Source organism: Pteropus medius, unplaced genomic scaffold, assembly GCF_902729225.1.
Source record: "Pteropus medius unplaced genomic scaffold, Ma_sr-lr_union100, whole genome shotgun sequence".
In the NCBI taxonomy this organism is placed as follows: Eukaryota; Metazoa; Chordata; class Mammalia; order Chiroptera; family Pteropodidae; genus Pteropus; species Pteropus medius.
In genome coordinates, this window is record NW_024349801.1 from 12583302 (window position 1) to 12654012 (window position 70711).

Genomic DNA, 70711 nt, shown 5'->3' on the forward strand with positions numbered 1-70711 from the left:
GGCAGAGGTTGGGGGCCCTTTGAGATACCACAGAGCCCTGGGGAGGAACCTTGCCCTTGGACAGAAAAAACTTGAATTCTTGTTCACTCTGCCTCTTACTGGCTGGAAGGCTCTGGGGTAGTTTGTTTTCCTGCAAGGTGGGGATAATATTGCCTATTCTGAACAACAATAAAATTAAGTCTGGAGCACACCGAATTTCATATTGCTTAAATTTTTAATGAGGACAATATATTACATTTGTAATTTAAACAGTAAAAAAAAGTTTTTAAATTTATTTTTATTTATTAATTAAAAATTTCCCCTGTATTATTGAGCTATAATTTACATATAATATTGTATTAGTTTAAGGTGTACACATAATTATTTGATATATGTATATATTGCAAAATGATTATCACAATAAGTTCCGTTAATATCCATTATCTCTCATAGTTACTACTTTTTTCTTGATAAAAACTTTTAAGGTCTACTCTCTTAACAACTTCTAAAAAAAACATACAATCCAGTATTGTTAAGGATAGTCACCATGCTGTACATGACAAAGGAGTCTGTACCTTTTGACCACATTTACCTATTTCCCTCAGAAATAAGATATCTTAAACAACGTGGGCCTCACCAATCTGCCTGCCTCACAGCGTTGTTGTCAACTGAATTGGTAGTGGTGTATGTAGTGTGAATACAGCGCTATGCACTGGGGTTCAGAGCCTCTTTTTTTCCTTTGCTCTCCCGCCAGCTGAGAAGGAGTGAGGTGCCCTCTTTTCAATCCTCACTGAGGAGCAGGGTGACTCACTGCGCTGAAACAGTAGTTTGGGCTGTTGAAGAAGTTGCTGGCATCCTCAGAGCAGCAGTAGGTGTTGACAGAAGCCAGAGGCTGCGGGCAAAGAGCTGGAGAATCAGGCAGTGAGGGTGTGGGCCCCCTGGACTCACCTCCACGCCCATGGCAGTCACCCATTTCCTGCCATATTAGTTAGCCCCAATCAAGCTAAACTGGCCTAAGGATGGCAGAGAGCCACCTGTCTCAGAGGTGGGTGTGCCAAGGATTGCAAGGAGATAGGACTTACTCGTTGCCAATGAGGCCGCGGCAGTAACCAGATTCGATCAGAGTATCATCGTTCAGCTGACAGTTGCTTGTTCTGTTTCTCACTCCAAAGCCCTGAAACCAGAGGAGAAAAATAAAAGCTGAGAAGCCCCTTCCTGATGGTCACAGTGACACTGACTAACCGTGTTGGAATGCTCACTGTGTGCCATTGTCTCTTTTATTCACCCTAACCCTGCAAGCAGGTAATGTTGTGTTTATTCCCATTTTACAGATGAGAAAACTGAAGCACAGTGAGGTTAAAGAGCTTGCTCAAGGCCACACAGCCAGTCAATGGCAGAGCCAAAATTCAAATTCAAGTCGCTGCCACATCCAGGCCTATACTCTGAGCCACTAGGCTACACTGCCTTCCCGAAGGATTAACACAGAACCATACTCAGAATTTCAGAGCAGCTGACACCTTTCAGATTAGCTTCATTTACAGATGGGGAAACAGGGTAGGAGGAATAAGGGTCAAGGTCAGAAATTAATATCTATCCTCCAAATATATCTCAAATTTTTCCATTGATCTCCATCTCCAATGTTCTCATCCTAGTCCACATGTCACCGTCACCTGTGCCTAGACCACCACCACAGGCCCTAGTGGTGTCCCTCCTTCTACACCCTCTTTACCTCCACAATCCATCCTCTTGCTAAAACCCATCCAATAATAGCTTCCTGTAGAATCCTTATCATGGATCACAGGCCCCCACGGTCCTGCTCATCTCTCCAGCTGCTCCCTGTCACATCTCCCTGCTCATTCTGCCACAAAACCACAGTGTCCTTTCTGCCTGGATTATTCTGCCTCAGGCTGGTCCCCTTGTACAGTCTGGTTTCTTAGACAGTTTCAGGAATGATGACGATGATAGCTAACACCGAGTGCTTCCCAAATCCTAGTCATTGGTATGTATTCACTTCCTTAATCTTTTACACAACTTTATGGGGTAGGTCCTATTATTAGCATGCCATATGACAGATGAGGAAACTGAGGCACAGTATATTTAAAGGAACTTGCCCACGGTCATATAGCTGGGAAACAGCAGAACTGGGATTTGAACCTGGCAGTCTGACTCTTAACCACTAATCAATAGAACTTGCTCGGGGTATAAGAAGGAGGCATCATTATCTTTTATCTTTTATTTTGGGAGGGGTTGAGTAAAGCAGGGACCACAAACCTAATACCTGGGAGAACCAAGCAGGGAATTTAAATGGGAACAGGAAGCAGTCAGGGATGTCAGACAGCAGGGTGTGGTGGGAACAGCGGTGAACTGGAGAGCACATGGCCTTCTGCAGCCACCTACCTTTGCTGCTCCTCAGTTCCAGCTGGGAGTTGCTAGGAGGAAATGCAACCAGTGAGGTGACTTTTCAACGGAAGCCACAAATCTGAAATTTCGAGTGAAATTTCCCAATTGCATAAATGGTGGCAACTAAAATTAATGTTGTCTTCCCCCTAAAGAGAAGGCAGATAGAAGAAAAGATGTTTCTGGGCTGAATGGTGGCAGCGCACAGTTCACCAATTTGCTGCCTCTGTTCTGAGACATAGGCACTCCCTTTCACCCGCAGCTCCTGCCCTCTGGTCCTCACTCTACCTCTATCTTGCTTTCTTGTCTTCTTCTTCCCCGCCCCCCTCCTCCCTATGTCAACTTTGAGTGGTCCAGCCACCTACCTGCTGGTTATCGGTCTGGTAGTTCTGGCCGAGAGAGTAGGAGTAACCCATGCCAGCAGCAGATGCCAGGTACAGGACATCGGCCCCCGAGGTTCCATCCATCAGTGTCTACCTGCAGGAATGAGGGAGATGGGCGGTGTCCTCTGGGCTGCAGCAGCCAAGGGCACCCACCGGGCTGAACATAACAAGATGGCAGCCAGGGAGGAGCAGAAGTGGGTGCTCCAGTCAAGGAGCAGGTGGCTCCAGGGCATCCGCCTAGCTGGCATCCCACAAAGGAGGTTAGGCGAGCCCTCATCCTTCCAGCCTCTCCAAATCTTCACTAGAGAGAATACTTTCACCTCCGGAGCAGCAGAGGATATTTCCATTTAAGGCAAGACTTTGCGAAGTAGTTTCTTCCTGAAACTTATCCTCAAACTGCTTCTGACTGGTTCTGTTCTCTGTTCCCTGTTGTGGAGAGAGAACTTGTCTGCCAGGTACTGTGCTGGATACTTTATGAGAATTACCTCCCTGCTCTTCGCATCAGCCTTTGAAGTAGTTTCTGTTATTATTCCCATTTCTCAGATAAGAAAACAGGTCTATTTGGCTAAAGTCACATAGTTAGGTTATGGCAGAGCTCACATTTGAACGAACCCGTCTGTTTCCAGGGCACACATCATTCTAAACCTCTTCCCCTAATGATTTAAATCTTCCCAACACTAGTATTATTATTGCCCATTTTGCAGATGAAGAAACTAAGGCCTGCAGAGGTTACGTGACTTGCCCGAGCTCCCACAGCTGGGAAGTGGTAGAGATAGGGCTGGAACCACCACTGTGCTCACCAAGCATGTCAACTGGTTCTGCAGCTCTTAGTACTGTTCAGGATGGAATTTTACTCACCTGATGCTAAACGGTCCATGAGGCAATTGACTGGTGAAAATACTGGGACCCAGAAAGCGGGACTGGCTGGCCCTGACTATGGTCCGGGTCTCCTGAATCCAAGTTCAGTGTTCCCGCCACCACATGGAGCTGCTGGCTCTTCTGTTGCCCTCCCAGAGTTTCTGGTCCTGAAAGCCTGAGTCTAATTTCCCAGCCCTCACCACCGAGCCCTAGGCTGCGCAGAGCCACTCAGGGATCCTCATCATAGCTCTAGCTTGGATCATCAAGGAAAAAGTAGGGCCTTCATCTCTCCTGCCCCACCCCAACATTGCTCCCAGGAAGCCCCCACCTCACACAGTGGGGCCCGTTCTCAGCCAGAATTCTCTGCGTGGAGCTATAGCTGGGACCGCCGTTCAGCCAGAGAGCACCAGAGGATCCAATGAGGGGGCTACTGGGACTTTACAAGTCTGCGGGAACAAGAAAAATGATCCTCTGGCACCATGTCCCAGGGCGGCCGAGGGCGGGGGTGGTGAGGGCACGCAGCTTCATGGCCAGGTGATCTGTCTGTGCAGTCACACAAGGGCCTGTGTTTAGGTCCCCACTGTTGGTTTACTGCTTTGCTGTTGCTGTCTTGAAATTCTCAATAACTTTTGAATGAGGGCCCCACAAATTATGTAGCATGTCCAGGGCCAGGAAGCAGCCCAGCTGCTTGGCCTCCCTTTCTCCTCCCCCGGGGAGGGCTGCATTGGCAAGGGAGGTTGGCCTCCCTTTGTTTCGTGGGGTCCTCGCTAAGGGCTCACGTGGTCCTGGTTCTTGCAGCTGGTTCCTGGCCAGGCTTCAGTCCCATCAGCCATATGTGATAGGTTGGGGGTTGAGGAGGGCCCCGTAGGACACTTAGTGGCGAATTCCAACTGGAACCACAGAAGGACCTCGGCTGTCATCTGCTGCAATCCTCCAACTGCCGAGGAAGGGAACCCTACGCCCAGGGAGGGACAGAGACCTGTGTGAGGTTGGACTGTGTTTGGATTAAAGGAGATTCTTTCCTTGCCTTCTGTACCCTGCTGGGGGCCAGCAAGCAAGCAGTGACAAGAGGGAGTGCTCACTTAACATTGGGCTGGGCCTTGGAAGTCTTCTACCATCTTAATTAAACTGTGTGAAATTAGAGTTCAGCTCCAGGCAAGCAGGATCCCTGCAAGCTGGGAGCAGCCCTGCCTGCCTTGGATTCAATAAAAGCAGCAAACCTTAGCTAAACTGAAACATAAAGTCCTTTTAAAATGAAAAAAAAAAAAAAAAAAAAAAGGAGGTGGGCAGGAGGACAAGGTTGAAACCTGACTACCCGGCAGAGCACCTTGGCACGATGCATTTTGTAGAGTGGCAGGTCCTAGCCGCCACCCCTGCTGTGCACACACCCTGGCCCAGGCCAGGTGCTGAGGGTTTTCCAACACAGAGCCTACTTCATCCACCCAGCCAACCTGTCTGATGCTATTTTAGCTTCCATTTAGCAGATGTAGAAATTCAGTCTCAGGGAGGTACAGTGCCTTTCCTAGGATATCTTATGCAATGTTTTAGAGCTCACTGATCAAATGAGATAACGCATGGGAAGTGTAGAACACAGTGCCAAGTGCACAGTAAACACTCAATAAAGGTTAGGTTTGTAAGATCCCACCAGCCGGAAATGGTGGAACCAGGATTCAAACTCAGACCTATCCATTTCCAACCCCATGCTCCGTTCCTATTATCCAGGGTCTCCTGCTGCCTGAGCCCTACTCAGTTAAACCCCTATTGATTTAAAGTCAGCTACCTAGAACTCACAATTAGATTGATCTAGCTTTTGACACAGAATAATCAAAAAAAGTAAATCCATAGGAAACAACCCGGGATTCAGAATTAGGTCTATGAAGGCAATTTCTTAGGAATATTTTGTAGTTAGTTCCCACTCTGGCTAACTGTCTGCACCTTCTCGTCCTCAAGCCTAGAAGGGGGTTGACACGTAGATGCTTAAAAACAAGTTGCGGAGGAAAGGAAGGAAGGAAGCTCTCTACCAGACCTTAAGTCAGGAAGGAAAGAGTCAGTTATATTTATGAGATATTCTTTGCTAAAGAAGAAAGGGCTCCTAACAAATGTTAGAATTTTTAAGCTTAAACATCAAAGGATATATAGGTTAGGGAATTAACTCATGTTAATCAGGACTTCAGTTAGGTAGAGTGGTTGGTCTCTGGTTCTTGTTACTGGAAGTCCAGCTATAATAGCATAGCACCTAGAAGCCTCCCTTACACGAATATGCGTGGTGTCCAGGGTTGGGGCTCAACAGAAAGCAGCTTCTCCCTGGGCTTCTGTTAAGCACAACAGCCAGACAAGCAGGGAGGATGTTGGTGTCTGCGAATGGCCAAAGTTCATGGTGAAGCTGGGAGGCTACATCTACCTCACCTCACTCCCTGCACAGCCCTGGCTATTGTTCCCGGCCAGTTCCATTCCCTTCGTAGGCCCGAGCTTCTGGGCAGAGGCTGGCAGGACAGCTGGCTCTGCTGCTAGAACCTGTTCACCTACTGGCATTTTAGAGCCCCAGAGCAGGTAAAGGGGAGCATGGCGTGGGCTAGGATTGGCTGATTTGGTTTAAGCTTAATTGTAGGGCTTCAAACCTCAGCTGTCCCCAGGGCCAAACAGGGAACATATGTGAGAGAAGCTGCCAGATTAGCACTGCAGTGAATTGAGAGCAGGAGCCCATGGGGCTCTCATTGGTGCTTTCCAAACAGGATCTAGGACCAGCGTTACCAGATATTCCAGTTTCTCAGAAAAACTGGCCTTCCAGATCTCCATGTAAGAGCTCTTAATTTAAAAATCCTTCCTTCTTTCTTCCCTTCCCCTCCCTTGCTCTCTCCCTTGTGCTCTCTCTCTCCCCTTCTTTCTTCTCCTCCTCCTTCTTCTTTTTAAAAATATAAGTACATAGGGCTTTAATTTAGAAACCCTGGAATAAGGAACAAGGGAGGAAAAGGCTGAGGGCAGTATAATCTGCCGGAGCTGGGAAGGACCGCAGAATCAATCTCACCGAGCATAAACTAACGAATGGCCTTATTCCTCCATCATCACTTTTGAGCATTAAGAACCAAGCCTGTGGGACTTGGGCTGGTACCTGGAAATCAGGTCCCTGGTCTAACCACTGCCCCTCCAGGAGACAGCTGGTTACATTCCCAGCCAGAGCGTCTTTCTCCCGTTGCCTTTGGAAGGGACCTCACTGAGTGTGAAGGGCGCAGCTCTAACTAGAGGGATGTCAGGGAAACGACACATGACCCAGGTCCTCTTTTCCAGGAAGAGCTTGCTATATAGAGGGACTTGAGGTGAACCCTTTTAATGTGAAGAATTTCATCCTAACTTAAAGTACTCTCCGACGCTAAATGTGACCTTTTAAAAGAATAACAAGAATAAAACATTTATTTATCCCTTACTATAGGCAAGGCACATTTTACAAATTAGCTATAATTCTTACAACCACCCCGTAAGCTAAACATTTATGTATATATTTCCAGATTACATAGTAGTAATTCTTTGCCACTCCTCTCTGGGAGGGGTGCTGTCTAGCTCCTCTCCAGTTGAATCTGATGACCAGCTATAAATCAGGGTTCCCACGAGTGCTTCTTCAGGGACCGATAATTGGCTAGAATGGCTCACAGAACTCAGAGAAACTTCTGTTTACAGGTTTGTTATAAAGGATATGGATGAACAACCAGATAAAGAGGCACGTAGAGTGAGGTCCAGAAAGGTCTTGGGCACAGGAGCTTCTGTCCCTGGGGAGTTGGAGTGCACCATCCTCCTGGCATGTGGATGTGTTCAACAACCCAGAAGCTCTCCTAATTGTGTACTTTTAGGGGCTTTTTTGTTTTGTTTTGTTTTCAGGTTTTTTATGGTGGCATGATTGGTCACTAACTCAATCTCTAGCTCCTCTTCCCTTCCCTGAGGATGGAGTGTGGGGCTGAAAGTTCCACGTTTTTAATCATGGCTTTATCTTTCTGATGAACAGCCCCCATCCAAGAGTCATTCAGGAGCCCACAAAGCGTTGCCTCATTAGAACAAAAGACTATCTTACCACTTAGGAAATAAATTACAAGAGTTTTAGGAGCTCTGTTCCAGGAACTGGGAGCAGAGATCAATATTATATACTATCTATTATTTCACAAGTTCTATTGTTATCAAAGAATGGGGAAGGGGCCAGGCAATCTGCTACAATAAATATTGTAATATACAGATAAGAAAATCAAGGCCCAAACAGTGTTAAGTAACTGCCCACAGCAGCAAAGCTAGAATTTGAACATGGCCTACAGTAGACATTCGATTTTTATCTCTCATATTTCAAAATAATTTTAAGTTAAAAAAATCAAACTAGTCATATATCTGGTTTTAAAAATCGTGGTACTAAAATGCTTACATCAAATGCCAGCAGTCTTTTGTCCCATCTCTGCCCACCTCCATCTAGCCCTGTTCCCCACATCCATCTCTTTTAAGCTGTTTCTGTTGGCATTTATCTCAGTATCTTAAAATAATGTGCTCATACTGTTTCTTGATTTAAAAATTAAAAGCGGTAATTATTGACTAATGATTTAGCTTTCTTACACCTGCACCCCGAAGTTCTTTTAAAAATGTCACAATAAAAATTTTTGTAACATTTTTTTCCCTGTAGTTGGTAATTACATTTTCCCATTATATATGTACTTATCCAAACGCTCCAACAGATAATGATTCTAGTTGCTTAGACCAATCAGGTAACTTTTTAGTTTCATTTTTTTCCCTGGACAACTTCCTTCTTCAGCTCTTCATATTCCTGGTCCAATCAAACCGGCCACTCTGGAATCACCTTCCTAGGTCATTCTCCTCAGGTCGATTCTTCGTTTCCTGGTTGCTTTGCCTTCTACTTTCTAGCTTTGCAGCTTTGTTTTACTGAAGCACATTCTCCAGTGACTTTTTATTTTTTTAGGTGAGGCAACCCTTGGCTGACCTCACAGATTGCAAGGACCTCGTCAGTTTAAGATCCCTTATTTTTTTTATTTTCCCTTATTTTTTAAATTTTTTATGCCTACAGCACCTGGTCTTCCTAGGTGGTCTCCCATCCAAGTACTAACCAGGCCTGACCCTGCTTAGGTTCCAAGATCTGATGGGATTGGACTTGTTCAGGGTAGCATGGCTATAGACTCCAGTGACTTTCTAACAAAGGCTGCATAGGAACACATTGATTTACCCCTTGCTTATCTGGAAATATTTTTATTTTAGCTTCACACTTGGTTGAGCGTTTGGTTGCATACTGAAATCTACATTGAAAATTTTCACTCAGAATAATGAAGGCATTGATGTGTTATCTTCTAGCTTGCACTGATGCTAAGAAGCATGCTCTTCTTGCCCCCCACCATCTCAGAAAATCTTTTTGTTCTTTAGAAAATCCTTATGATTTTCTCTTTATTTCCAGCGTGCAGCTCGCAAAATTTAATTTACTGGCCTAAGTCTGGAGACTCATATCTTTCACTTCTGAGAGCTTTTCTTATTTCAGTAACATCCCCCTTCTCATCCCCTCCCTCGCACCCTCTACTAATTTTCTGTTCTCTATTTCTGCAACTCTTTTTAGTCAGATGTTGGGCCTGAGTTGAAACTCTAATTTTATTCTCTTCATCTCTTTAGTCTTTCTGTTCTGCTTTCTGAAAGAGGTTCTTTCATTCTCCTGCTCTCTAAATAACTTTTGACATTTATTTCAAGGCAAGTCTACTGAACTAATTCCTTCAACTCCGCGCGCCCCCCCATTTTTGTCTGAGAAAGTCTATTTCTCTTTCACTTTTGAATAATTTTAAAGGGTACAGAATTCTAGGTTGGTAGTTTTTTTCTCTCAACATTTAAAATATTTCACTCTACCCTCTTCTTGCTTGCTGTTTTCTGAGAAGTCAGATGTAATTTTCATCTTCGCTTCTCTATAGGGAAGTTATTTTTTTTCCCCTCTGGCTTCTTTCAGGATGTTTTCCTTATCTCTGATTTTTTGAAAAAAATTATTTTGAAATGATTAGTTGTCATGTTTTTTGACATGTGCTCTGCTTAGTTTTGTCTGAGCTTCCTGGATCGTGGTTTGGTGTCTGACATTAACTTGGGAGAAATTTTCAGTCAAATATATATTTGTTTCAAATATATTTTCTGTCTTTTCCTCTGGTATTCCCAGTATGCATACATCACTCCTTCTGCAATTGTTCAATAGTACTTGGAATTTATTTTCTTAAACATTTTTTTCCTATTTCCTTTTCAGTTTTAGAGGTGTCGAGAAATCTTTTAGCTCAGATTCTTTCCTCAGCTGTATCCAGTCTACTAATAAACCTGTCAAAGGCATTTTTCATCTAAGTGTTTTTTATCTCTAGCATATCTCTTAGAATTTTCACCTGCTTACATAGCCCATCTGTTCTTGCATGCTGTCTACTTTATCCATTAGAGCTCTTAGCTTATTAATCATAGTTGTTTTAAGTTCCTGATCTGATAATTCCAATATCTCTGCCATATCTGAATCTAGCTCTGATGCTTGCTTTGTCTCTTCAGACTTTTTTGCCTTTTAATATGTCTTGAAATGTTTTTATGGACACAATGTACTAGGTAAAAGAAACTGCTGTAAATAGGCCTTTAGTACTGTGGTGGCAAAGTGTAGGAAGAGGGGAAGCATTCTATAGTCCTATCATCAGGTCAGTCCTTTAGTGAGCCTGTGTGCTTCTGGACTGTGAACTTCACACTGCTTCTCAGTTCCCCCACCAATCTCCATCAGTTGGTTAGAGCTGGCTGGAGTTGTGTATTTCCTTTCTTCCACATTGAGGGTTCTAAAACCCCAGCTGGTTAGGCTCTGGTTAAATTTTAAGTTCCTTATGTGGGGCAGATCTCATTAAGAACAGAAGTGGTTCCTTATACTCTCCCTGCCAGAAGCATAAAGGGATTAATCTGTTTTCTGTGAGAATCTGATAGAACTCCAGGGGGTTAAATGCACAAAAATCCCCCATGACTGGGTGCCTTGGAGATTTTCTCCCTCAGACTTGTCCACACTGCACCTCCAGCAATTTAGTTACAGTTCAGGTTTCCCTACCCTGGCACTGGTTGTCATAGGGTTTTCTGCTTGCGAGTTTCTGCTGTTGTCACTCTCTCCAACTTGCGGGGGCAGTGGAATGCCCTGTAACCTGACTTATCTTACAGATCTAAGAGTCATTGACTCTTCAGTTTGCTGTAGGATGAAGTGAGTACTTCTGAGCTTCTTGCATGCCAGAGTGGAAACAGATCAACTTCATTTTTAATGGAAGAATTATCAAACGGATGAGTCTTGTGCCTGTTCCCCACCCCGGCCCCCTGCCAGAAAATGCCGTGTTTGGAGAATAGGGTGTCGGCCTTCTTCCTGGCTACAGTGTCTCTGGCCTTCCTCCACACCTCCTGAAAACCTTTTCATTGTATCATAGCAGTGATTACCAAATCTGGATTTGTAATATCTAATCTACATCTAGCACATGTACCTATACAATTAGTTTTTGTGATTATGTGATTGATCTGATTCCTCCACCACACTGGAGGCCATCTGGAGGCCATGATCTACAGGTGGCCCTGCCCTAGTATAGGGGTATCACTCAGAAGTACTGGGCAGCAGCCGGGTCACCAGGCACCCTAGTGACTCAAATCTTCTCTGAGGCGCAGGTTCCTCAATTTCACAAGTAGAGATCAGAGGTGACCTCTAGTGGCCAAAGCCAGAGACTGCAGTTGCACACTCTATTCCTCTCAGTATAGGGAGCTAACATAATCCCTGCCGTCTTCCAGGCACTTTACATAGATTAATATGCCATTTGTCCTTGGACTTATAATATCTGTATCTGTAAGGCGGATGCCATCACTCCTACTTTATAGTTGAAACTGAGGTTCAGAGAAGTGAACCGGTTCCCTGAGTTCCTACAGTGAGTGTAAAAGGCAGTGCTCAGATCCAACCCAGGTCTCTCTGAGGCCAAAGCCTTTGCTCTGTCCACCAGTCCCCTGCTACTCAAAGTGTGGTCTGAGGACCAGAGCAGGGCGACCCTGGGCCCACCCCAGACCCATGGAATCCGACTTCATATCTTAAGGAGATAAATATCTGGAATGCACATTAACGTTTGGGAAGCACCCTCTCAAGAAGTGGTAGGTGAAGCCCAGCCTGTGTTCCCCCAGGAAGAAACTGAGTTTTCAACTGTGTTCTGTAAATGTGGATTTCTGGCTCTAAAGCATTTGTCATTCAATGTACTATCAGGTACACTGGCGCCCTGTACCCTGGGAGCTAATCACTCTGGTCAGTGATTAGTGTTCTCATTTTAGAGATCAAGAAACAAGCCCAGAGAGGTGAAGCAACTTGCCCAGAGCCACTCGCCAGGAGGCATCACGCCACTTGACATAGATAGGCTGGGAGAGTGACCTAAGGGCTCTAAGATCTGGTGTTGGTGCCGAAGGTTCCCGAGCTTGTCTTCTGGGGCCTGAAATCAGCAGGCTAATTGTGAGAGCCGTCTGCTCACTTGTTTATCCATACATGGTAAGAGGGTTGTCTGGCTCCAATTTTCCTACCTGTGTGTTCCTGGGTGAACTATTTAATCATCTCTTAGCTTTCGTTCCTTCAAAGAGTTGTTGTGAAAACCAAGTGAGAGAATGATATGTCAGGTGCTGACACAAGGTAAGAACTCAACGAATGTTAGTTGATATTCATTCGTATGTTCATTCAGCTATTGAACACTTGCGTGCTATGTGCTGGGCACTGGGCTAAGGTACCTGATGGACAAGGGAGACATGACCCTGATCCCATGGAGTTTACAGATTGGGGAGACACTGACAAGTGCTTACAAGTGTGGTGAGCAAAAGGCATGTCTTGAGTAAGTGGGTGAATGGATAAATTTGGCTTTGGCTGTGTTTGCACTTTTGGCATAAATGTAACTTGTCCTTCTCTCCGTTCACTAAAGTGAAATCAAACAAGGGGGAGCCATTGAATACCATCCCAGAATGCTCTCTCACACCCTGGCAATGCTCCGCCTACAATGGCAACTTTTCAGTTCTATAAACAGCCATGTCCCTCCTACCACAGGGCCTTTGCATATAGTTCCCATGGCCTGGGAAGCTCTCCCTACCTCTTTTCAATTAATTCATTCTTACTCATCATTCAGGGGCTGGCTCAAATGTCACTTCCTCCAGGAAGCCTTCCTTGACTTCCCAGATAGGCTCCGGGCCCCCAAATATGACATTCTATATTTTCCCTTCTTGGTATGTATCACAGTTTGAAAATATATACTTGTGTGACCACTTGCTTAGCATCGGTCTTCCCCGGTAGATTGAGCGTGGAGCTGGTGTCCATTTCGTTGAGTGTCTTCTCGCCAGCACTGAGCATTGTGCCTGGCTCCAGAATCAGGACAATGGGGTCTGCTCAACACATGCCTCTGAAATGACAGGGGATGGATGCTCAGGTGCTTGCAGTTTACCTAAAGGTTGAGGTCAGGGAGGGACCTGCAGCATGGAGGCCAGAGGCCACGGCAGTGAATGGACGACACGGTGAGGGCTTGAGCCAAGGCAGAGGCAGCAGGACAGGGGACCGAAGAGATTCCCAAATTAGAGGGGAAGGGCTGATGAGATGTGGAAGAGGGAGGTCTCAAGAACCACTTGCAGATTTTCAGGTTGGTATAGGAAGCGTGAGACAGGGATTAAAGACAGTAAAGCTGAAGTCTTTCCCTTGCCACTCCCCGACTCCCACCCTGGCCTGTCTTCCTCCTGCCAGTGGCTTGGACTCTATTCGCAGCACCAGACACAGGCCACACAGCTCAGCAGCACAGCCCCTTTTTATTAATCCTCCTCTCTGGTCTGAACGTGCACAAGTAGAAAAGGAACAGTAAATGCCTTGGGAAGGAGAGGAGGTGAGGGGTCTTTTGAGGTTAGACCAAGAGGCCGGATTCCGGCTCCTTCCCCTGACTGGTCCGGTTCTGTGCAATGACTCCCTCATATCCCCTGACCTGCCAAAGTCAGCATTAGGAGGCTGTGCAGCCCTGTCAGGGATGGGTGCTGGCAGGGCCTAGTGCTGTGCAGGGCCCAGTGCTCTCCTGCTAAGAGAAAACAGCAGCAAAGATCTGGCCCCAGGTGCTGAGAGAGGCGGCGAGCAGAGGCAGGTCCCCCAGTCCGGGGACTGAGAAGGAGCCTATCTGGCCTCCCGCTGGCCTCTGCTTCTTAGATTTGACCACCCTGAGTGGACCCTCCCTTCCTCTCCGCTTCCCAGAGGTTTTGGGCAGGAGCGGCCAGGGAAATGCTGGGCGTCCCAGGAAGAGGAAGCCTGATTCAGGGCCCAGTGTTGGTCAAAGTGGGTGGCCAAGGTGTTCAAAATGGGAATACGGAGTGGGAGAATGTGCCTTCTCACCTGCCTGGGGCACAACCTGGGGTGACCTCAAAGTAACTGACAGGCCACCAAGGCCAGGCCTGGTGGATGTGTGGTGCTGACGAAGCTGATGAGAGGGTTTGGTGCACCCCCACCCCAATTACTTATGTGAGCAGGAGATTGAGCTACATGGAAAAATGGTGTGGGGGAAGCAGCAGACAAGGTCCAGTCTGAAAGGGAAACTTCTAGGCTGGCGTGACTTACTTAAATGCTGCCTAGTCAATGACAACTTAGTTGCCTGTCTTGTGTCTGGGCCACCATGCTAGGGTTGGCAGGGGGTGGGGGGAAGTGGAGGGTAGAGAGAAGAGAAGCAGTCATTGAAAGAGAAGCTGTCAGACACATTCACCTCGATCCTGACCAGCCCAGCCTTGTCCATCATCCACCCTTGTGCCTCTGAAAAGAGGGGCCCATCTGCAATCTGAGAGAAAGCAGACTCCCCACCGTGGGGAAAGCTAACGGAGGGGTTCTCACAGCACCGTGGCACGGGATGGCCCCTGGCCCCTGGTTGAGCTGGGCTGGCACCGTTTGTAAACATTAGACTTGGTGATGTCTGGGAAGAGAGGAGAGGGCTGCCGGGATCCTCAGGTTTGGGGAAACACACAGGGCGAGGCCCTGGGGAAATGTCAATTAGCCATGGGAAAGGGGGCGGTCGGTGCGCTGTGGGCCCATGAGGCAGTGGACAAGGCATGACTCTATCTGCCTCTGTGCATCTGTGTGAACTCAGTGCTATCTTTGGAACTTCCCAGGTCCCAGAGGAAGCCAATGCCGGCTGGTCCGCAGACAGACTGAGCAGGGGCTGAGTCCTGGGGTAATGAGCACGCCCCCTACACAGGATGGGCTGCTCTGCGGGGGATGGCGGCTCTCTGCCCACTCCTTCTCCAGAGGGAAGTCAGGCTGGGTTCTTTCTTCTGAGACCTACTGACCCTCATCACCATGGGTTCCTGCCATGGAGAAGCTGAGAGCTGGAGTGTGGGAGGTTCCTCTGTGACACGAGACCTCTTCCCATCCATGGCACTGCCAGGACAGGGGAGCAGGAAGGGAGCCGGGTTCGGGCTGCCCAGAGGTGTGGGGCCTGATCACTCCAGATTCATCCCAGGAAAAAGGATGTCCAGATGTCCTCCCACCTGGACAGGGGAATGATGCCGGACTCAGGGAGGCCCTGCAGCTCTAAAAGATGGGTTCCTGTGTCCAAGGGCAAAGGCCATGTGTTCCTGGGAGGCAGTGGTCACGCCAAGAGGTCCACAAAGATGGCGTTGGCTGTGGTCTGGCCGAAGATGAAGGCTCCCAGGGTGACCAAAAGGACTCCGTAACTGACCAGCACCCACCAACTGTAGGACAGAAAGAGGTGCCTGGTCAGTCAACCCACCCGTGACTCTGCAGACTTCAGCATATACATCAGTTAATTACCAGAATTACTTAAACTATTTGTTGCGGGTAGAGCACTTCCTACTTCTCAAGGACTTTTCATACAAAGGTATGTGCTGCCAGGTGTACGACCCTTAATCCAGAGGTAAGGAGACCAAGACCTAATGGGACTGACTGGTCACGGCAAGCCAAGGGCAGGACCAGGAGTAGGATGCACATCTCTTAATGCAAAGATGTTCAAGAAAAAGCAGGTCACATGGAGTGTGAGCCATTTCATTTAAAACAGAAGGCAGACATTTGCAAATATATGTATCAAAAATAGCAAAAGGGTTATAACTGGGTATTGAAATTAAGGGTGATTTTTATTTTCTTCCTTAGATTTTTTTTTTTTTCTACAATGAATATTACTTGCACAATAATTTTTTTAAAAAGCATGCAAACTGTTCTCAGCCTCTCTACTATTCATGGAAATGTGCACATTAAAACAATGTAGTAGTGTTTTACATCTACCCACTTCAACACAAATTTAAAAGGCTGTTACATACACTGCTGGCAAGGGTGTGAGGGACAGGGTACTCTCATTCACTGCTGTCAGGACTTTTGGGAGGGTAATTTGAACCCATGTGCCAAAATAAAAATGAGCGTGCCCTGTGACGTAGCAATTTCAGTCTAAGAATCAATCCCACCAAGATCTTCAAGCAGGTGTGCCAAGATATGTACGTGTAAGAGTATTCACATTCAGGATACATTCATACAACGGAATATTCTGCAGCCCTTAAAAAAGGAAGATCTTCTTGTGTTGACATAGTGTGACCTCCAAGGTACATGATTAAATTAAATAAATAAAAAAGCAAGCGGCAGAAAAGTGTATCTGGCATGAAACCATTTTTGGAAAAAACAAACTAGACACAAAATCCCACGTGTTTGTGTACACATATGCATAGCTTTGTGTACACAGACAGGCACGCATGCACAGAAAGTCTGGACGGGTGCAGACCATGCTGAAGACATGGAGCTGTGGATGGAGGAGGATGGCATCTGGACTGCAGGGGAAGAGGGACTTCCACTTTTTTCTCTAAAGTCTTTCAGTATTGCTTAAACTGTCATAACTAGCACGTGTTACTCATTTAAAAAAAGGTATTTTAAAAACTCATGTTTGTCAAAGTGTGCATGTATCCAGACCCCTACTATTTTAAGGACGCCCAAGGCTATCTCCCAATCTAGCACCTCCCCTGAGAGGACCAGGGTGAGGACCAAGGGGTGGGCCCTGCTTACCTGGCCGGCTTGACTTCTTCCATCTCGGAGAGTTTGGCTTGAATGAGGCACAGCCCTGGAAGAGAAGAGACAGCCCTGAGAGCTTGGGTGGGCTCCCTCCCTCAGGCCAGTGGTGGATGGAGGAAGGACTGTTTGTTTGCTCTTCCGGAAAGTCCATCTCTGCACCCCCACACCAAGACAGAGGTCAGCATCTACTCTCCCAGGGGAGGCTGGCATCTGAAAGGCACACCTTGGGCTGCACGCAAGACTCAGAGCTAAAGGGGCAGCACTGGAAGGTGACTCAGTGGTGCCCACACCCCAGGGCCCTGCCTAGCACACTTCAGAGCAGATGTGGTCCCTGTGATCTAAGCAAAGTGGCAAGGGCTTTCAAGGTGGTCTCCGAGGTAGAAATGAGCTAGATAAGGTGGAACTCAGCTGGGCAGACGGGACAATTTCCCAGGGATCTGGCGGCAGACCAGTGTCTGAAACTCAGGTCTCCTGGCTTCTGCGGCAGGGTGCTGTGACCAGACCCCACTGCCCTCTGGGGACTGAACCAGCCAGATTCCTGACAGTCAGGGAGCAACAGGTACTTGAATGGAGGGTTAAGAGTATAGGCTGTGGACCTAGACAGACTCAGGGTTGAAAAGGTTCTGTTACTCACTAGCTGAGTTTGCCAACCTCCAGGCAAGTCTGTTGCCCTCCCTGAACCTCACATCTCCTTGTCAGTAAAATGGAGATAACACTACATCTTTTCTCAGGAGATGATGCTTGGACAGGGCCTGCAGTGGGTGACAATAAATGCTGGTGGTTCCTCTCTCCAGCAGGTGAGCAAGGGAGGAGCTGAGGCTGGGAGGCCCTGGGAGTCAGGGGCCCGCACCTGGGAAGACAAAGATGAAGCAGGCGGCCAGGCCTCCAATGACCGAGATGACCTTGCCGATGTCAGGGATGAAGAGTGCCAGCAGCAGCGTGAGCAGGAACCAGACCAGCGTCTGCAGCACTCGCCGCCGTCGCTCCCGCCCCACGTCCTCCTCCACGGGCATCCCCTGGTAGCGCAGCCACAGGCCTTCGATCACCGCCCTGCCACATGGAGAAACGCTCAGCTGCGCCCCTGCTCACAGCCCCCGCCTCCAGCTTATGGAGCCAGACCCCTCGGCTGCACCCCTGCTCACAGCCCCTGCCTCCAGCTCTAGAGCCAGACCCCTGGTTGGGTAGATTGTGGGTGAGGCCCTGATCCCTGAGCCTGTTTCCTCGTCTGCAAAGTGTGCCGAGTAGCGCTCTTCTTGGGGCTGCCTTGGGGACTGGGTGAGATGGTGACCTTGAAGGGCTTAGTGCCCTGCCTGGCCCAGGACATGCTCACCTGTCAGGAACTCATGCTATTATTCTCCCAAAAAAGAAGGGGTACCCAGATGGCTGGGTGCTCAGAAAAGTTTCTGGACTAGAAGTTCTTAGAGGATTCACAGAACGTTCTGGGGAACCTGGGACAAAGGCTGGGGGTACCAGCGGGGCCGTGCTAGGCACTGACTCCTTTTCCTATGGGCTTCAGGTTTCTCCTACAAAATGGGTTCCACGCGAGGCCCAAGGACCATGTTCAAAGGGCTTTCAGGGACCCTGAGGGAGCACCCCAGGGGGGTGTCGAGGGGGCTCACCGCCCACAGAAGTGCAAGATGGAGTAGGAGGAGAGCACACTCAGGATGATGAAGGCGCGGGCCACAGCCACGGCCACGTCATTGGAGGGGTAGGACAGGAGCACGTCGGGGTCCACAGAAGCTCCAAAGGCCAGGAAGCCGCAGACACCTGAGGGCAGAGATGAGAGGGCTGGATCGGGGCCACCCGGAGGGTGAGGGCGATGGACTGTCCACTGCTGGGTGTGACATCAGATGGAGGGGTGCTGCAGCAGTTCTGGGGGCCTCAGAGGGTGTCGGGCTGGGATCAGAAGCCGCCCTCCCTGACTTCTCAGACCCATTCCCCCCTGCCCCCCCGCCTCCGCCTCCTTTCTGGTCTGGCACCTGCTCAGCATGTTCCTGTCTGGGAACTTCTGCACTAGCGTTCCATCTGCCCAGCTCTGCATGCTGCGGTGTCTTCGCCATTCAGATGTCTCCTCCTCAGAGAATGCTGCCACGCCCAGCGCTCTCTCATCACTGTTATTTTCTTCCTTGCACTCCTCTTTCTCTCTCTCTTTTAACAATTTGTTTATTGTTTGTCTTCCTAACCAGAACATGAGCCTGGGGGGAACAGGGACTCTGCCTTTTTGCCTCTCTTGTTCCTAGCTGTGCCTTCGGTGGAAGAACAGTGCTGGCCCCAGAACTACCGGTGGAAGGAATCACATGGCCATTCTTCCTGGTCTCCCAGGCCTGCTCCCTCATCCGAACCGTTTTCCACACAGCACCCACAGCCATCTTTTGCCGAGGCATGCCCCTGCTTAAAATGCTTCCGTCTGGCTCTCAAGAATCCTCAAGGCCCAACGGGAACAGGCCCCGGTCCTCTCTGGCCTCAGGGCTTGTCGCCCACCCCGTACTTGCTCCACTCCAGCTACACAGACCTTTCTTCTATCCCTGCCCCAGGGAATGGCATTTTCTGGTTCCTCAGTCTAGAATGCTCTTCTCCTAGCTCTTTGGATTCTGTTCCTTCTCATCATGTGGGCCTCCCCAAATGCTACCTCATCAGTGAGGAGTCTTCTGTGAACCACCCCCACAAAGCCACCCCCTCCCAGCCCCACTCACGTCGTCCCTGTTTCACTGTCACCGTGGTACTCATCACTGTCTGGAACTCCTTACTGATGCCTGGTTTACACTTGTAAGGCTGTCTCTCTGACTGGACTGTCAATTCCACGGAGGCAGGACCAGGCCTATCTACCTCCATGGCACCCCCATGCTAACGACAGTTTCTGGCACTCACTGGGCACCAGATGAGAGCTGTTGAATGAATAGATGAATACATCTCTCTCATCTGGGCAGGAGGCCCAAAGCGGCCAAGTTCAACCCAATGCCTACAGAAGGGTTTGACAGGGCTGTCCCCAGGAAAGCTGCAACAGAGGACTTAGAGACAAAGAGGGAGAGGGGGAGCATTCCCAAGCCTGGGCCTCAGAGGGGAGCACTCACCTGTGCCCATGTACACAGCGAGGGCTATGACCATGGCGGCCGTCACCACCCCGCCCCAGGTCTTCACCTCGGGCCGCTGCATGCTGTTGAAGATGGGCACACTGCTCACGTGGCACTGTCAGGGTGAAGATCACAGTTACGGTGGGGAAGTCACCTCACCCGGGTTTCCAGAGGAGATACCTTGGGGGCAAAGACCACAGGGACAACGGGCAAGTCCTCGGGGCTCCCACTCCATCCTTCCTCCCAGGACTCCCCACCCTGCCTGCAACATGGGCTCCATCCCAGGGTGGGGACTGAGCTAAGGGGGTGACAGGGACCTTGCAACTGGCACCTGAAATCCGAAGCAGATGGTGGGCATGGCATTGAACACAGCCATCCAGGAAACTGGCCTGTGGACAAACACACAAGAATCTTCTGCCCGTGCACCTCACAGAGCCGCCAACCAGTGTTCTACACATTCAAGCCACCGGAGTCTGGCAATGGGGAGAGAACATGTCTCCGCTTCACAGGTCAGTAAACTGAGGCTCTGGAAGGCCTCCTGGGAATCTAGAATCTTGAATTCCTAGCTCCTGTACTGGGGCTTCTGCTTTTCTGGTTTGTTCCTTTCAAAAAAAGGAAAACTTTTTTCCTTTTTTAATGATAAAACATTTACTCTCACATAGAAGATGCAGAAATTACAGGTGAGCACGAATTGGAAATATGTGCAACTTGACTCTGGCAGTCTCCACAACCTGAGGCGCAGTCTCACGCTGGCTCATCTGTTGGGTGTCGGTGACAAAGTGTCTCTCATCTCTGGTTCTCATTCTTCCTTCCAGTAAAAAGACATGGGGACCTCTTGCCTCCTTCCTACAATGACCAATGAGTCACCCCCTGATGAGCTAACAAGCTCTGCTGTTTGACCCAGCAGCTTCTAGGGTCCAAGTGGCAGCTTCTACCTCATGGCACCTGGGGGCCCTCACCTACCTGGTCAGGATGTCCCCTGGGGTCATCTCTTTATCTGGCCAGATGTATTTGATGATAACGATGGCAGTGACATACCAGGTGCCCACGACGCTCAGGAAGCTGCCGGGAAGAATGGACTGAACGCTCCCCTCCCCAGCCCCAGCTGTCCCTTTTCTGATTCCACCCCAGGGGCAACTGCCCTCAAGCATAGTGACCACGGTGTCTACTGAACGAATTAGAAGACTATTCCAACAAAGACTCAAGAAATGTACGAGGAATAAGTTTTGGAGAAACTGGCCACAGCTAGAAGGGAGCTGGACCCCAATAGGGGACCAGACTGACATTTCTGACCATTGCGAAAGGTACTGGTTTAGCTCCATGGCTTGGAGGACTGGGCTTCAAAGCATATCACCTAATTTAATCAGAGCTGCTCACACTTGGTGAGGGTTGCAAGCAGGGCCTTTGAGAACTAAGAGAGACTGGAGGTAAAAGGGGTGAAGGTATAAATGCTGGAATGTCAAAATTAAAGGGGACCTTGGAGACAACTGAGTGTGACTGTTAATTATAGATCACAGGAAAAGGCTTAGAATCCCTTGGCTTTTCAGATCCTGAGCCTGGAAGCCAGTCCTCTCCCTTCATTACAAGTTGCATGGAAGATGCTGCATGGCTGATAATTTTAACTAATCAAAAATCTCATTCTCCCTGGGAAAGCCAAGGCCCAAGCCAGGAGGCTGCCTTCACATACCTGATTATCACCTGTCCCTTCTCTGACAAGGACACTGGAACTGAATATTCCACTGATGCAAAGGGCCACTGTCTCCCTTGTCACTGACAGAAAAGGAAGTCTAGCTGGAACCCTGCAAGCTCTGGTCCTCCCTGCTTGCCCACCCTTTCTGCCCCAGAAGGCAGGGTGCAATGGAAGAGAGGGGTTCCAGCAGCCCTTGGGTCTCCAGTTGCCTATGATCAGAGTTATCTGGTCCAGGTTGGGGTGGGGCCTCCAAACCTGGCATACTTCTGGAAGCCGATCTCCCTGGGGATGGAAAGGGGCAGGATGAAGAGGAAGGCAGTGAGGCTGATGGTGAACTTTCGGTCTGTGTACCAGGGGTTGCCACCGGCCCCCTCAGGCTCCTTTGCCATCACAGCTATAACTGCACAGGGAGGAAGGAGGGAATGTCATGCCAGGCTACTGCAGGGTTTGGCCTTCCAGCTTTGCTGGGCCTCAGGACCTCCATCTGTCTAATGGGCCCAGCAGCCAGAAGGGAGGATTCCCAGATGCATGTTGGGCCTAGGCTAAACCCTTGGCAGGTATTCCATGCCCTTTCCCTCCCCACCTGGGATTCTCAGGGCCAAGGAGAAGGGATGAGGTAGCTTCTGAAGGAAACTCACTCTTGTCCTGCTGGTCCCCGATGATGATGAGGAAGGCAATGCAGGTGCCGAAAGTATAGATGGCAATGGCTACCTCACACAGCACGCCTGTCAGCTTGCCACACACAGCCCACACCACTTCTTGGTAGGTCCGCTCATTGCTGGCCTGGGAGCAGTAGGCCAGGATGACAAGGCCGCTAATGATGAAGACCAGCATACTCTGTGGACAGGGGCAGAACAAGAGGGTGTGGGAAAGGCCTGGTAGCAAACGGCAGCCTGGTCTTGCTCAATGTTTACTGGACCAATGCCCAAAGCCAGTCTGGCAAATGAGCCTCATCTTATTGGGCAATCATAACAGATTATTGGAGGATGCTGAGTTGAGATTTTCTTTAAAAGTTTTCTGGAAAATTTCAAACACATGTGAAAGTAGACAAAGTGGTATAAAAGAGCCCCATGTACTCATCACTCAGCTTCAAAAATGATCAATTTAAGGCCAATCTTGTTTCGCCTATTCTTTCTCCCATTTGGATTATTTTGAAGAAAACATAAGCTACCATATCATTTCAGCAGCAAAAAATTCAGCGTGTAGTTCTAAAAGATAAATGTCTACTTTTTAAACATAACCACAAGATTATTAAATATGCAACTGATGTCAAATTTCCCTGATTGTTAAGAAGGGTTTTGAAGACTCATCTGGGCTCAGAGGAAAGAATGCTGGGATAGATTAGAAATGTCTGCATTGTGTGAGGGAGTGGGGAGTGGTAGCACATGTCACCCACAGACCATCCCTGATCCAAAGCCTCCCCTTTGAGGCAGAGGCCAAACCCACCAGCTAAACTACATTTCTGCCATCTTGCACTGAACACTCACCATCTGCAGCGTTATGCCCGCTGCCACGCCCCCAGCAGTGCTGAAGGCTGCTGGGAAGTTGAGCAACCCTGCACCCAGGCAGGCGTTGACTACGATGAAGATGGCCCCAAATGTGGAAGTGGTACCTCTGCTCTGACCTTCAGGAGAGGCTTCCTCCTCATTCTTGGGGTCCGTGTCCACACAGGGACTCTGCAGCAGACGGGCCCGCTCCCCAGCATCTGTGCTGAAGCCCCACTCGCCAAGGTCACTGTTGATGCTGACCTGGGCCATGGCCCTGGGAGCCCTCTTCTTGCAGGGTCTGTGGATTCTGCCTCACGACCACATCTCCTGGGCAGTTGAGGGAACACCTGCAGCTGGTGGGTGGCACCGGCCTGTTCAGGGCTGTTCTCCTAGGCCTGTGGGCTCTGGCTCATCTAAGCCTGGAAGGGAAAGGTGGGTACTACTGTGATCCTGAGGTGGGCATAGAAAGGTGGAACAACTTTCCCAATATCAGACGGCTGGGATTCAAAGCCAGGTGTGCCTCTGTGGAGAACACTGCATTGGGTGCTGTAGTGTGGGGTGGCAGAGACAGAGATAGGTCGGAGGTAAATCCTGCTGGTTTCAGACTTACAGACCTATAGGGTAAATAAGACATAAACATGAGAGGGATACTAACATGTCAGCACTAGACATAGGCCACGTATGGGGCAGGAGTGTCGTGGACATATCTTATTCTTTTCTTATGACACTGGTCATAAGGTTTGGCTAGATCGAATCACTGATCTGGGGTCACATATTAGCAAGTTGCAAACCAGGATTTGGATCCAGATCTGTCTGGCTTCCCGGCCTGTTTCCATACCACAGGGTCCCAAGAACAGCACTAGGAACCATGGGTATTTCATTGTATTCCAGCTCAGAGCCTAAATTCTGCAGAGTTTTCAAAGCCCTTCAAAATTCAGGCCAAGTTTCACTCTCCTCCCGTGTGTCTGACCTAACCACTGCCCATCACAGAGGCATCCTCTCTGATGAGCTCAGGGGTTCAGAATGGCAAAGGAGGCCCCCTGGGAGGTCAGATGCTTCTCATTGTTCCTCCTGGTGATGGTGGAACAAAGCTGGGAATGGTACACTCATGAGAGGAAAAAGGAACAGTTCAGGTGCTCAGACATCTGTTACCACGCATGCAACCAAGGGACCAGCTCCAGAGAAAATATCATCACTCTGCTGGCTCCAAGTCCAGAAAGATCAGTCAGATGCCACAGGGCTTCTTTTTATGCAACCAGCTGCCAAGCCAGCAACTCAGTCAAAAAAATCAATCAATCAATCAATCAATCAATCAAAGCAGTGAGTAGTGGAGGAAGAGACTTGGGCTCCCCGGCTCCCAGCATAGCTTGAGAGAGAGCCCTGCAAAGTTAGAGCTGCCAGGACTATGAGATCCTGCTCACATCTCAGACACAGAGGTCTCTGCCTTGGTCCAAGATCTCTCAGCCTCCTCTCCCCTCGAATTATTCAACTCCATGGTCCCCAGCTTACCCGCTCTTTCCACCTGATGGGCTATGGTGCAGGGGGTTTGCCCTTGCAGCTCCTTCTCCCCAAAGATTTGGGATCTGAGTCTCCTCACTTCTCTCTCTGGTGCCAATTTCTTCTTTCTCAAAACTACCTAAAATCTGCTGTCAGCAGAAAGAAGAGTTCGAGCTGTTACTGGGCTGCTCAGCAGAGTGAAGGGAATCAAGCCTCTCTGACTTTAAGTCACAGAAGGGAGATCAGACCAGATCGGACAGGGAAACGGGCTCACGGAGGGAAAGAGCCTAGACTAATGTCACAGAGGGTAGTTGGCTGAGCCATAATGAGAAGGCAGATACCCGCTTGCTCAGGCCGGAGCTGTAACCATTGCAGTAGGCCGCTCAGATCCCAACCCGAGTAGGTTCCCACTCCAGCCTGGGGCTGGATCCCAAAACAGGAGGGATAGATTGCACTGGGAGGTGGGCCAGGGCGCACCTGGAGTGGAGGGGAAGATCCCCAGGCCTGAAGTGTTGCGCGCCGGCTGCTGTGGGGTAAATGGGGAGAGGCTCTGGGGCTCCATACGGGACGACTAGGCGGAGACCAGGCAGAGACAAGCCGGGCTAAGGCGCGGCAGAGCCGGCTCAGCCGAGGGCTGGCCTGAGACCGAGGACGCCGCGCCCCGGAGCTCTGCAGGGAGTCGGCAGGGCTCTCCCTCGATAGGGGCCCTGGGTACCCGGGGACCTAAATCTGGTACCCTCCAACGCCTCTATCTCCCGAGACCTACCTCCCGTGCTTCTGCCCGAACCGGCTGCGCAGACACGTGACCAGCAGACACATGACCGCCGGGGCTTGGTCGGGCCGCGGGACACGCTGGGAGTTGTAGTTTCTGGGGTTGGTATTCCAAACTATGTACCACAGTTTGTTAACTGATCACTTGTTGAAGGATATCTGAGCTGTTTGCAGGTTTTGAAAACATAAATTTTATTGAGCATTATGCATTTTAATATAAAATTTATATTTTTATTGTGTCCAATACAGTGGTTTTTAGTATATTCATAGTTTTGCAACCACAACCACTAATTTCAGCATTGTTATCACTCTCTCCCCAAAACCCTGTAACCATTAAGTCACCCTCCCCCACCCTTCCTTCCACAAGCCCCTGGCAACCACTAACGTACTTTGTGCTTTGAGTTAACTGTTTTCAAGTTTCATATCCATGTTGGAGCATATTAGTGCTCCATTTATTTTTTATTGCTAAATATTTCATGGTATGGCTAGACCACATTTTTATTCATTCATCAGCTGATTGGACATTTGGGTTGTTTCCACTTTTTGGTCATTGTGAATAATGCTGCTATGAACATTTGCACTGTTTTTGGTGTGGATGCATGTTTTCATTTATCTTGGGTATATGTGTAGCAGTAGAATTGCTGGGTCAAATGGTAACCCAAAGTTGAACTTTTTGAGGAATTGATAGACGGTATTCCAAAGCAGCTCCACCACTTTACATTCCTGTCAACATTGTGTGGGGTTCCAATTTCTCCACATGCTTTATTGTCTTTTTGATTATAGCCAGCCACTCTGGTGTGTGTAGAGTGATTCTCATTGTGGTTTTGATTTGCATTTCCCTAATGACTAGTATGTCTTCTCTGGAGAAATGTCCCTTCAGACCCTTTTTTCAGTTATTAATTGGGTTACTTGTCTTTTTATCATTGTGTACTTTATATATTCTGGATGCAAGTCCCTTATTAGATATACAATTTGCACTACTATTCTCGATTTTAATAAAATTATCATCGAAAAACAAGTTGTTCTTTCAATTATTAGATATAAACCAGTAATTCCTATGAAAAAAAAAAAAAGAATTCCACAGTCCACAAGTAAGGAAAAAATTGAAAAAAATTCTCAAGCTGGTTGAGTGAACTGGATTTTGGTTGTCTAGATGTTAAGCCTGAGGCAGCTTTGTTAAATAGTACCCAATGGCTGGTCAATGGGTCAGCTGTATCCCAACCACCTAGAAAGTTTTTTTTATTATTAAACTTCCCAAACTTTATCCCAGATATATTGATTCAGAATGCCCAGAAGGTAAGGCCAGGGAACCAATATTAAAAAAAGTAACAACCCAGCTTGGCAAACTACCTCCTCTGTTAGGTGGACAGACATTAACATTTTAGACCCAGATTAAAAAACTAGGAAAGGGTTGAAAGCAAATTGCTGGGAAAAACATCAGGGTTCATTCACACCCCACGTGACTGTTTTCAGTGAGGTAAGGGACTCAGTCCAGGGTGAGCTGGCGATACGTGTTTAAAAATAACAGGGTCAACAGGGTGGTCAAGTTCCTTTCCAAGTTCAGGTCTCAGCAGCCAACTTTCAACCGTTTGTGTTCCAGACAGGCGGACTTAAAGCAGTTTCTCCTAACCTGGGTGGTCAGTCCCTTTATGGAGCAGCTGACTGACATGTTTATTGTTCTCCTTTTTACTTTTCTAAAGACATCCAGGGAAAGTCCATTCCAGATAAGTTCATTCACTTATCCTTTCACAACTTTGGGGGATTCATTTGCAACAGGAACACAGGAGAACCAAGGGTCAAGGACGAGCCTGCTGCGCACTTCAGGGAGAAGCGAGGGGGAAAGAACAAGTCGAGGGGACTGTCCCCTCCCAACAACGACCAAAACACTGTGGATATGCTCTGGGCCTGACTCCTGCTCCATCGCCTGTCTGGCCAGTAGCTGTCCAGCCTTGAAGGACTCCTAATGTGAAGTGAGGGAGACCAAATAACCTTGGATGGGACTGATGCCAAGCAGGTGCCACTGTTAGATGTTTGCTGATAGAGTACATGACTTTATGCATCTTGCTTGCAAATCATTAAAAAAAAATTAAGTTAGTTGCCAACTTTTAAGCATTGATGGACCTTCCATAAAAATCAGGATTTGTTCTTTTTGAAAAATTTAAGACGTGCTGTCTTGGACTTTCATTCTCACAGTGCCGGTTGTTTCCCTATCACTCACCACTGAGGATGAGGGTTGGTCGCCAATGGTCATCTTGCAACCAGACTGCATCACTCTTTTTACTTTACGTTCACTATTTATATTACCTCCTTGGCTCCTATAGACATCTGAAGCTGCCGCCGCCCCTCCATCTTCTCTGCTTCCTGCCTACATCCACAGGATCCTTTGAGGTACTCCACTTGTCCCCCAAGGTCCAAAGGATTATATCTACGTTTCCAATATCTTTGGACCGGACAAGCTGAATGGCAAGGCAAAGACAAAGATGAGGCTTTAGTTTACATGTGGAACAGCTAATGGCTTATGGTCAACTGGACATGACTGCGGACGGACGGACGGGATATACAGCCATTCCTACCCTTTCCTCTTATTAAAGAAAAAAGAAAACATTGTAGACAGTGGTCGGGTCTACGGTAACTTTATTGTAACAGAGAAACCAGGCTGCGGTAAGTCTACATGATTAGAGCAGATGGTGGATATCTTTCCAAAGGGTGAAGCCTGAGCCCAGCTGGCAGCACACAAAGGTTAAGACCAAATCCCAGAATAACTTCTTTCCTGGTTCTACCTCATATCGCCCGACTCGTGACGTGAGATGAGTGACTGCTCAACAGCACCGAATTAAGGTACTAGGTCCAACTGGGCAGAGGCGACATCCCGCAGGAGACAATCACTGAAGGGGATGGCAAAATAAGTGCAGTTACTTATTCTCTGCTATTCTTTACCGAGAAAGGGGAGGGCATGGAGTGAGCAGTAAATCATGTTCTTTTCTTCAAATAAGTAAATACTATAGGATGGAGCTGACGGTCAATCCAGCAGTAGAAGGGATAAAAATCTAGGCTAGTTATAGATCTTAGTGCCTGAGAAAAAGAACAACAGTGATAAGGGAGGACAGAGGAACATTAAAATGCCTGCAAGAACTAAAAAGGAGAGCCTTCTTTTTCTTAAATAAAAATGGAAATTGCATCTCCCCCCGCCCCCCAACTTGCTGCAGTGGCAATAGACGTGCTGGTTTTCAAAACACACGGTTTCTGTAATGTAGTCTGTTGATAAGGTTGCTCAATCACAGGACAAACAGGAGGCTGACAATGTTAGAACTAGGTCTTCTCACAAAGCCTCTAATAAGTGGTATTTTCATTCCAGACCAACACCATAAGGTGCTTCAATTAAAGCTTCTGAAATATTGCAATGGTGTGATTGATAAAATTTTTTGGCTACGACTTTCTTGTACATGTAAACTCTTTTCGGAAAAGCTGGAGATACAAAGATGAGGGAGGGTTTGGTTTACAGCCACAAAGTTCCACACACCAGCCACAGATGCTTCTATTTCTCTACACATTCTTTTCTGAGAAACGCATTCAAACGCTGAGTTTTAAGTACTGTGGTTGAAAGAAATGATTCCGCTCACCACCGTCCACCCTCCTGCTTCCTCTGTGAATCTCACAACAGCAGAGGTTGACCAGAAGGTTGTCTCTGTTCTGTCTCACCAGGGAAATTACTTGGTGACCTGGTGAATGGCATGGGCAAGGTAGCCCACGTTGCCTGAGGTGACCCCTGCCACAGAGATGCGGCCATCCTTTGTCATGTAGATGGAGAACTCCTTGATCAGCCGCTCCACCTGCAGAAAAAAGAGTGCTCAGGCACTTTCTGGTCAAGGAGACTTCCCCAGCCCTGGCATGGCGCAATCACCAAGTGTTAAAAAAGAAAAATCACAGAGGCTGTGTTTTCTCACTTAAACCCTAGTCCCAGAGTTTGGTGTGCTAGCTTAGAGTGCAACAAGAAAAAAAAAAAAGCTATTTTAAAGTAGGATGTGAATTCTGAGGTGGGAACAGGTGAAAAAAACCTTAGATTTAGCATTTGTAGAAAAATAGATATAGAAGCCAGCTATGGAACAGCTATTTCTCTTATTAACATTTAGGCTCCTGCTTGTTCTGGTATCTCTGCAGAGAAGCAGTAGTGGTCACAGAAACGACACAAAACAAGTTCTGCTCTTTGGAAGTCTGCAACCTCATGGAGGATACAGACAAGTAAACGACTAATAAAAAATAAGATAGAATGAATGCTACATACTTCCTTTACCTAAAAGGGCTCCAAAGTGACTGTTTTTAGGGTAATCCTGAATAGGCAGGTGACATATGAGGAACTCTGGTTTGCAAGGACTGATTAATTGGTCTCCTACAGAGAAACTGGAGTCCACTCACCTGTTCAGGCTTTAGTCCTGTAAAACAGAACATGCCGATCTGGTCGGTGATGTGCTGCCAGTTGTGGGAGGACCCCTCCTTCTTGAGGTTGGAGACCAGCTGAGTCCGCATGCCGATGATGCGGTCAGCCATGCCTTTCACTTCTTGCAACCTGCAAAAAACCCCCGAGATGCAGCTCAGTTCTGGCCAAGCCCTGACAGATAAGCCACAGCTCACAGCTTTTTTACCTTCCTCAAGCACTCCCCTAGCGTGTAACTTTTTGTCCTTGACGGAGTTATATGCTGGTCCAGGAAGAAAGCTATTTTATAGCATTCTGTTTTATACCAGAAAACTATTTTGATGAGGCAACAAAAATAGTTAATATACTTGAGTTATTAGAAAAAAGTGAATGAATGAATCATGATAACACTTAGGAAGGCTAAGGCTCTCTACCCCTTATGTAGGGGGCAAAAGCTGTGGATTAAACAGTAAAATATGACCTTATTTTTAACATGGATGGAATAAACACTCCTGCCTTCAAAAGTAAGACAATGCACTGTGAACCTACAATGTGCCAAGGTGCTGAGACAGAGAGAGAGGGATGAGAAGTGGTTCTTGCCTCTGAAAGCTTACAGTGGAGGCTGGGAGGAAACCTGTAAACAACCAACTATGGAACAAGGCAGGACAAAGTCAGAATCAACAGAATACTGCTGTGTTAAGACAGCCCTGGGAAGAAAGGGCTACTTCTCTGGGGAATTGGAGATGGCAGTCCTCTGATCACACATGGGTGGCTAGATTCTAGATACATTTTCCTCTTCCTCAGAATCTACCTTTTCCATTTAATTTCTATGACTCTGTGGGTAATTCTTGTCTGCTCTCACCAACTAGATGACTGTAAAATCATTTACAGTTTGTCTCTGCTCTAATGTGTTCACTTTCCAAAATCTCTCTCTACAATGATGTCATGCACAGTTAGAACGTAGGTTACAAATTGCCAATTAATGGTCAGATAAGAGTCTCAGTCATGTTTTATTAGACCTAGCTAAACATTTTAAAATTGGTCACTTGCACATAAAAATGTGGATTCATGGTCTCTCTAAAAAAATAAGAAGCTGGCAACACTGGTACCAGCAGTGCAGTTACTGTATGTCACTAGTGGCCAGTTACTAGCTGGAGCTGGAGCCCCTCGCACCTCTGGGGTGGCATTTGATTTTAAATTTCCTGTGGTCTCAGCCATCCAGCCCCATTCTTTTTGAGGCTGGGGTCCTAAAGGCACTGAGTATATGTCTGCGGCTAGATCTGGGGTGAACTTAGCAAACTCTCCCATGCTCTTTTGTCCATAAAATGAAGTTCTGACTTCTCACAGTATCAATCAACGTGCTTCATGATCTGCTCCTACTTCCCCAGCTTTGCTGCCTTCTATATTCTCCTCACATGCAGTGTTTTTGCCACAAAAACCATTTGGGACTTTCGAAACGCACTCAACATGATGCACTTTGTGAGCCTGTGCCTTCCTCATGCACATCTCTGTCCAGTTTTTCTCTTCTGCTTTATTTCCTTTGGGGGGTGGGGTGTGTGGGGGGAAACCTTCTCTTCAGCTCAAATGCTGTTTTCATTACATCCTTCCTAATTCCCCACTAGAAATCAATGGCCCTTCCGTTAGCCAGCATTTATTACATTCTGTATTGTATCAATGCCATATGTGGATCTTTCTCACTAGATTGTAACTCCCCAAGGCTAGTGCTATCTTAGTCATCTAGCATAGTATCTTTGTCACCTTTCTACACTAGACTTCAAAAGTGTATTAAAATGCACACAATAAAAAAATTAAGTTTTGATAACTATTAGGGAATGTGAAAACATAAAAAAATACTTAAAATATTAAGTAAAAAAAGAGATTAGTATAATTCCAGGTGATAAAAATGAAACCAAACCTACACATACATATGTAACAGTATGGTATATAGTATATTACAATTATGAATAATTTTAGGCAAAGGAAAAAAAAAAAGCTGGGGACGTGGTTCCATAGCGTAGCGGTTAGCACGTCTGCTTTACAAGCAGAAGGTCCTGGGTTCACGCCCCAGTGGAGCCACGGTCCACGGTCTACGGCCACGCCACCCTGAACAAGCCCGATGTCTGATCTCGGAAGCTAAGCAGGGTTGGGCCTGGTTGGTACTTGGATGGGAGACCACCTAGAAAGACCAGGTGCTGTAGCATAAAAAAAAAAAAAATAGTAAAAAAAAGAAAAGAAAAAAAAGCTGGGTTATAGTGACTACAGTTATGGTTAATTTTCCCCTCTCCCAAACTTTCTGAAATTTACTTATATATTAACTTTGTAATGGAAACAAAATTAAAAAGTAGTTAATTTCTATAAGCCTAGCATGGATCTGTTGCACTGAAAAGAACTATCTGGAACTGTACTCTATTTACATCAATGTTTATACAATTAATTTAAGGTAGAAAACAGTTGTCACATGATGTGGAGATGAGCTGGAATAAAGTTTCTTGCAGATAGCAGATGGCAGATCTAGCTTTTCTACCTATGATGTTGCTTAGAGATCTATTCTCTTAACTAACCAGCTACACAGGATAAACTCTTGTATAATGAGTCACATCTTCCATGGGCATCCAGGCTTTTTATTAACTCTAAATTATACAGAGCAAGGATTGGCAAACTTTATAAAGGGCCAAATCATAAAAGTGTTAGATTTTATGGGCCATGTGGTTTCTGTCACAACTACTGAACTCTGCCGTTATATAGCACAAAAGCCATCATATACAATTCATCAAGAATAAATGTGGTTGCGTTCCAATAAAACTTTATTTACAAAAATAGGGGGCAGACTTGATCTGCAGAACATAGTTTGCCAATCCCTGGTCTAGAGCAAAGTTTTTAAAATTGTACCATGACCCATTAGCTGGCAATATATTCAATGTAATTGATACAACTGACATTTAGAAAAGAGTGGAGTATGGCACATGAAACCTAAGTACTGAGTGTTGAAAATGTTTCAGTTATATATACATACATGTATGGGTCATATGTGTTCAGGATCATCATGTAAAATATATGCGTTATGTGGATTGTGATAAAGAAGACTGAGTAACACTACTTTAGAGCTCAGGTGCTAAGAGATTTAGATGGTGTGCATAATAAAAACCAAAATATGCAGAAATACCAATTCAATGCTAGCTATTATCAGGATAAAAACAAAAAATATGATGTCTTTAAGAAAGTATTCCTATGTAAGGAACTTCAAGATGGACTTAAATTTAGGAGAAGGCAGGTTTTACTTAACCTGGAGATGATGGAATGAAAGAAAGTGCCATTTTTGAATTATGTCTGTCTCTTGCTGGGAAAGACCAATGTATTTATTTGAAAGTGCTAACAAAATGCACATCCTTCTTTCCCTTCCACACATGGAAGCTGTGTGATACTGTATGTCACTAGTGGCCAATTACAAATGAACTCTGAAGGCTCAGTGGTGGGAAAGTTAGGGGGTTGGGGAGTGGCAATGTGCCTTTACCATTGTTTTCGGAGGTCAGGGCTGTTTAGAATGGTAGCGGCAATTCGGGCTCCATTGAGAGGAGGGTTGGAATACATGGGGCGAATCAAGATCTTCAACTGTGACTCTACCCTTTTGGCTTCATCAGCATCCTTGCAGATCATAGTGAAGGCTCCCACACGCTCACCTGAAAAGACAAACGGATCTTGTTTTCTAGTTCTATCTAAAATGCTAAGGCACTTGATTTAAATTTGCTACATATTATCTTTTTCCATCAGAAGAGCCACGAAAATAACTGTTAATAAATAAAAAGTTTTTAACAACCCGTATGGTAAATCCAGGTATGACAGGAAGTTTGAGTACTCAAGAGTGTTCAAAGGTCTCTTTTATTGTATTCATCTTCTTGGCTCATAGAGCAGTCACTTAGTATTTAGAGAAGCAGCCATTAGTTTCCTTTGCTGGAGGAATTCAGCAAAGAAGATATGGCTAAGATCAGTAAAATTCATTTCACCTGCCGTTCCTCTTTGGGTAAGGAGAGACACGGACAACACACGCACATACACGCGCACGCACACCAAACTCCACACCTCTGTGGCATCCTCTCCCAGTACTTCATCAAGCTCATTGGAATACACATCATGCCAGGTCCTTTACTTTACCGTATAAGCCCATGTTCTTGGCATAGGATTGGCAGAGACAAACATTAATGCCTTGTTCGATGAAGTGGCGTACGGCCCAGGCATCTTTGTTACTGTCACCACTGGCAAAGCCTTGGTAGGCCATGTCGAAGAAGGCAAAGAGATTGTTTTTCTGTGAAGGAAAAGAAAAGATGACCAAAGCTTCAGCCAGTCCCTCTCAAGATGCCCCAGACAGTTATCTGTGCTTATTGAGACCTCACAAAGACTGAGTCAACATAGTTTTCTCCCCAGATGGTGGAAATGTTTTCTTCTCCTTAAGAGTTAAGATATCAAAAAATATTTTTATTTACTTTAGTGGATGTAGTTGCTCAAGGAAATGTTAAGAAAAGAGAATCTTAATCTTGATCTGCCCAGAAAGCTGCTTGGTCAAGCAAGAAGCCTAAAAGCCCACAGTGGTCTGGATAATTACTCCAGTCCAGTAGACACAGGTCCAACATCAGCCTTTACTGGGCTAAGGTAACTGGCAGACTCACCTTACACCCAGGGCTCATGGGACGGCCACATTAGAGCCATCTCATCCCGAAGTGCTCTCTGAACGCTGTTTCTGTCTCATTCTGTTTGCAGCTTAGATTCGACAGAGTATAAAGAAAGGGAAACCAGAAGGAATGAAAATGGGGACACAAAGTAATGGGAATATCTTCCTCGGAATTTTGACTAGTGCCTTCTCTGCCAGCTGGCCCTATGAATGGTAATGGTAATGCCGAGAGAAGTGGCAAGGATAGGAGGGGACACAAAAAAGTAGATAAAAGATGAATAAGTAACCACTGATCAGGGCCAAATGTAGGCACCAACAGCCTGGGGCCAGTGGATGCCTATGTACGGGCCAGTCAATGACAAGTTTTATTAGAATTCCCTACACTCAGGATGAGGAATAAAAATTATTTCCAAACTGCTCGGGTATCAATTATAGGACCGTTAATCACACAAATGAGGAGCTCTTTTCTGACTACTTAATGCATGGAAATTTCATGTGGGCTCGAGGTAATTAACTGTCGCTGTTAAGACTCTGCCAGGCTGAGCATCTCAGGCCAGTTACTAAACACACGACTGTCTCCAGTCAGTTCACCTTCCTCACCTTTGCCACTGCTGCTATCTCCTTCCACTGTTCGGGGCGAGGGTCCACCCCTGTGGGATTGTGGGCACAGGCATGCAGAAGAAGAACACTTTGCTGTGGAATTTTCTAAAAAGACAAACAACCAAGAGGTTACTTTGCAGCTTTTAAAGGAGATAATTGACCTGACATGCCATGGGGTCACCGCTACTCGGCAAGTCACAAAAATAACCTGCGGTCTGGGCCTTAGCTAATCCCCAGTATTTTAAGTCAGGTATCGAGACTCAGCTGGTGGACCTCCCATCTCCTCAGGTTTACTTCTTGCTTGTTCACCTCTCCTGCCCTGAAAGCCACACTTACTGAAATGTCCTCCACAGCACCTGTGAAGTCAAAGCCACACGTCTTGGGGTCATAGTATCGATAACCCTGTAGCTGCATGCTGGCGTCCCTGAAGATGGGTGTGTGATTTCCCCAGGATGGTTTGGGCAGAAAGACATCTCTGCTGAACTTGAAAAATCTTTGCTAAGAGATGGAATGAAAGAGAATGAAAAATGATGAAAGGAAAGGCAAAAAAAGTTGATGTATTTTACTGATAAGACATTTTCTCTACTGAAACTCAGCTTCTGTGATTGAGAGACAACACTGACCAAGCGGAGAGACTGCCTGGGTTGGAATCCAGGCTCTGACAGTTATACTGGCTGTGTAGCTGAGGGCATATCTGGGGCTCATTTTCTTCATTTGTAAAATGACATTAACTGAACCTTCTTCATAAAGATTAAAACAAGTTAAAATATAAAAGCTCCTAATAACAGTATGTACTCAATAAATTACATTATTATTATAATAGTATTTATAATAATATCTTCTTTGTAATTTCTTCTAAGTACTTTCATTTTTATCCACTTGAATCCATTTATCACAGAACAAAAAATCTCTGACTCCATGGAAAGAGAAAATCTACTTCCAAGTCAGTAAACACACACACGACACTATAGGAAGCACTATCATCCTCAACTTACAGCTCCTTGCCGAAGGAATTTCCAGACTCACCAGAAAACTGGCTCCGATCCTTAAGGCCCCAGTTCCAGAAATGGTCTGCACGGTGACATACTGAAGGAGACACAGTGGTCAGGGAGGTGCAACACTTGCTATAGGCTCACAACTTAACGAAACAGAGGTCAAGCACACAGAGAGGCACAGCCCTGTACTGTCAGTATGCTTCCTTCTTCAGAAACCGAGGATAATGTTCTCAATGAATATTTGGAAAGGAGAGAACAGCCCTACTGTTTCATCCCCCCATGTGCTAAGAGACAGACTGACTCGACTCTCCCGGTGGATTCTCAAAAGAGCTGTTTCTGCAGTTTCCAACCACTTTGCTGAGGCAGAAGCTAATTCCTTATGGCCTGTTATTAGTGTTACATGAGAAACTTTCAAGACATAAAATGTCCCCCCCGCCCACCATGAAAAAGGAGTGATTTATGCAGAGGAAAAAGACACCGAGAACAATTACTACATTAAAACATTATTCTAGAATTATACAAAATTGAATTACTCTCTGAACCTCTCTGAACATCAGTTTCTTGAAAAGCAACTCAACAAATACATTAGAATCACGTTACTACATTTTAAATGTTATCTAAGAGGTCCCCTTTATAAGTTTTCAGAATCTGAAAATATTCATCTTTTGAGTAATGGAGATAGATGCCTGTGGTGAATCTGTGTCTCTAAATTGGTCAACTTTAGGGATGAAGAAGCCACAAAAGTTTGTTTGTTTTTATTTTTTAAAGGCACCACCAAAGTACAAGACTCTACAAAACATAAATTTATTAAATTTATTTTCTTGACTTGGAGACTCTGGATTAGATGAGGGGAATCCAACTAACAAACTTTTTACTAAACAAAGTTTGTCTCTGTCAACTTTGGCCTGATAGAAATAAAAATCTAACTGTAGATCTGATAATACTAATAATGCACAAAGGCGTAGCAATTTATATAAGACAAGCTGATATTATTTAAAGATAGGCCAGTCTCATATTTAGTTTACAACTGACTAGATGTACACAGACTAAGTAAAAATTATAGAAAAATAAAGACATTTTCATGTGGGGTTAACAGGTGGTTGATTGTATGGATATCAGTCAAACCATATTCCATCCATGACTTATGACCATTACTGCATCGCCATCAGGTTGAGGCTTTTTCTCTGAGGCTGTATGCTTTTCTCTGAGTTAATGAACTAACCTGTAGACTTAGACCAGTTTTGTGAATAAAATATTTATTCTTGTCTTGGAGGGATGGGGGAGAAATGTTGGCTTAGTTTTGTTACTTTGTGTGTTTTCCCGCAGACTTACACAGAAAAACAAATATTTAACGTATAATTATATCTATTAAAAAACATTTGTTTCAGAAGAAAGTAAACTATAATGCACAGGAGCCCACGGGTCAGGTTAGGGTTCAGGTGGCCTGGCTGCATCCCACCTGCACGATGCCAGGCTTCTACTACAAATGCGGGTGGGCCTGCATGTACTCTGTGGGTGCATACAGAAATCTGTTTGCAAAAAACCTTTATGTCCAGTGATCTTTAGGGCCATCTTTCGTCCACAATAAGAGGGCCCCCCAGGGAGTGGGAAGGAGGAGACAACTAAGAGACACTTGTGCTTCCCCTCACGCTTAGAGAGGAGGCAGGCAGCAGGAGGGAGCATGGTCTGCTCTCTTTCAGTGTCCCAACTGGCAGTGAAGAAGAAGCAGAGGGGTGCCAGACTGGTCCAGCCCCAGCAGTTTGCCTGTGGCTGTGTTGCCTGCCTGCTTCCTCCACCTAAGCTGGAAGCTTAGGACATGAGGATGGGAGTTAAAGGCCTAAAACTAGGCATAGTTTGGCATTTCTAAAGCATATTTAATATAAAATGAACATAAGCACATGGACACTAACAGAAAATCTATCAAATTACCACTACATTTTTGGAATTTTGGTGTTATAGAAAATGTTTTATTTAACTAGTGCCAACTTACTATCTAAGGAAGGGATATTAGCAAGAGTGTGGCCACCTCAAACAATCATCACACACAAAATGGTGTATCTTTTCTTATTTGTTTAAAATTGTTTAAATTATTTCCAATTTGTTTAAACTATTAAATTTAAAAACAGATCCTGTATGAGAGTCTGCTCCGCTTACCCGGCCACTTTTCAGTACTTCACTGTTCTCACCCAGGGCTAGCTCTGCAGATGCCTTACAAAATTCAGCAAGTCCTCCAATGGGCAGGTATTCTTTGTCCAAATTTTTTGCAGCAATCTGGGCCTCTGCCTAGACAAGAGAAAATGCATTCGTTTAGCTTCTTTTCCTTACCTGGAATTAACCTTGATTAATATTTAATGTTTCATAAGTTAAATTTTGGAGGTAAAGCCTTCTTTTTATTTGGAGATATTGCCCAAGAAGAAGGATAAATAGAATACTTTATACATTATATTGCAGAACAGAAATATTTAAATATTTTTTCTTCTTTTTTTTTTTAAAGTTAGGTTTTATGTGAATGGGTATACCGTGTTCTCCTGGTTACCATTTAACATAAAATGACATTCTTGGAAGGCACAAGAACAAGCTTTAAGAGCAACACTTAAAATAGATACAAGATGATAAAATCAAACTAAATACATAAAGTCATTGCACAGTATATGCCAGTCTAAGAACTTCAAAGGGTTAATAGTAATAGCCACATATATCCATGGAGTCAGAGGCCTGGCTGACCCCGGGCTAATTATTAACTTTCTTGGGTCTCAGTTTCCTCACCTGTTGAATAGGAGGACAACTGTTTCTACACCTCATATAGTTAAGGTGAAGAGCCGATGAGGTAATGTACAAACGTGTGTGGTGGTGTTCCAGTTTGCAACAAGTTAACACTTGCTGAATACTTTAACTTACTCAGAGGAAAAGCAAACCCTTGTTTCTTGAGTCTTTTTTGCTACTCAGAATTATAAAGATGACACCTAATGTGCACTTCATACATTCAGAAATTCTTTCAGTGGTTTAGCCCACACTCTAGCTGCTGGAGCTCATAAAGGCCTCAGCAAGTATGTTGCACATCGTACAGCTCAAATGATTAGAGTTCTTTACCCAAAGTATTCTTCTGTAGCTGCTACTTGTGGGGCCTAGTTCTGCAGGATGGAGCAAGGACACATCACCATCTCACTTTTGGAAGTGATGAAGCAGCACCAGTCACATTTCATTATAGGAGGTGCAGAAAGGAAGACATTTTCTTCAAAAAAATTGTTCTAAGGGGATCAGTTATACTATTTATAATGATAACCAATATAAAGACTATTAATATATAACAAAAGTAAAGAAAATCATTCTATCGTTCGATAAGAAAGGACAGAGCATGCTAGCGTAGGAGGCCTTTATTAAGGCAATCGAAATGAGAGAAACGGAAAATAACAAGAGTAACTCTCATCCATGAAGGGCTATTTCTATCATCAAGAGAGAATGTTTACATTCTTGGTCCTTCGGTGCACTCTCAGGAGTAAACATGACATTATGCCTATTTTATAATCACAGAAGTTCAATCTTGAAAAAGAACAGGTAGTTCCAACCTCTCAATTTTACAGCCCAGACAACCTAAGTGTTTCAAGCAGTTAGTATCAGAACCAGAACCCAGGTCTCCTGACTCCCCCGGTCCAGCAGTCTTTCTGCCACTCTCTGCAGTTTATTCATTCCAGTCAGGGAGGAGATGGATGGCAAGCTTACCTTCCGGATACTAGGGAGCACATAAGGCTTTCCATTATCATCCCGGTAGGCACCAACTCCCAGATTCATCTTTTTGCTGTTGGTGTCTCTCTTATAGGCTTCTGAGACTCCCAGGATGGGATCTGGGGGCCCCATCTCCACATGGGCCCACCAGGAGCTGAAATGGGAAATACAAGACATCAGTTACAGGAGCAAGATTTCCATGGCCAGAGACATCTTGGATCTGGCACAAATCCCTTTAAACAAATGTTTGCATGTTTACTACATACAAGGTATAGCAATAGATACTAATAATCCAACAAGGCATAAGACTTCAAAGCACCTTGCAGAAGAGTGGAGACCAGTAATTTCAATACAAATGCTATGGGAAGCATGGTAGAGTGGGGTAGGTAACTGAATCACCTTGAGGAGGACGGGGTACATGTGTAGCCAGTCCAAACCTGATCTGAATTCCCAGGCAAAGAATATTTCAAGTAATTTGGCAGTGAGAAGCTGCGAGTGGCAAAAGATGAGACTAGAGAAGTTAGAAAAGGCCAGTGCAAGAGGATGATGTGACACCCCTCCCCAACCAAGGGGCTTAGATTTTTATCCTGTTCCCAAACTTGGAGAGCTTATTAAAAATAGTTTTCCTGGGGAGACCACCTAGGAAGACCAGGTGCTGTAGGTGTAAAAAATAAAAAATAAGAGATTGTAAACTGACAAGGTCCTTGCAATCTGTGAGGCCAATCGAGAGATGCCTCGCCTTAAAAAAAAAAAAAAAAAAAAGTTTTCCTGGGCCCCACCTTGGATGTAGTGAAAATATGTAGAATCATTAAAGTTTTTTTCTTTTCTTTGGCGGGGTGGGGGTGGGGGGGTTTGGTGATCAGGTAAGGGGAATGACATGAATGTTTTTGCATTTTTAGAGTCTATCTGTGAAATGAGGCCACAACAGTACCTATCTCACAGGGTTGTTATAAGGATGAAAGGAGTTATTAAATATAAGACAGAACAGAGCCTGGTACAGAATGAGCACTGATAGCTGGTATCACTGTTACTATATTACCACACTACACTTTTATTTATAACCACCATGCCACCAAGTATGAAGCCTGTTGAGGCAAGTATGTAGAGAATTCAAGGAGTATATGGTCATAAGGTTTTATGACCAAATGCAGGTCTTTCCTGCTTTTCAATTGTTACTACTAAGTTTTTTTTTTGTAGTCTCAGGAGATATTATCATTCCTCCTTCTCAACTGTTCTAGTCAGAACTCAAAATCGCTCCCATTTTCTTTGTTGTTCTAGGCCGCCTGGTTGCTTCAGTATCTAAGCAATAGTAAGAAACAGATACTTTAAAGCAACCCACAATTCAGACCCTGAAAACATGTAGCCACCTGCCTATCTACATCACTGTCATTAAGTGATGAGTGAAAGAAATACTTTGAATGTCAAGGTCATATTAGAGAGATTCTAGTAAGCAATTTTCATTTTTTTAAAGAATGGTTCTGTCTCCAAGGTCTTCAATCAATGATGACAGAGCTGCTGCCTCTAATCACAAGGAGAAAAGGCACCATTGTTAAATGGTGTGAAGAGCACTTATTTGTCACGTTCTTTAAAAATTTTATCCAGCACAGAAAGTCTCCCAGAAACAACAGCCTTGAGTTTTCTGGCAGAGATATGATTTCAAGAAGAATTCTGAAAGCAATTTGAAAATACTGAATCTCAAAAATCTGAATATTGGAGCAGGGATACTCAATTTGGTTATTCCTACATCAGTACTCATGCTCAGGTCCTCTACGCTCCTCATTATTTCATTCCTTAAAGGGTTAAGGCTCTGTCCATACTGTAGGAACTCAGGTTTTTAAAGAGATACTACTAGATGGATCAAAGAATGCTCTAGGGGCAAAGATGACGAGGACAACCTATGGCCTTATTGGCCTTATTGATTCCTACCAGTGCACTTTGGACACAGTGCAAATCTTCAGCCATTGACCAGCCAAACCAAAAGATGTTAAGTACAAAGTACTCAGATAAGCATTTTAATTCAAATGCTTTCTAGTTTCCCCCATAGCCTACATAGTACTTTAGAGTTTTTAAAATGTTTTTCCTCACATTCTTATTTTATAAGAGAAGTTAATTAACTTGCTCATGATCACAGAGCTAAAAACAGCAAACACAATACTACAATAATATTGCAATAACTACATCTGGTGCCAGGTGGTACTAGACCTATTGGGATCATGTCATAGTTCTATAAATGTCTAACCACTATGCTGTACATCTGAAACTAATATTAAATGTTAATTGAAAAATTAAAAAATTAAAAAAAATACGACAATTTTGGTGTTCTAACTACTGGTATTGTACCACTACTGCACACTGCCTTTCTAAAGGGTCTCATGATACTCCTTCGGTTATTTCACCAAAAATTAAATAATCAGAATTTAAAAATTAAGAACAGATCATTGTAAATCAAATTATATCAGCATATTTTTCTTTTTTTACTGACCTATGACTTTGTCTGATTTAATGTCACTATGCTTTTACAGCACTGGTCAATGAAAACACATTAAATGTTTACTGCTGTTTTATAGATGCGCCTGAACGAAATACTTGAACTTAGAGACTTCCATTTAAATGACCCACGTATGAAAATTAAGTACTTCATAGGATAAATCTTCAGTTTGTCAGAATACCAACTGCTAGGGCTTTACTGTATTAGAATAGGCTTTATTATTTTAAAAAAGAAACTTCAATTAGTTGAGTTTATTTTCAATGTTTTCCACTTTTAACATTTGGCTTTAGGTAAAGATCACTTCCACAGTGGCAGGAGTAAAAGTTCTCACTTCCTTACTGTCTGAACAGCTAACAGTCATAGCCAGATATGGAGTCCGGTTCTATTGCCCAGTCATGTATCATGTTTAAATCTAAACAACACCTCAACTGCCAGTACTCAAATATTTAAGGCTATATTTTTGGTATACATTTTGCAACTGTGGTTCCCCTATAGGTTTGGACTTTGCTCTCAGATATAATATTAAAATAGCATATTTGTTTCTATTGCATTAAAAAAAATCAAACTTTAAAAATATTTGATTTGAAGGACATGAAGGCACTGTTCTAACTGTTGAGATATAACTGTGAACAAAGTAGATACAGTCTCTGCTCTCATGGAATTTACATTCTAAGAGGAAAAGACTGAAAAGAAAAATGAGTCAGGCTCTTGAACTGACAGAACGACTAAAAGGTCACACCCATAGGTCACACCCATAGGAATTTTCACCAAGCACTCTAAGTAGAGCTGAAGGCCACCCAGCCAAACCCACAAAACAAGATTACTTTAAGATTGCTACAATGATGAAACCGACTTTCTTTTGTCCATAATTTTATTTTAGTTTTTATTTTTCAATTACAGTTGACATTCAATATTATTTTATTTTAGTTTCAGGTGCATGGCATAGTGGTTAGACATTTATATAATTTGTGAAGTGATCCCTGATTAGTCTAGTACTCACCTGGCACTATACATAGTTATTACAATATTATTGATTACATTCTCTATGATGTACTTTACACCCCCATGACAATGTGGTAACTACCAATAAAATGCTATGGAATGCTTCACGAATTTGCATGTTATCCTTAGGCAGCGGCCATTCTAATATTCTCTGTACCATTCCAATTTTAGTACATGTGCTGCCAAAGCAGCACTCCTGCCCATACTTTTAGGCACCCCTCTCTGTCCTCCAAATTTGCTTCATAAATAATACCCCCTCTCTGATCCTTGTCCACTAGGTAGGTTGATTTAAAGACAACACCTAGAGAGTGAGCCAAGGAGGAACCAAATAAGGGAGAGAAGAAAGTGTGAAAGCCAGGGCAAACCTACTGCCAGGAGTGCGGGACTTTGAAAAGGACAAATTATTCTGCTGGCTTGAAGACGTCATGCATACATTCAAAGGAAAGGCCAAGGCACGTAATAGAGGTCAAGGCTTTGCTCCTTGGAGCTACTATCTGGTCGTGGTTTGGAGACTCGGTTCTTGATAAGGTAGTACTTAAGGACACTGTCCCCAGTCTGCTTCTTGAGTAATTAAATCGCCTGGCTCAGGCCTCCACTAGGAAGGAATTACTAATTCGTTTAATGCGCCGTACTCCCCCGCTCCCAGCAACACTTATCGCACGGTTTGAAATTATACACTTGTAATTTTTTAAGTGACACCTGTCCCTCTCTCAGCCTTGTTCACGGACACAGCATCGGTCCAGAGCTTGGCTCTGAAACTCGGGTGATGAAATATTTACTAAATGAAAGAGCAGAGCGAGATGGAGAGGAAGAAAGGCCTACAACCAGACCTCCTAAGGGCTTAAAAGAAAAAAGAGGTGCTCTACACCCCGACCCTTTGCCATCCATGACTAAGGCTACGGTACCACGGGCGGGAGGATGCCGTGCGCCAAGGTCACGGATGCAGAGAGGATAGCCAGGCATGAATGCCAGAGTCGCGGGAACCGTCCACCCATGAGCGTCCTTCCCCCGAGCACACAGACAGCCGGCAGCCAGCAGCCAGCCTGGCACGCCCGTTCGGGCCCAAGGAAGGCCGCGACAGGTGAGCCCCGCGGCCCAGGAGGGCAGCCTGTCAAGGGCACACCCGTGGCACACGCTTTTCCCTCAGCTCGGCAGCCAATGGGGGCGAGGCAGCCCCGGCACCACAGCCAATGGGCGTGAGCCTTGCCCGGCGCCGCAACCCGAGAGCTCTCCCCTCGCCCCCCGAATCCCCCCACCGGTGCCGAATCTGCGTCTCGTGACCCTTCCCCCCTTGAATGGGAGTCCGGGTGCCGTAGAGGGCCACAACTCCCACTCCAGGGGAACGCGTTGGCATCCTCTCCTGCGGTCCTGTGGGCAGGGGGAGGGAGGGATGTAGGACCCCGAGGGTCACTGCGAGGCGCGGCCGTTCAATCCTCAGCCCCCAGGGAAGCCGAGGGGGTGGCCGAATAAGTGCGTGTGGTCGGTGCCCTGGGGCGCCCGCAGCTCGGCTGGGCAGGCCCATGGTCCCGGCTCCGTCTCCCCTGCTTACCTGGCTCTGGCGGAAGCCACAGCCGCGAGGCCTGGGTGGAAGGCGGCGGCGGCGACCCCGGACAGGATGCGGCTGGAGTGCAGCAGGGCCATAGCGGGAGGCAGGCGGGCAGTGGGGAGCTGCGGGACGGAGCGGAGGGCGAGCGGGCTCATCCACCGAAGCGCGGGTTCCTGCTGAAGGTAAGGACAGTGACTTCCCCCGGTCGAGGCTAGAGCGGCCAGGCCCGAGCCGGGTCACAGCGGACCCTGGCGGCCGGAGCCAGCGGCTAGGTCGCAGTGGAGCGGTGGGTCGGCCCGCCCCCGAGCCTGCACCGCCGGCGCCACGTGGTCGGGAAAATGGTGACGACACCGCTTATCCGCTTTGTGGAGCTTGGCACTCCTCATTCATTTAATCACGACAGGCCGGACCGAAGAGGTAGCAGCTGTTCTGAAAGATGAATAAATGTAGGCTGATGTAGGTGAAGTAATTTTTCTAACGCTGTACAGCTAGTAACCAGGGTGGCCCACCGTAAAATCTTCAGCCAGATGTTTCCTTAAGTGCAAATCTCACCTTCCTGCATTGTTTTCTTCATCTCTGTTGTGGAGAAGATAACATGCCTATCTCGTGGGGCATTTGCGAGGATTAAGTGAGGTTAGCCGATTATGCCTAAAAACGAGCCGGCTTAGTAAGCACAAAATAATAGTGGTTGTTAATGACAAACCTGCATTGCGCAGTTGTGTCGAAGGGAATTAATCATTTTTAAAGGAAAAAGTGAATGAATTTGAGATTCCAGAAGTTAAATAATTCAAACAAGTTCACTTTAAACAAAGGCTGTTTCTCTGACACTCTTCTCTAAAACCCAAATAGCACTGTGTCCCTTGCAGATTTAATTTATCCTCTGTTATCACACTGTCAGAATGACTAAGTCCAGCCCCAATTAACTGTCTCACACTTATCTATTCTCTCTTAGATCTCATTCTATGTTTCAAACCACAGGCCACAACTTTCCATTTTACCAATGTATTCCTTTCCTACAGTTGCCATACAAATTTGCTACAAATTACCACAAAATGGATGATTTAAAGCAACAAAAATTACTGATAGTATTAACACTTGTCACCATCCTTGGTGTGAGTATTTGTTATATTGATCTCTGTAATGCACATATTTAACTTTTTCATAGGAGAGCTAATTTGAGTTACTGGTCAGAAGGGTGGATTGGAAAGGACAAAGTCCAAAGGTAGGGAGACTAGGTAGAAAGAAGGCTGACGCAGTAATCCAGGCAAGAAATTCCGATGGTAGGAGTTCAGGTGGAAGTAGCAGTGACAGAGCAAAGGTTACACATGTGAGACATGTGAAGGAAGTAGAATCAAAAGTGTTTGATGATTAGATGCAGGGAGAGGTGGAAAAGAATCCAGAAATAATTCCCAGTGTATCAGCTAAAATTGAGTTTATCTGCAAGTAACAGAGACCTGAAATAATTGGCTTAAACAAAATAAAATTTATTTCTCTCATGTGAAAATCTGGAGACAGGCAGTCCAGGCTGGCATGGCATTTCTGCCCTACAAAATCCTGAGGGACCCAGTCCTTCCAGCTTGTAACTTTGTCCTTCCTAAGGTGTGGACTTCACCAGTGGTCCAAGATGGTAGTTACAACTTCAGCCTCCATTCCAGGCGGGAGTCTAAAGGAAGGGGCAAAAAATAAAGTGCAAAGGGTACACACTAGCTATCCTTTAAGGGAGTTGTAATGGGAGGAGACAGAATGTGGCAAAGATCAGATGGAGGAGAGAGAGTCAGGGGATGGCACAGTGGGAAGGACTCAGTAGTCCTGTGGGAAATCAGGGAGGCCTTCATGGGGGAAATGGCATTGGATCTGAACTTTGCAGGACATGGTATTTCACAAGTGGAAGAGGAAGGTAGGAAAAGGCATGGCATGTACCCCTCCTTAGTGTCTCCCTTGTCCCTGCTGACCCCGTTTTTTTATGTAAATAGGGCAGGCATGTGTACTTGAGGTGGTTGTGTTTGAGCATGACCTTGTTGTGTGTGTGTGTTGAATTCAGTGAATGGTGTGTGTCTCCATGCAGATGTCTACGTGTGTGCCTTTTTGCATGTGGGTATTTTGTACGTGGGAGTAGTGGGGAGTGGATGTGTGCTTCCAAACTATCTGACGAGAAGCCCTGTGGCCTCCTATTCCTGAAGAGGACCAAGGAGTCTGGCTGAGTCTGGGTGGGGGATGCTGGGCTGCCTCAGTGGTTTTGGGTGGAGAGGGGATGGTGCTGACTGAGAGGGCCACTCTCATCCAAAGATGTGGCCCTTTCTTTGAGTGGACCAGGGTCTTTCGTATCCCCAAAACCCTCGTCCTCCTGCCCAGCCTGCGCTAGGAAAATGCAAAGCCTTAGAAGAAGAGCTTATAGGAGGCCCGGAGACAGACTCTGCCCCACCACAGTCAGCCTCTCCCTAGCAGGAGGCAGGAGGGGACAGTTTCTGGTAACTGCCCCCCCTTAGCATGAGAGAGTATCTCTCAAGCCCCCACAGAACACACAGGTCTCTGGCTAGTGGGCCCTCTGGCAACCTCTCCCACGAGCTATAGTGTTTCCAAACTTCTGTGTATGTGTAACTACTCTGGAAAAGTATACCCCCCTGCCTCTACCTGAAAACTATAAGGATTTAATAAATGATTAAAAAAATACTTTATTAACGGTGTCTATCTGTGGCTCCCTGAGTGCAGCCCCTGGATATGTCTTGATTCCTCTATTTTGCTTCACATGAGGACTTTTCACCAGAAGGACCCAGTTCCCCTGTTGGTTAGGACCATGACAGCAAGTTCTGGACTAGCCCTGTCTTTGTGCTGGCTCCTTGCAGGGAGGAAGCACAGAGCAGCACCCGTGGCAGTGAATGCCTGTGTGTGCCAGCCCGTGTGCCAGCCCGTGGGGTGGGCAGAGGCCAGATGCAGTCCTGTAAGTGCTCAGAGTGGAGGTTTTAGGAGCCCAGAGTAGAGAGGGGTTGCTTCTGGCTGGAGAGCCAGGGGAGGTAACGTGGAGCAAGTGGCACATGAGTGGGACCTCGAAGGAAGAGGAAGTGTTTCCACATCATCTGTACTTCCTGGCTTTCAGTGTCTGGGAGACTAGGCCTGGGCACAGTTGTCCCCCTCATTCCCACATGTGTAAACTCAGGCCCCACATGATAAGGTGACTTACCTAGGGCCACACAGAACACTGAAAGGGCCTAGCCTTTCAGATAGTTGGACTGTTGTTTTTTCCAGTCAGTTCTGCCCCTTTGGGATACCTATGCTTCATCCATCCTGCCCTGCCCATGTCAGGTGAGAACTGGGCTGCAGAGTTGGCGGGGGCCGGGATGTGAGGGCCTGAACATATTCCACCCTCAGATCCAGAATCTGTCCTCCTCCCTCCTATCCCAAGACCTGACATGCCCACTGTTGAGTCATTTCTGACTTATCTTCCCATTTCCTGAAACCAGAAATCTAAGAGTCGTCCTTGATCAGCTCTCCCTAAGCTCCCATACTCCCCAGTTTACCTGCAGAGCATGTCTGGAATACTACTACTAAGACATTTATTCCCTCATTAATTCTGACAACGATGCTCTAGAGTTGGTGCCCAAAGTCTATAACACGGAGGGACAGAGCCTGGACTCAGCCCTGGCTATCTGTTATTACCACAGGAAGTAGAAGCCACCTGCCTCTCTCCAACCACGTGACCACACCGTCAGCCCTCACTTGATCACACCAAAAGCACCTCACTGAACCATGTGACTCCAGTCTTGCCTCTCCAGGACATTCCCTGTGGAGCAGCCAGCAGGATCCTTCTAAAACATATGACCAGCCATATCTTTTTATTGCTCAAACCCCATCAGAGGCTCCCTAGTGCCCTCAGAGTCCAATCTGCTTCAATGTAACCCTCGATGAGGCCTTGCAGGATCTGTTGCCCAACAGAGAGGCAGGTGCTAGCCTCCTTCCATGTCACAGACAACACCAGTGCTGCACTCATACCCCTTGGGTCCCTTTACTCCCTTGATCCATGCCCCCCCATACCTTCACTCTCAACAGTTAGCCATTAAGTGGCTACAGTAGTGTTAGCCACCCTAGAGAGACATTGTAGAAAAGGGCAATTATAAAAGAATATGCTGCATCTGTCACAAGCCTGCGAGCATCTCGAAGGTGGGAAACTGTGATTTCGGGTTCACTAAGTGCTGTGACAAACATAAAATATATGCCACTGCTGGAGGCATGCAGAGCAGAAGCACTCAGCTTGGGATGTCAAGAAAGTCCACCTGGAGGAGAAAACACTTCACCTGAGTCTAGAAGAGTGAGTAAAAGTCTTTTGAGAAAAAGAAAAAAAAAAAAAGGAAAGATGTTACTAAGATGAAGGAGCAGAGCTTGTTAAGGCTGGAAGACATCAGAGAATTAGGTACAGATAGCCAGACAAAGCCAAGATGCTCCCAGATATTACAGCACAAGTTGGGAAGGGGTGAGAGATGTCTCACCAGCCGTCTGATGGGGTTTTCATGACAGGGTAATCAGCTCCATTTCACTGAGGAAGAGTGTCTGAGGCCCAGAGCGTCTACATGACTGCCTCAAGGTTACAGATTGGTAAGTAAGAACCAACCAGGTTTTCAACATTCCTTTCCCTGCAAGTGGGAGGCCCTGAAGGTGATGATGAAGGATTCAGACAAGCCCGAGGCCTCACTCAGCGGACGGTATTGCGGGCAGGGAGAGGATGCAGTCAGTGACCTCAAAGCCAAGGCTGGAGCCTGTACTGAGGAGAGATTCCTGTGCTTGTCAGTGAAGAGAATTTGAGTACCTCCTATGTATGGCTTGGAGGAACAGAAGCCAGGGTGCACATTCACAATAATTTATGTTTGGATCTTGCTAAGGGTCTGACACAGCCACAAAAGTAAGAACAAACTTTAACTTCAATTTGAAGCTCTTCTCTTGCTTTAATCTAAGCCATGTATCTGGCCTCACTTCCAGGCCCAGGTGGGTGGTAGTGAACCTTTTCACATACCTTCAATGAGGGTTCTTGTTTTTTGAATTATTAAAAGAAAATATCAGGATCACAGCAGTCCAAGCCATTGATTTAGTGGACACAGGCTGTCCCCCAAACTGGAGGTAGTATTTCCAAGATAGTAAGGGTGACATCAGTAGGGGCATTGACCATGAGGGATGTGGTGCAGCCTCCTTGAAAACACCCAGATGGGCTCGAACTGTTTCTGTCTCCAGATATTGCTTGTTGGGGCCAGGGGAAACAATTGCACACGGGACCAGATGGCTGCTGCAGAAGGCCCTGCTGACAAACCATGGAGCTGCTGGATCAAAAGCTGCCTTTAGATGCCAGTGATTCAGAATGAAACAACGATATCAAACTGCGTGAGAACACCCAGACCATCTAGCTCAACTTCCTGACTTTACAGATGGGAAAATGCAGGTGTGTGTGGTGGGGGGAGCTGGAGGCTCGAACGCGGCGGCGGCTAGGGGATCCGCGGCTGGGGCGCGGCTGGGGCGCGGCCGGGCGGGCCTGGGTGGAAATTGAAGCCTCTTGACTCCTACCAGAACCATGTGGTTCCTAATTGGTCTTCATTCACTTATTGATCCCTCCAAGAAATAAATAAGGCCAAACGTCCCAGAAAGCCCAGGTGCTGTTCCAGCAACACCCACTGCAGGGCCCCAAACACCGCTATAGATCGCCATAGCTTCCCATCTCCCACACCGGACGGGTGCCCAGCGAGCGCACTGACCACATCTCCATCACTTCCTGGGTATCACCTCACTTTGCTAGAAGAGCAGAAAGCTGGTTCCCAGCCAACCGGAAACAGAAACGCCATCACGGAGACCAGGCAAGACATTCAAGTCGAAATCTGTAGCCCACCTCCCCCGGTCCCACCAGTTTACACACCTAACATTTGGGAGTCCACAGCCTTCTTCCATTTCAGCCACACTTGGGATCCCCTTAACCAGGAAGTGCCCCAATCAATCAGAAAAGGACATTTCCAGAAGGTCCTTAGTTCCAGTGCTCAGTCCTCAAAGCTGTGGGGAGCTGTCAGCATATGCACTCCAAAACTCACCTTCTACATTCATTGCACCTGATACCCAGAACCCAGAGTTGTCACCTGTAATGAAGGGGTGGTCCCCCCAGTCCAGAGGGAAAACAGCCTGCCGAGCTTCTCCCTTCACGCTAGTTCTCCCGAGGGGAAGTATGGGATGAAGGTCACATGGAGGGGACACGCACCTGTTTACTTACCTCGGGGAGAGAGGGAAGCTGAACAAAAGCCAGTTTTTATGAAAAATTGACTTGGTTTCTCAAACATCAGTCTGAGAAATCTCAAGAAATTGATTACTGGTTTTTATAGAGTTGCTAAAGTCACTTTTCTGGCTCACAATGGAATAATACCAATAACATCAATAGAAGAAAAGATATTTTAAACAGTTTTAGTGTCATAAACAGTTCACTTTACATTTCCTTGTATTAGCCGTTTAAAAATTTAAAATATCTTGTAGTAACTGTTTAGAATGTGTGTAAATAATGGTTGCAAGAAAAAAAAATACAGGATTTGATAAGGAATATGACTTGCTTCAAATCAAGAGTGAGTTCACGGTATAGGTAGAAGTAGAACCCAAAGCTGTCAGATTCCAGATTGTCATTCTTATGGGTTTGGCTGCCTAGAAGGCAGAAAGTTTTCCTTTCCATCTGGGTGAAGAAAAAATGGAGTAAGGTTACTAGAGAAAAGGCTCCACCAGCAACAATGAGAAAACAAAGGTCACTGGTGACCATAACTGTTGCTATTCTTTTTCTTCATCTTTTTCCTCTTCCCTCCTTTCTCCTTCTTTTTAAAATCATAGCCATCCTTTTGGGTGTGAAGAAATATCTTATTGTTGTTTTGATTTACATTTTTCTGATGACTAAATGATGTTGAACTTCTTTTCATGTGCTTATTGGCCATTTGTACATCTTTGGAGGTGTCTTTTGCCCATTTAAAATATTGATTATTCATTTTTTTATCATTGAGGTAAAAGTACTTTACATAATTCTGTGGGTTGTCTTTTCACTTTATTGAAAATGACCTTTGATGCAAAAAATTTTAAATTTTGGTAAAGTTCAATTTTTTGTTGTTGTTTCTTGTGCTTTTGGTGCCATGTCTAAGAAACCATGTTCTAATTCAAGGTCACAGAGAGTTATTCTTATGTTTTCTTTAAGAGTTTTATGATTTTAGCCCTTACATTTAGGTCTTTGATCCATTTTGAGTTAATTTTTGTATTTGGTGTGTGGTAGGGGTCCAACTTCATTCTATTCATGTGACTAGACAGATGTCCCAGCAATGCTGTTGAAAAGACTATTCTTTATTGAATGCTCTTGGCGTTTTTGTTGAAAAACAATTGACGCTAGATGTTTGAGCCTTTTTTTTCTGGAGTCTTAATTCTATTACATTTATCTAGTTGTCTCTTTATTTATTTATTTATTTATTTATTTAGAATTAATTAATTAATTAATTATTTTAATTGAAGAAATGATTTAAATTTCCCCCAGTTGTCTTTTTTAAAAAATGCCAGTACTACACTGTCTTTATTACTGTAGCTTGGTAGTAAGTTTTGAAATTAAGAAATATGAGTACTCTAATTTTGTTCTTTTTCAAGGTTTCTTTGGGTATTCTGGGTCTCTTGAATTTCCATATGAATTTTAGGATCAGCTTATCAATTGCTGCCAAGAAGCCAGCTGAGATTTTGTGAGGGATTGTGTTGATCTTGGAGATCAACTTGGCAGTATTGCCATCTGAACAATATTGTCTTCTGTTCACAAACATGGAGTTTCTTTCCATTTATTTAAATCCTCTTAATTTCAACAGTGTTTTATAGTGTTCAGTGTACAAGTGCTGTGCTTATTTGGTTAAATTTATTCATTGCATTTATTCTTTTGATGCTGTTTATGAATTTCATATTTGGATTCTTCATTGCTGTTGTATAGAAATGCAACTACTTTTTATACTTGGATCTTGTATCCTGCAACTCGCTGACTTGTTTATGATCTCTCAGAGTTTTTAGTGGATTCTCTGGGGCTTTCTATATATAAGATCATGTCATCTGCAAATAGAGAAAATTTTACATCTTCCTTTTTAATTTGGATATCTTTAATTCTTTTCCTTGCCTCATTGCCCTGGTACAGTGTTGCACCTCCAGTAGAACATGGAGTAGAAGTGACAAGAGTGGACATTCTTTTCTTGTTTCTGATCTTAAGGGAAAACTTTTAGGTTTCACCACTAAATATGATATTAGCTGTGGATTTTTCATAGTTGCCCTTTATTAGGTTGATGAAGTTCCATTCTATTCCTGGTTTGTTGAGTGTTTTTATCATGAAAGGATGTCGGATTTTGTCAAATGCTTTTTCTGAATCTACTGAGATGATTGTCTGGTTTCGTTTTTATTCTATTGATATGGTGTATTACATTGATTGGTTTTCATACCTTGAATTGATCTTATATTCCTGGGATAGATCTCACTTGGTCATAGTGTCTAATTATTTTTATATGCTGTTGGATTTACTTTGCTAGTATTTTGTTGAGGTTTTTACATCTATATTCATAAAAGAGATTGGTCTGTACTTTTCTTTTTTTGTCATGCCTTTATCTAGTTTTGGAATTAGGGCAATAATATTGGTCTCATCCAATGAATTAGGAAGTGTTCCTTTTTCTTTTATTTTTAAGAAGAGTCTACTGTTTCTTGAATGTTACTGAAGACTTTCTGCCACCAAAGACCCTTTGAGATTTCAAAATATTTTCTACACTTGCTCTTGACTTTGTGGTCTTGTCTAATAATGGAAAAACATCAGTATTTATTTGTTTTTTAAAATTTTAATTCCTCCACCCTTCCACCCTTCACCTACAGATGTTGCTGTCTCCCCTTAAGAACTTAATCTCTGAAGGTGGGGCATCTCCTCCCACATGCTTGCAGTGCGCATCCGGGGCCTGGCTCACCTGGGGTATAGTCCATGGCTCCACCTGGGGTGCCAACCCAGGACCTTCTGTGTGTAAAGCAGACGTGCTAACCGCTACACTATGGAGCCACCCAAACATCAGTATTTAAAGTCAGAAGACTTAGAATTGGAACCCACTTTCTTCTTACCTATTATGTGACCCTGAACAAATTATTTGAGAGTTAATATAATTATTAGCTTTATTATCATTATCATCTTTATTTTTACCATTTATTGACTATTTATGATGGATTTTATATGTCTTTATCGTCTTTAAATTTCACAACAAATCTATGGGCAGCTGCTATTATCATCTCCATTTTACAGATAAAGAAATGTGGCACAGAGAAACTAAAGTTCTTAAATGTGTGAGTTTTGGCAGATGGCAGGCCTGGAATTTTAACTCAAGAATTCTGACTCCAGAGGTCACAGTTTAATAACCACATGCAAAACTCTTTTGCATTGCCAGGCATTCTGTGTGTGTGTGTGTGTGTGTGTGTGTGTGTGTGAATAAATTCTCCTCCAGATCTCACAAGACTATGAGAGAGATGTTATCATCATCGTTATAAAGATGAGAAGAGTAAAACTCAGAAAGATTAAAAAATTTTCCCAAAGTCACAGGGCTAATTAGTTGTATTCGTGGCATTTGAACTAACAGCTCTATGTCTGCAAAAGCTAAGCCCAATGATTCTGATGTTTCTGAGCCTTAGTTTCCTCATGTGCAAAAAGATGTGATAATAACTCTTCCATGACAATGACTGAGGGGAGTTTCCCATAAGACCCACAGCCTGTGAAAGTCCTCATGAACAGGATACGTGATCATGGTCGTGCTCATCTTGGTCTGTGTTAAGCCAACCAAGAGGAGTCTCCCCTGGCAGCTGCTGTCTTGCTGATTCTCGGCTCAAATATTGGCTGGATATTAGATTCACTCATCTAATTTTTTTAGGATTCTGTATAACCTAGAACGTACTTTGTTAGAAAGACAGTTTAGTGATGAACCCACCTTGCAGCAAGAATAGCCCCAGACCTGTCTGTCCCTGAGGGATTCCTTTTTATCTATCAAAACATAGTCAATCTGAGGCCCAGGGACATGTCATCCACAGTCTCACAAAAGTTTTCTGTTCACTTAATGGATTCTTGACCCGCATTTCTGTAGGTGCTCCCTTTGAGTTAAACAAAGGGCACAATTAGGGAGCAGAAAACATTTATTATACTTATATTTGTCTTGAGAACATGACTCCCACTGATTTTGAAAACACTTTCTCTGCGTTGAGGTTAGATTAGAGGATGGTTGCCAGCCAGCCTCCAAATGACAGGATTTGTGTAAAAAGAGAGTTTGCGCTTTAACTTAATTTAATTTTGGGAACAGCTTTATCGATATATCATTCATATGCCATATAATTCATGTATTTAAGGTATGCAATTGAATGGTTTTTAATATATTTACAGAGTTACGTAACCATCACCGCAATCAATTTTTGAAGATTTCCATCATCTCCCAAAGAAATCCTGCATCCTTTAGCAGCTAACCTCTATTCCTTCCCCTCCCCCACCCCCTGCACTACTAGGCCATCACTAATCTACTTTCTGTCTCCATAGATTTGCCTATTTTGGACCTTTTATATAAATGAAATCACACAACAATATGTGGTCTTTTGTGACTGCACTTTAATCATGAGTCATGTTAGTTCCCGCTCCCAGAGTGACCACAATTCGAGGAAATATTTACTATCTGTTCTTGTGGCTTAAATCATTTGGGCCATGTGACCTTGGGCAATGTAAGCCACCTCTGTGAGGCTTTGCTAAAGTTGATTAGTTCCAGAATTGCTATCTCAGTTCTTTTTCTCTCCAGCCTTGTAACAATAAAATATCCTCCTCCTGTTGATTAAGAACAAATAGAAACAAAAATCCTGTGAAAATCCAACTGGAGGACGATCACATGTATTGGCTTAAATGTTAGCCATTTGCCTTCATATATTCTGTCATAATGGTCCTTTAGTTTCGGTGTCCATTATGTCAGATTGGGGTCTTTGCAACTTGCTGAGGACAGACATCCCCTCTCCCCTCCACTCTGAGTGAATTGATGTGATCAAAAAAAGGACTCAGAATTCACACAGATGATTAAGTCAGGGACAAGAGGAAGTACAGAGAGTTAAAGTCTTAACCAGATCCATGGGAACAAAATAGCTTGGATGCTGCTTCATATAGTACCTATGAAATGGCATTTCAGATATACAAGAAAAAGTCTCATTGCCTAACTCCTCTGATTAAAAATGTTCTCTCGATGTCCTTCATTTATCAAACACCTCAATGACATTGTCCAAGCAGCCAAATGTATGTGGGACAATGCTAAGTGTGGTGATGTTCTTCTGCTGTGTCTTTCCCCACAATTTTGTTTCCTGAGCCTGATACCAATCCCTGTGTTTTTTCAAAACAGGTCACCTGCCCTCTCTGATACCTCCATGCCATTGTAACATGGGTGCTCCTCCTGCTTTCCTCAACAGAATCTTACTACTCATCCTTTAAGACTGAGCTCAAGCTCAATGTCTTCTCTGGCGTCTTCCTTAATTTTCTCCAGTTTGAGTTTTCTCAGCATACTTGTGATAGTTTGAAAAACAAAACCACAATATTGTACAGCATCTCCCATAAAAAGGAAGAGTCTGTATTCCTATTCCTTGAATCCAAACTGGCCTTATAACTGGCTTCGATCAATAGAATGTGGCAGAAATGATGCTCTCTGGGTTCCAGAGTGTGGGTCCCCTGATGCCTAAAAACAGCCTTCTTTTCCCTCTTGGACTGCAGCCCTGAGACCACCGTGTAAAGAAGCTCTGTCTAGCCTTCCAGAGGGTGGGAGGCCAGTGGAGGAGAAGCAAGGTATGCCAGCTGAGGCAATTTGGCCAGTTCATGCCAGTTGAGCTGTCAGATGACTGTGGCCACGTGAGTGAGCAGCTCCGGCAAGCCAGAAGTTCTGTGTGAATCCAGTCCGAATGCCAAATCATGAGCACATCAATGGTTGTGATTTTAAGCCACAGAACATTGGGGTAGCTTGTTATGCAGCAGCAGATAACTGATAACAATGGACTGTTTTTCTTTGTGTTTATAAAGATCACATATGTGAAGGAGGTCACAGAAAACCGTGTTTAGGAAGGAACATTGTTCTCAGTGAGAAATCCTCTCTCTCCTATCTTATTCACTTAACTCCCTTCACTATTTAGGTCTCAAATTAGGTAACTATTCTCTGGGAATCCTTCTCTGACCAGCCAGGGCCAGGATCAGGTGCCGCTTGGATGGGCTCCTTTGTACTCTGTTCTTATTATAGTACATTTTCTGCTTTATAATTATAATTCCTTTTTTTTTTTCCTGGTCTATTTCCCTGTGAAGGCCCTGTGAGGGCAGAGACGGAGCCCACCTCAAACGCCTTTGTGCATCTAGAATTTGGCATAACACATCATATATATGGAAGAATTTTCTGCTTATGGTGCTTATTGATTCATGAAATATTTACTGATGCCCTCACCAGGCCACCTGTTCTGTTGTGGGACAGCACTCAGTGTGACAATGCTCTTCCTTATAATGAGATAAACTGTGTACCTTCTATTGATAGGTGTGCATCTGATCACCAGAGCCAGAAAAAAACAAAACAAAACCCAAAACAAAATGCCGTGCATATTTGAGTACAGGCATCATGCTCCCCTGATTAAACCATCCCTTCTTTAGCCCATGGCAGGAGAAACAGCTGAAGACACTGTGGATGTCAGGCCTGGAGCCCCTGGCCTTCCTGATCTTTCTTCTCTGATTAACGAAACCCATCTTAAATGTAATAATAAGAAATTGGCATCAAAATCCATTCTTCAGGTAAACGAAGCCCGTTATGAAATGTTGTAGAACTTAGCACCAGCAGGAGAGGTAACCAAAATGACTAAGGCAGAGTAGACGATGACAATTTCTTCCACTCCTTAGAACTTTATTCTTTTATCAGTGCAACCTAAGACTGTATTGATTTGCTGATCAAATGGCCCTGGGGCCAGCAGTAGCAGATAAAAAAGACTTCTGGGTCAGAGTTGTGTAACATCTAACCTCAAACTAAGAATGCACAGTTTATTTTATATATTAACATTTTGGGGATCAAGTGAGGCAATTTTTATGTAACTTAAAACTTTTTTTGTGGTCGTGAACGAAAAAGGAGCCATGTAATAAAACCTGACGAGCTTTCAGGAGGTGCTACATGGCAGGCCTGACAAGCTCAGTGACTGAAAGTAACTACACAGGATGGTCTGGTCACAAATTCCTAACCAGGCAGGTCATGGCAGGTAGTCACTGTCCTAAGCCTATAGTTTCCTTAGCAAAGGCCAATCTTTTCCTTAAGCAGCCCTGTCCATTGCTCTTATGCAGCTAGGCTACCATACCTTTGAAATGTTTAATTTTTTTTTTCTGGACCCCTTGAAGGCACTACTGCTGGCCTCAGAGCACAAGACCCCCAGAACAGGAGATCACAGAGTCCTTCGATATTGTCTTGTTCCCTGCACACCATCTCTATGTGCTGTGTTAATTTTTAACTCACCTGTACCCACCAGTGTAAAGGAAGAGTGTGTTTCTCCATTTTGCTTTTAATCCCGTCCTAGAGATTCCCCTGCTTTGCTTTCTCCCACCTTCTTGATCTACCACCAATGGATTTCACCTTCGGTCCTAAATGCATAAAAGAAACTGCAAAACTGCCACTTTCTAGAGCATTTTCTCAATCCATTGATATTTGCTTCTAGGCATGTCCTCAAAATTTTGGCTCAAATAACTCTTGTAAAACTTTTCTGTAGGTTGAGACGTTCTTTTGTGGACATGATGAGACATTTTTGGTGCTGTTCCGATCACAGAAAAATGCATTTTATGCAATACCTTTGAGAATTCCTATTGACTAGAATTCCACATTCTGTTCTATTTACTTAAGACTTGTCTGTAGTGGGAAACTTCTCTTTAGCATTTGGCAAAGTTTTTTAATTCAACTGGATATTATTTGTAAAAGGGAAAAAGCCACAAATGACACTATTCAGAACTGGATAGTCTTGTCCCCCCACTCCAGTAATGTAGGAAAAGCTACAATAAAGTAAATGAAAACTACAATAAAGTAATAGCAGAAAGAAGGGGTTAGTGATAAGACAAATTTGAGTTTGAATCTCTTTTCTACCAGTAGATAGTGTCAGACAATGGAGAAGTGACCAAACCCACAATGAAAATCAGTTACCTGAAGTGAAATAAGGGGATAAAGTTACTTTATGGTGCCTGGCACCAGAAAGTACTCAATGAACATTGGTGATTCATTTGTTTGTGGTTTCCTGAAGTTCCTGGCTGTACAGAGTATAACCCCCACCTATGGTGATCTGGTTGACATTAAGAGCTAACATATTCGGACACTGAAACTATTATTTAAAATGCTACATCTTCAGCGACTTCTGTGTTTAAATAGGAAGTAAAGAACTAATGCAAGATCCTTGAGATACAGTGTTGGGGGCATTTTCTCAGCTTTGACATTGTGTGTGTGTGTTTAAAATAGCCGTACCTGTTTAAAAGGTAACAGGACCTTCTAAGCGAATGAGGGCAGAAACATGTGTGTGTACCTTAGGAGAGGACTATCCTCTACCAGATCTTTTCTGAATCACCCTCCTCTGCCCCCAACAGGTAGGGAGGGCTCAGGACTCTCGTGTTCCTTAAGCATATTCCAAGATGTTGCAGAGATACGCTAGGCCGATTGTAGCATCTGTGGGCAGATGCTGCCATCTCGTGGTGAATGTGTCAGAATGCTCCATGCCAGATGCTGCAAGGGCTGAGCGTTTTACCTGGATAAATTTATCTGCTTTTGGAAGAGAATTAAGTGATTTTACCAGAAAGTAGCTTTAAAAATCTATAAACTGGAAAAAAAAAATGGATGTATTCTGGAGTAAAATGTATGTCATATTTATTTTACTTAATTTTTTTTTAAATCTTATATTTTAAATACTATTTTAGAGCAGTTTTAGGTTCATGGCAAGATCGAATGGAAGGTAGAGACATAGCCTCCTCTGCGATCGACACCATCTGTCAGAGAGGTGTGTTTGTCGGAATCGATGAACCTCCACTGACTCATCATGATCACTCAAAGTCCATAGCGTACATTACGGTTCACTCTTGGTGTTGTGCATTCCATAGGTTTGGACAAATTTATCAGTTGTTATGATATGATACAGAATCTTTTCATTGCCCTAAAAATCCTTTGTGCTCTTGCCTATTCACACCCCGCCCCCCACATATTTATTTTTATCTTCATAGAAACTTTACAAAATGCCAAGCCACTTAAGGCCATGTGCCAAAACCCCCTATTAAGCCCTTTTGCTCTGCTTTGCATTGTGTTTACTTAAGGAAAAAAATTAGATTTTTATAATAATGATTTGTATAAATAGTAAACAAAAAAGGTCCAATGCTACTGTTTACATTTTTTAAATTTGAAAAGTCTAATATGGATGTACATTAACTGGAAAGGACATAGATAAAATGAGAAGAAGAAGATTCCCTCCCCATATCCTGTCTCTCTCCCCAAAGGAAACCAATATGAATGTTCCTTCTACACTTAACATTAATACACAGTACGTGTATATGTAGGAAGCTTGAATCTCAGTCCACAAAGATATGAAACAAATCTGCTTTTATTTTAAAAACCAGCATTTTCTATTTTGTCCACATCTTGACAGGTTGATAGTAATGATAATGGCCACCTTAAGAGTCATGTTGCATGTTTTACTTTTGGGGGTTCCTAAGTGGGCATTTGGGTCTTGGTCGTCCATTCTCCCAGGGGATCTTTAAGATGTCCATGTTTTCTGATCCTTCAGGTGATCTTCCACCCTTCCTTGGCATGCTCAGGACATGGGACTCTGCCAACCCTGACCACATATTAGTTTGTGTAGATGTGCCATTGGGCCCAGCCTTTCTTGGGTCCTGCAACCTCCTGGGCATCGCTGAGGGAACACAGGACTCCTCCTCCTCCTCGCTGATTTTCCTGTCCATGTGTTCTGTCAATTATCAAGAAAGAGAGTGAGCAAGAAAGAGATACTGAAATCTCTAGCTATAATTGTGCAATTTGTCTATTTTCATAGATCACACTTTGAGTAGTAAGTATGTAGGTATCTTCTGCTTCTACTTCCCTGGTAAGCTTTTTCTGACCTCCCAGCTCACCCCCTGCATGAGGTGCTTATGGAGCACATTCTAATTGTCCTGTAGGAGCACTTGAGCACTTACCACAGTGTTTAATTGCCTATTAATTTTTCCGTCACCTCCACTAGATCATATGTTCTAGACAACAGTGATTGGGTTTTGTTACATTCACATATGAAAGACTAAGAAATATCTGATGCTGTAAGAAAGATATTTGAGGCTCAATAAATGAACATCTGGCATAATTAAAACCAGGAACAAGAATTCAGTGAATTCAGGGAATTACAGCAAGGAGTGGCAGTGAGAATATAAGGGTCTTGGGAATTAACAAAAATTACTGGAGAGGGCATGACTTTTCGCATGATGAAAAATGGAGTGAAAACTACAGAGAACATCTGGCACTGGGTTTCATTAGCATCTACTCAAATAGGAGGGTCATATTCTTGATATTTTTTGTTTCCCTTTCTACCCCATTTCAAAGGATCCATGTGAAATGTTGGTCAACAGATGGGATTTGGGCCTCATTTGGGAGCTCATGTGTACATTAGGGACCATAGAAATTACAGATTTACACTGGATGCTTTGGCCAGGCCCATATGAATGAGGGTTTTCATTTTGTCCACGGTAACCAGAAGAAGGGAAATTCATGTGAAAAGAAGGCAGTTGGTGTAGAGAGCTTGATGTCAGACCCTTTCTTGTACAGTAAGAGTCTGAGAGCGCATGCAAGACCCTAGACAGAAAAGACAAAGGCAAAAACGAAGCAAGAGGGTGATGGTTTAAGACAAAGCTTGAGAAAAAGCTGCTGGAGATGACTTCTTTTTAGGCCTTCTGATGTGGGAATGGGCTGTCAGGCTTAAAGGGACAGAGCTAGGCTCTGTTAGACAAGGTATAATCTTAAGAGGTGGTACATTTGGTATCATCCTGCAGTAGTGACAGAAAGAGGCTCTTTCAATGCTTAAAGACCCAACTTTCTAGCGCTGAAACAGATGGATAAGCAATCACTGAATGAACGGATAGAAAAATGTAAACTTCACAGAACATTTAATTTCCCTTCTGTTTCCCTCTGTAATTTCAACTTGGTGCAATAAATCCAAAATCCAAGTTTTCCAGTTCCCTTCCCTATGCATGTTGTATCTGTCTTAGAAGTCGATAGGCAGCCAGGCTATTTTGGAAGAAATCTGTTTAACCAGGACATTGAGCATAGTTTTTCAAGATGAGGTCCCCTCGCTTACATTGTCAGATTGTATTAATGTTTTTCTTCCCTGGGCTTTGATTCTGCATTTATAGTATTCTCATAGAGACAGGAAAGAATTCATTCAATAGCTTTCTGTTTAAGCACTCTGCCTTAGCCACTCACATACTCACTCCTCTGGTGATATATGAATTCAGATTTCTGTCTGTTTAGGAACTGGCGATACAGATATAAATTTGATATGGTCCTTGCCTTTATGAGCTCATGGTCTAATAGAAGAGAAAATGAATGGATATTGTTTTAGTTATCTATATAATAATTTATGATTTTTCATAAATCCATGGGTTGGCTGTGGGTGTGCTGGGGCTTAGTATGAAGGTTCTTCTACTTGTCTCACTTGGGTGGGGGGCTCTCATGCAGATGCATTCAGTTGGCTGTTGGGCTTGGCGGGAAGACCCAATATGACTTCTTCATTCACATGTCTGGTGCCTCAGCATTCCTCCATATGGCCTTTCTCCTTCCTTATGGTATCTCATCATTCAGTAATATAGTCCAAATTTCTTTACAGCAAGGTGACTTGCTTTACCAGAGAGACAGTGAGAGCCACCAGGCTTCTTAAAGGAGAGGGCCAGAGATGACATCACTTCTGCTGCATTCGAGGAAAGTCACAATGTCAGCCTCGACTCAAGAAAAGGGGTAATAGACTTAATCAGTGAAGCAGCATACACAGAGAAGGAAAGAATTGCTGATAACCTTTTTTTGGAGAGTATCTTCTACAGATAAAAATAAATAAGAACCATAGTTAAAATTCAGTGAGTCCTTATATGGCAGACTGAAGGCTAAGTACCTGACATGTATTATCTCACGAAATCCTCATACTAACCCAGTGAAGTAGGAATCATTCTTATCGCCATTTTATAAGCAAGCAAATGGAAGCCAATAATTAAATAAATAGCCCACGGTTCAAGATCTGATAAATGGCCAAGTCAGGATTCAGACTCCTCAGAGATTGATTTGTTGTGTTGCGAGAGGAAGTTGAGTGAAATGGTGAAGCACTCGGTCTGTGGAGTCATCACACTGTGATAAATGCCATGAGAGAGGGCCATGGGGTTCAGAGAAGAGAGAGATCCATCTGTCTGGGAGTTCAGGGAAGTCTTCAGGAAAAGGGTAATTTCAGTTGGACCTCAATGCTTAATGATGATTTATACATGAACAGATGGGTGGATTAAGGATTTCTGGCAGGCGGGAAACATCATGAACATATGTTTGCAGAGCAGAAGTAGGAGCTTACACTGGATCAACATTTAGTTTAGCTTGGGTGGATCCTAGAATTAAAGCACAGAGACAGCAAGGGCTGATGTAGGCACACTGTTTGGCATCAGATTGTGAAAATACTTGAATACCAGGCTGAAATATTTGGGCTTTTATTTTGAGGAGCATTTGGTGTTTCAGAACAAGAGTTTTATTTTGAAAAGGTTAAAATCACAGAGATAGACTTGGTACATTGAAATGCAGATAGTCAAGGCAAGATGAGCTAGTTAGTGGGGGTGTAGTTCTAGAACTCTTTACATTGGGATAAAGAAGGGATATGGAAGAGTAGAGATATTGAAGGACTTGGTAGCTGAGGACGGAATCAAAGATGGGTGTAGAATATCCAGCCAAAATAACTAAAAGAATAGAAATGGGGCAGACTTGGAGAATATACAATTATTTAGATTTTGGGCTACTGAATTGACTTCAAACAATGCTATCCATCTGACGAGGGCCAAGGTAGACTTGTGGGAGTTGGTCCAAAGGTGAGAGTCATTGTTTATAATGAGGAAATGTGACATTTTTCCTTTTAATTAATTTTGTAAGATACTGTAGACCAGTAACTTGATTTTCTCCTCTTCCTTTTGCACTTCCAATCAAACCTATATGGAGCCCAGTTACTTTATGTCCTGCTCCATATATTTCCTATCCATATCACTCTCCCTGACATCCTCTCATCAACCTCATAAGAGGTACTCTCCTGCATCAGAGTATTCAGTGCTCGATGGGACAGTATGCCTTGACCAATGGCTGTACATATAAGAAAAACGAGGCAGAGGAAAATTAAATGATTAGAACAACATACAGTTAGAATATTGACTCTCAGGAGTCAGAACAGGAGGGAGGATATTTGTGACCTTTATTCACAAGACATGGGTGAAAGGTCAAGTCATAGTCAGATAAACCAGATACATTGGAAGTGATCGGTATTGCTCTGTGGCCTGGGAGCATTAGGAATATGCCTGGGATAGAAAGAGCTGTGAGCTGATGACTCAGTTCCCTTTGCAGAGGTCGGTAAACACAAGGTATTTACTTTTCTACGAGTCCTGATAGATTCAGGATAGAGGATTCTGTAATATTACTATGATTAGGGAATTTCATTCTGATTAGAATTACACACTGGCACATGAGCGGGAACCATCAGAACGTTAAGTAGCTGCTCATCAGAATGAAAGCAGTCATTTCTGAAGTGGGTTGTTAACTTATTACTTGCTCTCTTATTTTTCATTTGCTTCAGATCAGGGTATGTGGATTCTGGGGACTTGGGAATGGCAGCTGAGATTTGAATATTCATTGTGGAGCGCTTCCCACCACTCTGCCTCCTTACCTACACGTACTCTCTTCATTCATCAGAAGATTGGTAGCCCCTCAGGGAAGAGTAGGAGATTGTGCTGTATCTTTTCACATGTGCTTTGTCAAGCCCTTGACTATCTATCTAAGTTGTCTGTACATGGTCCCATGCTCAAGGGAAAGGACCCATGTAGGAGCTGGTTTTCAAGAGCCTATACAACTCATTAAAGACTTCCCAGATCCAGCTATTATTACTTGTGTCTGTATGCTAGAACAATGAAAAGAATGTAGACTCTGCAATCCAATAGACACTGATTTGAATTTGGTCTCTACAACCGACCTTGTGACTTTGAGCAGTTTTCCTTATCATTCTGAGCCTCAGTTTCCTTGTCTGTGGAATGTACCACCTAGGCTTGTTCTGAGGAAGTTATAACTGCTAGTTGCCTGAGGAACTTCTTAATCCTTAGGCACTATGACAACTGCTTTAAGTATACTCTGTGTTTGTGTGTTTATGCTTTTATTGATATTTGGATACACAAATGTTTACTTTGGATATTGACCATCGGTTTCTGCTGTTATATTTTCCTTCATTTTCTCCCCATTTTGGTGCTTATTGAAGCTGTTTTTTGAATATACCAGCCTCCCTGCTCTACTTAAGACACAGAAGACATGTTTGGGGCCACCGTGGTATTCTAAGAAGTGAGCAGGGTATTCCTGTTGCTGCTGTGGAATAAAAAGAAGTAATACAAGCAGAAGGCAAAACACAGAGCGCTCTTCACACAGCTGCTGGTGGCTGCCCTGCTCTCTGGGAGAGCTCCTTGGAGCTCTAAGCCCCCGAGGGTCCAACCTCGCAGGTCTTGGGGTACTGTATTTAACAAAGAATATTATCCCTTTGCTAATTCCCTTAACCCTTTTTTGTATCTTGTCTTTGGACTTTATCAAATGTTACTTCAAACTATAATTATTTTCTAAGACCGTTTTATATTATGCAGTCATTATCAATTCCATAGCACTAAGTTTAATGTTGGCATGTGGTAGATGCTTAGTTTTTTTTTTCCCCTAGTACTTTCTTTTGATTTAAAGAGGCAATCAAAAGGAGGGAGTTGCCATTTCAGTTAATCCCACAACACCTTATGAGGTTATTATGTAAATATGTTTGGTCAAACAAATACCTGAGTGTCTGCGCAAAGCTAGAATCTGGGTATACAAAGAAAATAAACATAAGCCCTGTCCTTGAGCTTCCCAGTTTGGTGTGCAAAATAATCACTCAGTCAGAACATTTCATAATAGAGCACTGGATATTAAATAAAAAAAGAAGGGGAGTGATATCTGAGGTTTCAGGGAAAGCTTCTGAACGTGGCACCTAAAATGAACCAGAATGAATGAATGGATAAGTCATCCAAAGGAAAAAAGAGGAGTCGAACATTCCTGGCAAAGAAAACAGCATAAACAAAGCCAGAAGATGTGAAACGACAGATCTGCGGGAAATTTGGTGTTTCACCAGAGTTCGTGGGAAGCAGTTTTGAGTTAGCATACCATAAAGTACAAAGTAAATATTTTAGAGGTGAGGAAAGGACAATGAGTAGGGGCCAAATCAAAACTGGTAACTCTATATCACCCTAAGATGAAGATATTATCTATAAATAATATGACATGCGGAAGCTAAGCAGGGCTGGGCCTGGTTAGTGCTTGGATAGGAGACCACCTAGGAAGACCAGGTGCTGTAGGCATAAAAAAATAAAAAATAAGGGATTGTAAGCTGACAGGTTCCTTGCAATCCGTGAGGTCAACCAAGAGTTACCTCACCTAAAAAAAAAAATAAAAAAAAAAATAAATTGGATTGTTAAAAAAAAATAATATGACATGGTTAAAATTGTCTTTAGCTGGATCAATATGGCTACTGACTGGAGGATGAATTTACAATGTGCAATGATAAAAGCAGGAGGAATAATTAGATGGCTGTTGAAATAATTCAAGTGAGAGAAATGAAGGGCCTGGAGTAGGACAGAGAATGACGATGTTGATGATGAAGATATTTGTGCTACTATTACTACTGATAGAAGCAACTTTTAAACAATCCTTGCTATGTTATAGGTTATATTTAAATGATTTTACATGTCCTATTTCATTTAATTGTCACATCGATCCTATGCAGTTTGTATTAATATTATCCCTATTTTACAGATGAAGAAACTTAATAGTCAGAGGTTAAGTAGTTTCGAGAACAGGCTGAGCTGGACTTCTGGCCAGGCAGTCTGACTCTAAGTCTGTGTCATAAGCACTGCTTCATGCTGCTTCTTTTGGTCTAGTAACAACAGGGTTGTTTTTTTGTTCTGTTATTTTCATCAAAGAATTCTCTTCCTTAGCTAATTCTCATAATTAAAAACAGAACTTTGTCCTTTGATTAGTAGTCATTATAGAAAATTTATACAGTACTAATAAACGAAAAGAAAACAACACCATTCCTAACATCCTTTAGGTAACTCCTGAAAACAATTTGTTGTTTTTTCTATCTTCTTCCCTCCTTTCTCCCTCCTACCTTATCCTGTGTGTGTGTGTGTGTGTGTGTGTGTGTACGTGTACACATGCTGTTGGAGCATCATTCTAAGGCATTAGATATTTTTCAATCTTATTTTAATGACTGCATAATATTCCTTTTTAAATAGCAGAACTTGGTGCCTGGATCAATGTGCGAGGGAAAGAAGAAAAGTGATATATATATATGTATATATATATTTTAAAATAATTTTTATTTATCAATTACAGTTGACATACAATATTATATTAGTTTCAGGTATACAACATAATGATTAGACACTTATAGAACTTACTAAGTGATCACCCTGGTAAGTCTAGTATCTATCTGACACCATACATAGTTATTACAATATTATTTACTATGTTCCCTATGCTGTACTTTACATTCCCATGGCTGTTTTTACAACTGGCAATTTGCATATCTTAATCCCTTTCCCTTTTCACCCATCCTCCCAACCCCTCTCATCTGGCAACCATCAAAATATACTCTGTGTCTATGAGTTTATTTCTGTTTTGTTTGTTCATTTATTTTGTTTTTTAGATTCATATATAGGTGAAATCATATGATATTAATCTTTCTTTGACTTATTTCACTCAGCATAATACCCTCCAGGTTCATCCATGTTGTTGCAAATGGCAAGATTTCATTCTTTTTTATGGCTCCATTGTACATATGTACTACCTCCTCTTTGTCCATTTGTGTATTGATGGATGCTTAGGTTGCTTCTATATCTTGGCTATTGCAAATAATGCCGCAGTGAACATAGGGATGCATATGTCTTTTCAAATCAGTGTTGTGGGTTTCCTTAGATAAATACCCAGAAGTGGAATTGCTGTGTCCTCCTTTGTCTCTTGTTATAGTCTATGTTTTAAAGTCTATTTTGTCTATTTTGTCTGATATAAGTATTGCTACCTCAGCTTTTTTTTTTTGGTTTCTATTTCATGAAATATCTTTTTCCATTCCTTTATTTTCAGTCTGTGTTTTATCTGAAATGGGTCTTCTGTAGGCAGCATACGTATGAGTCTTGTTTTCTTATTCATTCAGCTACCCTATGTCTTTTGATTGGAGCATTTAATTCATTTACATTCACTGTGATTATTTATAGGTATGTAGTTATTGCCATTTTATTATTCATATTTTTGATCTTTTTTTTTTCCTTCTTTTTAAAGAAGTCCCTTTAACATTTTTGGTAATACTGTTTTGGTGTTGAACTCCTTTAGCTCTTTCTTGTCTGGGAAGTTCTGTCTTTTAATTCTAAATGATAACCTTGCTGGGTACAGTAATCTTGGTAATATGTAGTTATTACCATTCTTTATTCATGTTTTTTTATACATGTTTTTTGTTCTTAAAGAAGTCTCTCTAACATTTCTTGTAATACTGGCTTGGTGTTGATGAATTCCTTTAGCATTTTTTTTTTTTTTTTTTTGGGTCTGGGAAGCTTTTTATCTGTCCTTCAACTCTAAGTGATAGCTTTGCTGGATAAAGTATTTTTGGTTATAGATCCTGGGTCTTCATCATGTTAAATATTTTGTGCCAAGCCCTTCTGTCCTGCAAAGTTTCTTTTGAGAAATCAGCTGCCAGTCTTATGGTTGCTGTATTGTAGGTGACTGTTTTTTTCTTGCTGCTTTTAAGATTCTCTTTGTATTTAAACTTTGACATTTTAATTATGATGTGTCTTGGTGTGGGCCTCTTGGGTTCATCTTTTTTGGGACTCTCTGAGCTTCCCAGGGTTGTATATCTATTTCCTTCACTAGGTTAGGGAAATTTTCCATAATTTTTTCTTCAAATGGGTTTTCAACTTCTTGTTCTCCCTCTTCTCCTTTAGGTACCCCTATGACATGGATATTGTTACATTTAATTTTGTCCCATAGGCTCCTAACATTATTATCATATTCTTGGCTTCTTTTTTCTTGCCATTCTGATTAGATGCCCTTGGCTTCCTCATCTTGTATATTGATGCTTCGATCCTCTGTTGTTTCCCTCTCGTATACTTTTTATCTCAGACAATGTATTCTTCATTTCTGACTGGTTCCCTTTTATAATTTCAGTTTCCACTTTTATATATTTTTTATCTCTTTGTTAAAATTCTCACTGAGTTCATCTACACTTCTCCTAAGTTCATTGAGCATCCTTATAACCAGTGTTTTGAACTTGGCGTCTGTTAGCTTGCTTGACTCCATTTTTCCTGGATCTCTGTTCTGTTATTTCATATGGGTTCCGCTTCTTTGTCTTCCCATTCTGGCTGCTTTTCTGTGTCTGTTTCTGTGTACTAAGCAGAGCTCTTAAGCTTGTTGGTCTGATTGGCATGGTTTTGTGTAGTAGGTGTCTAGTGGCACAGTCCTGAGAGGGGTTTAGCTGCAGGCCAAGTTTAGCCCCAGCCTGTGCCCCTCTGGGGCCACCTGTTAAGATTCAGCAAGCAATCCATAGATGCTGTGCTTATAGTTGCCTCAAGAGGGCATGCCAGAAACCGAGGCCAGTTGCCACCAGCGTGGGTCTTGGAGCTGCTCAGCAAAGGGCACAGGACTTGCCAACTAGATGTGGCTTGGGTAGGGCCAAGAATTGGGGGAGGCAGAGTTTCAGGGAATCCTCTGGGTGGAGTGACCTCTGTTATCTAGTTTGATGATGCCTCTGTCCCACTTAGCTGCTGGGGACCTGGCAGCCTTGCGTCTTTGCCCCCTCTTACCTCCTACCATTGCAGGCTGATTTCTTATTTCTCTCCTTAATTGTAGGGCTTCTGTTTATCTAGACCCCAGACAACGCTGCTTGCTGTTTGCTCCATGTTTCCATCACAACTTTGGTGTGGTCTCAAAAGTAGATGAACACAGCCTCTATCATTTATGCCATTTTGCCTGGTCTCCTGTCCCTGGCACTTTTTGAGCTGCTGCCCCAGCACTGGAGCTCAGAGCAAATGAGTCCATCAGTGGGTAAGTCCATGCGTGGGCCCTTAATGAGGAATGCCTGTGACTCTAGATGCCTTCTGTCTCACAGTCTCTGCTGGTTTTCACAGCCAGAAGTTGTGGGGATTTCTCTTCCCAGCACTGGAACCCTGGACTGGGGAGTCTAGTGTGGGGCTGGGACCTCTTTTTCCTCAGATAGGACATCTGCAGCTGAGATATCTCTCTCAGTTTTTAACCACCACACATGAGTATTGGACTAGCTCGTTCCATGTCTCCACCCCTCCTACCAGTGTCAACGTGGCATCTGTATATCCTTAGTTATAGGACTTTGTTCTACTAGTCTTCAGGCGGTCCTCAATGATGGTTGTTTCATGGTTTAGTTGTAATTTTGATGTGGTCATGGGAGGAGGTGAGCACAGTGTTAACCTACTCCTCTATCTTGACTGGAAGTCTATAATCGTGATATATTTAGTATGACTCTCAGATTTATGGTTATGTGTGTGGTGATGCTGTGAGGAACAGAGAATTTTGAGAGATTGTATAGGTTCGCAGAGGGGAGAATATGGTTTAGACATGCTGAGTTTGAGAGACTTATATATCATTTAATTAAGGATGCGCCAAACTAGAGCAATGTATAAATTTGAAGATCAGCAGTAATTTATTATTGTTCCCATTTTACACTTGGTGAACTCGAGACTCAGAAGCTAAGTCACTTTCTAAAGTGTAAAGACCTTGTCTGTCTGGCCA

The 70711-nt window shown here is 44.1% G+C and overlaps 2 protein-coding genes, 2 non-coding genes and 2 pseudogenes across 13 annotated transcripts; 2 read left to right on the forward strand and 4 right to left on the reverse strand.

Annotated features, from left to right (window-relative positions):
• Positions 1 to 8658: 8658 nt before the first annotated feature.
• Positions 8659 to 8777, reverse strand: LOC120580980 (5S ribosomal RNA). The gene has a single exon (XR_005647133.1). It is a non-coding gene; the product is annotated as a 5S ribosomal RNA (ribosomal RNA).
• Positions 8778 to 12289: 3512 nt separating this feature from the next.
• On the reverse strand, positions 12290 to 25288 carry SLC38A7 (solute carrier family 38 member 7). Of its 10 annotated transcripts, none has more exons than XR_005658620.1 (14): positions 25168 to 25288; positions 24414 to 24550; positions 22905 to 23323; positions 22056 to 22254; positions 21673 to 21817; positions 20691 to 20789; positions 20406 to 20573; positions 20059 to 20116; positions 19728 to 19842; positions 18276 to 18423; positions 17507 to 17706; positions 16651 to 16705; positions 15135 to 15338; positions 12290 to 13027 (listed from the first exon to the last, which is right to left on the reverse strand). XR_005658620.1 is itself a non-coding variant. In XM_039888871.1 (13 exons), the coding sequence occupies exons 3-13, from the start codon at positions 23172 to 23174 to the stop codon at positions 15236 to 15238; spliced, it is 1299 nt and encodes a 432-aa protein (XP_039744805.1). In that variant the 5' UTR covers positions 23175 to 23323; positions 24414 to 24550; positions 25168 to 25288; the 3' UTR covers positions 15063 to 15235. The 10 variants fall into 10 exon arrangements, 8 of the variants coding, with proteins under 8 accessions (XP_039744802.1, XP_039744805.1, XP_039744804.1 ...); XR_005658621.1 differs by lacking the exon at positions 12290 to 13027 and adding an exon at positions 17291 to 17408 and having other exon boundaries at positions 15251 to 15338; XM_039888871.1 differs by lacking the exon at positions 12290 to 13027 and having other exon boundaries at positions 15063 to 15338; positions 23166 to 23323.
• Positions 25289 to 27789: 2501 nt separating this feature from the next.
• Positions 27790 to 44849, reverse strand: GOT2 (glutamic-oxaloacetic transaminase 2). Its single transcript, XM_039888872.1, has 10 exons — positions 44604 to 44849; positions 39562 to 39718; positions 37996 to 38124; positions 35873 to 35932; positions 35183 to 35344; positions 34847 to 34951; positions 33733 to 33883; positions 33095 to 33260; positions 29586 to 29736; positions 27790 to 29002 (listed from the first exon to the last, which is right to left on the reverse strand). The coding sequence occupies exons 1-10, from the start codon at positions 44753 to 44755 to the stop codon at positions 28880 to 28882; spliced, it is 1356 nt and encodes a 451-aa protein (XP_039744806.1). The 5' UTR covers positions 44756 to 44849; the 3' UTR covers positions 27790 to 28879.
• LOC120581045 (uncharacterized) lies at positions 31669 to 31784 on the forward strand (annotated as a pseudogene).
• On the reverse strand, positions 43143 to 43248 carry LOC120581099 (U6 spliceosomal RNA). Its single transcript, XR_005647152.1, has one exon. It is a non-coding gene; the product is annotated as a U6 spliceosomal RNA (small nuclear RNA).
• A 4404-nt stretch (positions 44850 to 49253) lies between the features above and the next one.
• On the forward strand, positions 49254 to 51340 carry LOC120622802 (RAD9, HUS1, RAD1-interacting nuclear orphan protein 1-like; annotated as a pseudogene).
• Positions 51341 to 70711: the final 19371 nt, after the last annotated feature.

Bases quoted from the DNA above. Each gene is read 5' to 3' on its own strand.
- GOT2 (XM_039888872.1), bottom strand. From the start codon at position 44,755: ATGAGCCCGCTCGCCCTCCGCTCCGTCCCGCAGCTCCCCACTGCCCGC. The intron at 38,125-39,561 runs GTAAGCTTGCCA...TCTCTTGTCTAG, and splicing joins TGCTCCCTAGTATCCGGAAG to GCAGAGGCCCAGATTGCTGC. The intron at 33,261-33,732 runs GTAAAGTAAAGG...TTGTCTTTTCAG, and splicing joins CAAGAACATGGGCTTATACG to GTGAGCGTGTGGGAGCCTTC.
- SLC38A7 (XM_039888864.1), bottom strand. From the start codon at position 23,174: ATGGCCCAGGTCAGCATCAACAGTGACCTTGGCGAGTGGGGCTTCAGC. The intron at 22,255-22,904 runs GTGAGTGTTCAG...CCCTGTCCACAG, and splicing joins CGGGCATAACGCTGCAGATG to AGTATGCTGGTCTTCATCAT. The intron at 16,706-17,506 runs GTGCGGGCCCCT...CTTCTCTTCCAG, and splicing joins CTTCATCTTTGTCTTCCCAG to GGCTGTGCCTCATTCAAGCC.